The 72,089-nt window shown below is 36.1% G+C and overlaps 2 protein-coding genes and 1 long non-coding RNA gene across 3 annotated transcripts; 1 reads left to right on the forward strand and 2 right to left on the reverse strand.

The window, feature by feature from the left end:
- The first annotated feature begins 19,259 nt into the window (after positions 1-19,259).
- Positions 19,260-22,377, forward strand: LOC140452231 (uncharacterized). Its single transcript, XM_072546361.1, has 2 exons — positions 19,260-21,462; positions 21,992-22,377. The coding sequence occupies exons 1-2, from the start codon at positions 19,260-19,262 to the stop codon at positions 22,375-22,377; spliced, it is 2,589 nt and encodes an 862-aa protein (XP_072402462.1).
- Positions 22,378-25,110: 2,733 nt separating this feature from the next.
- Positions 25,111-26,355, reverse strand: LOC140452232 (uncharacterized). Its single transcript, XM_072546362.1, has one exon. It carries the CDS (start codon positions 26,353-26,355, stop codon positions 25,111-25,113), a length of 1,245 nt encoding a protein of 414 aa, XP_072402463.1.
- Positions 26,356-63,401: 37,046 nt separating this feature from the next.
- On the reverse strand, positions 63,402-63,941 carry LOC140452202 (uncharacterized). The gene is made up of 3 exons (XR_011952153.1): positions 63,869-63,941; positions 63,744-63,809; positions 63,402-63,673 (listed from the first exon to the last, which is right to left on the reverse strand). It is a non-coding gene; the product is annotated as an uncharacterized lncRNA (long non-coding RNA).
- Positions 63,942-72,089: the final 8,148 nt, after the last annotated feature.

Here is a 72,089-nt window from a genome sequence, read left to right on the forward strand (position 1 = left end):
CGATGCAATGCACCCCCCAATACACCCACACAAATTATCATGTAAGAACAAAAAGGGTGTAAGAATTGTGCCGGCATTTCATAGTCCCAACGCCAAGGAAGACCCCCACAAAAAAAAATCGGTTGTTTTTCTTTTAAATTCAGTAATTATAGATTAAATTTATATCATTAAACGTTCTAACGTAATTCATTTTAACTTTTCCATATAGAAGGCCCGTCAGGCCTTCTATATACCGCTGATGCAGAGTAGGCCCTTAAGGCGGATCGAGTGATACTGATCCTTTCGCGACACCCGAGCACTGAGGTCATGTGCGGCAAGCATGGGCTCGGTGGCCGGACACACATCGGGCGCCCAGCCGGCGAGGAGAACAAAATTTACTTTTGGCAAATCGGCGCTGAGTGACCGAGCACACACTCTTTCCGAACATGAAGTCGACAGCCCAGGCTGTCGACTTCATGGACGGAACACACGCTCTTTTTCTTTTTGTTTTAGGGACTTAGGTCCCGAAGTGACGTTAGAGTAAAATTTATAGAGTCAGTAAAGTAAATAGGGAGAAAAGCCTAGATGTGGCTACCCCTACAGTCAGGTGGCATAACCACAATAACTAAAAACGGGAGGTGTCTCATTACCCAAGGCACCTCTAGTAACTTTCAGATCATAAGCCTCCTCACGTAAGTCACACGATGAGGAGGGGTGGTGGAAAAACCTGGGGGTCAGATAGGTACCACTTCAACTAGTGAAGTGTGACCGGTTTGATCTTCGGACATGTGGATCCCATACTTAGTTTGGTATACACATGTTCCTAGGGGTTTGGTTGATCGCTTAGCGTGATTGTGTGTGTGTGTGTGTAGACGGTGAGACTCGCTACTGAGAGGTCGCATACAGTATCACAGTCTATTTTCCGCTTCTTGGCTTAGGTCCGAGTGACTGACGGCAAACAGTGTTGCCGAGAGGCGTGGATGGCGGCAGATTGGCTCGTCTCCTGCTCTACGGGCTTCTTTCGGTCAGTGGAACTAGACCTGGATGTTCCACGAGTGTCCACCATTTTCCGTCGAGCAAATTGGGTCGCTGCTGATTGTATACGGAGAGATATGGCGGAGTCGTGTATGTTTTATTGATAAAACTATCACAATTCCGCTTGTCTGAGGCTAGCAGTGCTTGATTACGTAAGTAAAATACCACAATAAACCTCAGACACTATGTACAAGTATATATATATATATATATATATATATATATATATATATATATATATATATATTGAAATGTGATAATAGGAAAGAAATGCAGTTCAATAAAATACAAGTGCAAACGTCTCTTGTGCGTAATCTGTAAAACAGAGGTTCCACAAGAACGTTATCTGCACGAGATAAAGAGATAAATGTATATATATGGTATATATAGATAATAGAAAAGTTTTGTGTACACAAAAAGAGAAAATAACAAATGATATGCAACAATAAATTGGCAATGTGAGAGATTCCTTGACTTACGGAAGGAATCCTCGAAAAAATCTTGTGTTTCTTTAACTTACGGAAAGAAAGCACAAGTGAAAAAAATAATAATATCTCAGAGCGTATGGTCTCCGCTCGGAGAGATATCGCAATGAGAATATTTAACGACAAAATGTAATAATGAAATAACAAGTAAAATGATACACCAAAGCGTATGATCCTCTAGGAGAAATATCGCTTCGAATGTATCCAACAGTAAAAATATCAGCAATAATAAAATAGCGTGAAAATAAATGAGAATAGATTCGGAGCGTATGATCTACAAGTAGAAATATCGCAACAAATATATTCGACAGATAAACAAATGCAATAATAATATAGCACAAAATATATGTGTACTTTCGCTGTGCGTGATCCAAGGAAATACCACAGCAGAAAGTACAGAAAAATATACAAAAATCAATATACAAATATCAAATAAATGCACATAAAAATATCAATATCAATCAATAGCAAAAGGTAAAATAAAACGGCAGATTCTAGGTGGGTACTAGCACCGAACCTAGAGTCTTAAATACGAGGGTGAGCTCGAACTGGCCGACCACAGAAAATCCACCTTCTTTTATACACGAAAATCCTTTGTTTAGGGGATTATGACGTAGGAAAGTGGACTTCCCGTAAAAATCGGCCAATGGTAAATTTTAAATTGCTCAAAGGCTGGAATAACTTTTATTCCAACCAATGAACAATTTTTTCTGTGTTTGGAGATGTTTCCCGTACGCCGATTGGTCAGTTAATGCGAGCGCACGAGAACATCCCCCCCCCCTTTCGAGGACTCTAGGTGGTGCAAATTTTATTTATAAAACAGACAGATTTTCTTTACAGGATTTTACATTGTTTACAAAAAGGAAAGAAATATTTCATGTCTTCTGTTTTTCTCATTCTTGATCTGCTGGTTCGTCCCTAGGCGGAGGAGCAGGTCGGATGTCGTCCACATGGATGGTCCGGTTTATGTCCTGGTCGCGGTGTACCTCGTAGGTATGGTTCCCTAGGACCCTCAGGATGGTATGTGGCCCTGTCCATGTGGCTCCAAAATTTCCTTTTACGTGGTTGCGTACTAGGACTTGTTCCCCTGGGATGTATTTCCTTGCGGGTGGTGCATTTGGGTTATCCGGGAACAGGTTTCTGGCATATACCGTGGCCTTTTGTACAGCTTGCGTCTCTCTTTCCTGACGTCTGGCTGCGGTGTTGGCGTCTCTTCTTTCTCTCTCCGTTTCTTCGGATCGTTTTGGCAGATATCCTAGTAGTAGCTCGGCAGGTGTTTCTTGTGTGGCTTCATTCATTCGGGTCCGCATGCTGAAAATGATGTCTGGCACGTACGTGTCCCATCTTGGGTCGTCGGCTGAGGTGCATCGGGTCCGTAGGCCTTTTTTCAGCTCCTGGACACGGCGTTCCACTGGATTCGCCCTTTGGTGGTAGATTGGGCTGAATTCTCCTGTGATGCGGTTGCGTTGCAGGAATCTTTCCCAGGCGTCTGTCCGGAATTGGGGCCCGTTGTCTGTGATCAAGGTGCTTGGTTTCCCCCAGCGACTGCAGACCTCTTCCTGTAGGAAAGCTATCACCTGCCGGCTTTTTGCTACTGGAACACATCTGAATTCTACCCAGTTGCTTAGACAGTCCGTGGCTAGTAGAATGAACCGGTTCTTTGTTCCACGGGCAACTGGGTAGGGTCCTAGGACATCGAAGGCAACCCGTTCCCTTGGGTTGTTGGGTTCCCGTGGTATGATGGGGGCTGCTGGTTGACATGCGGCGGCCTTGGTCGTGGCGCATGTTAGGCAGGATCGGACGTAGCTCCGGACGTCTTTGGATAAGGTTGGCCAATAGTAGTGCCGCTTAATGGCCCGGATGGTCTCGTCCTGCCCTGGGTGGTTCGCCTCTTCGGAGTCGTGGTATGTCTTGATTACCTCTCTCCTGTAGGAAGGCATTACGACTAATTCTCTGTGATTCGAGTCTGACACGTAGTAGGCTGCGTCGTCTACTATGGTAAATTCACGGAGGAAGTGAGTTTCTGCTTCGCTCCTGGGTCCTCTTTCTGTGATTCTGTGCCATCGTCGTTTGAGTCGTAACATTCCGGGGTAGAGTGTGTGACTTCTGCGGATTCTTTCTTGTAACGGTAGGTCTGTTATGTCATCTAATATCGGGTCGTTTTGGCCTTCTTCCACGTCCTCCAGCATGCATAGTAGTGGAAATGGATCATCGCCTGTGTTCTCTGTTGTGTTGGTTGGCCAACTCAAACGTTTCACTTCTTCGTCCAGGTCCTCGTCTTCTTCTTCCCTCTCGGTGGCAGGATTTCTGGAGAGATGGTCAGGTAGTTCATTTTCTTTTCCTGGTATGTGTTTTATGGAGAAGTTGAACTCCTGTAGGAGTAAGGCCCATCTGGATAGCTTGGCTTTATCCTCTTTGAAGCGGTTTAACCATAGTAGGGCTTGGCTGTCCGTGTAGAGGGTAAAATGCTGGTCCTGGAGGAAGTGTTTGTATTTCTTTAGTGCCCAAACCAGTGCTAGGCACTCCTTCTCGTTGATGTGATAACGTTTTTCTGAGGGTTTCAATTTGGTTGAAGCATAGGCGATGACTTCTTTCTTCTCTGGAGTTCCCTGGAAGAGTACGGCTCCCATACCAATGTCTGAAGCGTCCGTCTGGAGGTTGAATGGTCGGCTGGTATCTGGTCTATGTAGTTGGAGTTTTCCTTCGATTGCAGTTTTTATTTTGTTAAATGCGTCCTCTGCTGCTGAGTCCCATTTTAGTCGTCGCTTGTTGCCTGCGGTGAGGTTTGTTAGCGGCGTGATGACTTCTGCGAATCGAGGGATAAAATCTCGTAGCCAGTTAGCCGTCCCGATGAAGCTTCGTAGCTGCTTCATGGTATTCGGTGTGGTGAATCCTCTGATCTTTTCTACATGTTTTTCAAGGGGTTGTGTGTTGTTGGATGTCACTTTATGGCCTAGGTATTCCAATTCATCGGTGGCGAATCTGCATTTCTTTAGTGATGCCCATAGTCCATGTGTCCTCAATCTTTCCAGTACAAGGTGTAAGTGTTTCTTGTGTTGTGTCCAGTCCTCTGAGTAAATTATGATGTCGTCCATATAAACTTTAATGAACTCGTCAATGTATCCGGCAAAAACGCTGGTTACTAGCTTTTGAAACACTGCTGGGCCGTTTTTGAGTCCAAAGGGCATCACCGTGAATTCGTATGCAGATCCGTCAGGTAGGCTGAAGGCGGTTTTGGAGCTGGAGTCCTTGTGGAGTGGGACCTGCCAGAATCCGCTTTTCAAGTCCAGTGTGGAGAAGATTTGTGCCGTGCCTATTTCTTTTATGCTGTCGTGTATCGGCGGCATACTTGAGGCTTCGTCGACCGTAATTCCATTGAGTTTTCTGTAATCCACGCAGAAGCGAGGGGTGCCATCTTTCTTCGAAACAATCACCACAGGGCTGTTGTATGGTGATTTGCTTGGTCTGATGACTCCTGCGGCTAGCATCTCCCTCACTTCTTTGAACATAATTCCCTTCTTTTCGGTGGAGTACTTGTATGGTTTTATATTGATTGGTCGGCTGTCGGTCACTTGTATCTCCATTTCGGTAGCTTTGGTCGTGGGTTGGCGTAGACGGTCGTCGAAAACGTCGCTGTACTCGTTGATCAGTTGTTGGATGGTCGGGAAGGCGAAGGCTGGGGCTTGGTGAGCTTCTAGGGCCTGTTTGGTTGCATTCCTCTTGCCATGGTTCTTCCAGTATAACGTGGTTCTGGTTGAGGTGCCCACATGTAGACATTTGCGGGGGATGTCTAGGTTCGCTTCCTCTTGTTCCAGCCATGGCATACCAAGCACAACATCGTGATTGAGTTTTTCTAGTACTGTACATCTTACGGTTGTGGAGAAGTTGTCCAGAAATACTTCGACGTCTGCAGTCCCCAAACTGTGGGACATGCTGTCCGTGCACGCCAACTGAATTGTTCCTGGTCGAGTCTGCAGGCCCCCTCTTTGGATCAACCTCTGGTGGATGAAGTTCCCAGATGCTCCAGTATCGATTAGTATCTTTACTCGTTGGTTATTGATCCTTCCGTCAAGATTGGGTAGTCCTGCTGTCTTCGATTGATGTTGGATGGGGTTCAGTTGGGGCACCGTTTCGTCAACAGGGTTTAGTTGGTGCCCCTGTTGGAGTTTTCCGGCTGCTCAGTTTGGTTTTGGTTTTGGTTGTGGTTGTTCTGTCGGTTGTGAGGGTTCCTATTTCGCCAGTCTCTTATGGTTTCCGATCGTCTAGGTGGTTGATTGTTGCTTTGCCTGTCTGGTCTTTGTGTGTTCGGAAGGTGTTGAGCGTCAGCTTCCATCTCTCTGGCGATGGTTCGGAGGCTGTCTTCCGTCTTAGGCATCCCTAGTCTGAGGCAGATTCTAATTTGAGGCAAGAGTTGGTTTGCTATTACTGTGCATCTTTGGTCCTCGGGAATGTCTGGTAGAAGACGTTTGAATAAGGCTGCTTTCCGTGTCACAAATTCGTCGGCTGGCTCGTTTTTCTGATGCTGTCCATATAGTTTGACGGTCAGGGCGGATAAGAGGGCTGGATCGTCGAATTTTTCTAGGAATCGAGTCTTAAAAGTCTGATAACCTATCCCGGTTGTATAGTGACTCTCTGCCCATGACCCTGCGTCTCCATGTAGTGAGTTAGTAGTTATGTAGTCCACCCAGTCGTCTGTTTCCACGTCGTGTTTGGTTAGGAAGTCCTCGATTCTTGCTAGGAATTGGGTTGGAATCTCCGTTTCTCTTCCTTCAAATCTAGGTGGTTTGGATGTCCATATTTTGGGTGGTCTGGTCTGGGTCGGTTGTACCATTTGCAGAGCTGTCAGGGCTTGAAGGAGGGTGTTAATCCACGTCTCAGGTGATGCTTGAGTTTGGCTCGTGGATGGACCTCCTGTTGTTGACTCTTGTTGGGGAGTGGGTTCGTCTGATTTGAGTTGGGCGGCATGTTGCCGAGAGGCGTGGATGGCGGCAGATTGGCTCGTCTCCTGCTCTACGGGCTTCTTTCGGTCAGTGGAACTAGACCTGGATGTTCCACGAGTGTCCACCATTTTCCGTCGATCAAATTGGGTCGCTGCTGATTGTATACGGAGAGATATGGCGGAGTCGTGTATGTTTTATTGATAAAACTATCACAATTCCGCTTGTCTGAGGCTAGCAGTGCTTGATTACGTAAGTAAAATACCACAATAAACCTCAGACACTATGAACAAGTATATATATATTGAAATGTGATAATAGGAAAGAAATGCAGTTCAATAAAATACAAGTGCAAACGTCTCTTGTGCGTAATCTGTAAAACAGAGGTTCCACAAGAACGTTATCTGCACGAGATAAAGAGATAAATGTATATATATGGTATATATAGATAATAGAAAAGTTTTGTGTACACAAAAAGAGAAAATAACAAATGATATGCAACAATAAATTGGCAATGTGAGAGATTCCTTGACTTACGAAAGGAATCCTCGAAAAAATCTTGTGTTTCTTTAACTTATGGAAAGAAAGCACAAGTGAAAAAAATAATAATATCTCAGAGCGTATGGTCTCCGCTCGGAGAGATATCGCAATGAGAATATTTAACGACAAAATGTAATAATGAAATAACAAGTAAAATGATACACCAAAGCGTATGATCCTCTAGGAGAAATATCGCTTCGAATGTATCCAACAGTAAAAATATGAGCAATAATAAAATAGCGTGAAAATAAATGAGAATAGATTCGGAGCGTATGATCTACAAGTAGAAATATCGCAACAAATATATTCGACAGATAAACAAATGCAATAATAATATAGCACAAAATATATGTGTACTTTTGCTGTGCGTGATCCAAGGAAATACCACAGCAGAAAGTACAGAAAAATACACAAAAATCAATATACAAATATCAAATAAATGCACATAAAAATATCAATATCAATCAATAGCAAAAGGTAAAATAAAACGGCAGATTCTAGGTGGGTACTAGCACCGAATCTAGAGTCTTAAATACGAGGGTGAGCTCGAACTGGCCGACCACATAAAATCCACCTTCTTTTATACACGAAAATCCTTTGTTTAGGGGATTATGACGTAGGAAAGTGGACTTCCCGTAAAAATCGGCCAATGGTAAATTTTAAATTGCTCAAAGGCTGGAATAACTTTTATTCCAACCAATGAACAATTTTTTCTGTGTTTGGAGATGTTTCCCGTACGCCGATTGATCAGTTAATGCGAGCGCACGAGAACAACTGTCCTCCGGAGGCGTGTCAGCCTTGAGCTGACAGCCGTGCCGGACGCATCAAGGAATTTGGATATCGGTCAAAATACTTGGGAATTACAAGTTTGGCCAAATCCAAATTTCTAATTGATTCGATGCAGGGAAATTTCACTTTCGCTACGTAAAACAAAGGATTTGTTTTACATAAAAGCAGGTAGATTTTCTCTCATCGATCAGTCGAGCTTGCCTCTTCTACTGTAGACCTAGTCGGTGCTATTATTGTTCCAACTAAGTTATTGTTTTATTTCTGATTTTCTGTATACCTTTTTATTTTAGCATTATTGTATATTCAGACCTTTTCAGGTTAGGATATTACATTGATCTATATTTGTTCATGTACTGATTGTTTATTTTTCTTGTATTTTGTGTCTAAGTTGTTCTTCCGTAAGTTAAGAACACTTAGAAATATTTATCTGCTTTTTCTATTTTATATTTTGATTTGTACATTGTCTAAGTAGTTCTTTCCGGTAAGTCAAAGAACTCTTAGAAATATTTTCATAATCATTGTTGCATTATTATTTCCGATATTTTATCTAAGATATTTTCTTTCTTAAGTTAAGAAAATACTTAATATATTTGTTTCTTTCATTTTCTATTTTATGCTAAGTTGTTTCTTCCGTAAGTCAAGAAACACTTAGCAATATTTTCACATCTTTTCTATATTTGATTTTTCTTATTTTCTATTATAAGTCGTTTCTTCCGTAAGTCAAGAAACACTTATAAATATTTGTGCATTTATTTTACTATATTTAATTCTCTTGTTTATTTTCTGTTCTAAGTTGTTTCTTCCGTAAGTCAAGAAACACTTAGACATATTTCTATAATCTGTTTCATTTTTGCATTTCTCGTTTTATATTTTGAGTATTTTATTTTTCCACTCTAAGTCGTTTCTTCCGTAAGTCAAGAAACACTCAGAAATATTTCCATATTTTACTCTCACATTTACATATTTCATTTATCTATATTTCTGTCCTAAGTTGTTTCTTCCGTAAGTCAAGAAACACTTAGAAACATTTTTTCTTTGCATTATATTTTTATACCATTTAATTTAATTGTTTACTAAGTTATTCCTTCCGTAAGTCAAGGAATACTTAGATCATTTTTACCTATCTGTTTTCCATTTTTGCTCTGTTACTTTGTAACTGTTCCTTGGAACCGTTACCTATAACAGATATTTGTCACTGGAACTGTTAGCGGTAGTATTTAACCTTTCTACCAGCGACAAACCAAAGATGGTGAATACCCGATCCAATTCCGGGGATAGGAAGAAGCCCGAAGAGCCGGCGATGGGTCCTACAGGCCCAAACGCCCCCTCTCGGCAACATGGCGCCCAACAAACAAAACCCGAACTCACGACCCCAGGACCGTCTTCGAGCCAACCTGCTACAGCTGACTTTATCTCTGCCTTGATGCAAGCGATGGCGGCCCTATCCACAACTCGAGGCACTGCACCCCAGATGCCTCAGCCTGAGACACCGAAGTCCAGGATAAATTACACGAAGCCCCCTCAATTCTCAGGCCGGGACACCGAGAATCCGCTCAGCTTTTCGACAAAAGCTGAGAATTTCTTAATCAAACATAACGTAGACGAGGACCAATGGATCGACTACCTTATAGACAACTCCCTCCACGGCGATGCGAAGAAATGGGCTCAGAAATTCTCCTACACGGACCTGCCATACACCACATTTCGAGACCGTCTCCTAAGAAGATACAATGACCCTGCCGCAATTTCAACCCTGACATCGAAGCTTCATGGAGAACATCAACGTAGAGACGAATCCACGGAGGAGTTCATTAACCAGAAATCTGCCTTATTCAGACGTCTCATGCCACGTACCCTCGAGGACCAGAGGTGTATAACGATAGCGAACTTACTGAGACCCGACATCGCGATCTGCCTGAGAGCGAACATCCCCAGGACCGAGGAAGACCTTCTGACAATCGCCCAGGGCATGGAATCTGACATCCGCCGGACCGGCAAACCCCAGCAGCAGCAACAACAGCCGTACCGTCCCCCACGTCAGAATAACGCTCCACGACACCCTGAGGCGATAGACGAATGGAGGAACCCCAGTGGACAGTACAGGATGCCATCAATGAACCAACCACCACCTCCAACCCCACAGTACCAGGGAAACGCCAATCGGGGCGCCAACTGAACCCTGTTGTGACGATGGTGCCCCAACTGAATCCTATTCAGGTACAACCCTCGACAGCAGGCCTCCCCCAACTCTATGGAAGGATCAACGGGCAGCAAGTGAAGATTTTGGTCGACACCGGTGCCTCCGGGAACTTCGTTCACCAGAGGTTGATCCAGAGACGGGACCTGCACCGAGGACCAGGACTGGTTCAGCTGGCATGCACGGGCAGCACATCCCACACCCTAGGGACTGCTGCAGTCAATATGAACATTGACACTCTGGACACGACTGTAAACTGCATGGTTATGGAGGATTTGAACCACGACGTTGTGTTAGGGATGCCTTGGTTGGAGCAGGAAGAGGCCAATATAGACATACCCCGAAAATGTCTACACGCTGGTACTGCCTGCCGAACCACCATCTACTGGGCGACCTCAGCAGAAAGGCAAGCCAAACCACAACAGCTGGAATTCCATCAAACCCCATCCCAACAAGCAGAGCAGTCAACCCAAGAGGACAATGAAGTATTAGACAACCGTCCACGTCAGCCGACCACTGAAGAAACCGAAACAGCGGACATCAGTACAGGCACACCCGAAGAAGAAGAAGAAGCCTACAGCGTTCCAATAATAGAGACGATGGAGGACGTCGACGAGGAGGAAGAACCTAGCCTGACAGCAGGTGACATGCCAGACGCCGAATGCCTTCTATTGATAGAGACAATGGAGCACGGCGACGAGGAGGAGGACACCGACCCCATCCTCGACGGTCCGGTCGACATACCACTCCGAGAGGAAATCCGGAGAAGTCACCGGACACACAAGAGAAAGAAACGACTTCGGAGACGCGAGCAGCAAACCTCCGAAGACGTACCCAGGAGCGAGATTGAAGAGAATCTTCTCCAAGAGTTCACGATGGTGGACGATGCTGACCATAGGACCCTGACCCCTCCGGACGGACGGGATGAAGGAACCACAGCGCAGCCGGCCGCCAAAGATGACCAAGGATAAGGTCCCATTATGACAAGTGGAGATATCAAGGTGAATTGAGTAGCCTTATATCTTCACGACGTCGTAGGACCTCCTCAGGGTGATTAAAGTAGCCCTGACGGAAGCAGACGAGCCACCCGGCACACCTGGACCACCTAGACCACCTAGACCACCTGGGCCTACTGGACCATATACAATTAAGTTCAAATATCTTAAGTACAATATCTTAGTTTTTTTTTTATCTTAAGTCTTTTACATTATATTCTTTTAGGGTAAAAATTTTATTATTGTATTTTTTTTTATTCTTACATTGTATTTTTCTATTGTTTTAATAAATTTTCTTAGCACCGTTAGGTCTTTCAGAGGAGGGGGGATGTCCTCCGGAGGCGTGTCAGCCTTGAGCTGACAGCCGTGCCGGACGTATCAAGGAATTTGGATATCGGTCAAAATACTTGGGAATTCCAAGTTTGGCCAAATCCAAATTTCTAATTGATTCGATGCAGGGAAATTCCACTTTCGCTATGTAAAACAAAGGATTTGTTTTACATAAAAGCAGGTAGATTTTCTCTCATCGATCAGTCGAGCTTGCCTCTTCTACTGTAGACCTAGTCGGTGCTATTATTGTTCCAACTAAGTTATTGTTTTATTTCTGATTTTCTGTATACCTTTTTATTTTAGCATTATTGTATATTCAGACCTTTTCAGGTTAGGATATTACATTGATCTATATTTGTTCATGTACTGATTGTTTATTTTTCTTGTATTTTGTGTCTAAGTTGTTCTTCCGTAAGTTAAGAACACTTAGAAATATTTATCTGCTTTTTCTATTTTATATTTTGATTTGTACATTGTCTAAGTAGTTCTTTCCGGTAAGTCAAAGAACTCTTAGAAATATTTTCATAATCATTGTTGCATTATTATTTCCGATATTTTATCTAAGATATTTTTTTTCTTAAGTTAAGAAAATACTTAATACATTTGTTTCTTTCATTTTCTATTTTATGCTAAGTTGTTTCTTCCGTAAGTCAAGAAACACTTAGAAACATTTTTTCTTTGCATTATATTTTTATACCATTTAATTTAATTGTTTACTAAGTTATTCCTTCCGTAAGTCAAGGAATACTTAGATCATTTTTACCTATCTGTTTTCCATTTTTGCTCTGTTACTTTGTAACTGTTCCTTGGAACCGTTACCTATAACAGATATTTGTCACTGGAACTGTTATTTATAACAGCGGTAGTATTTAACCTTTCTACCAGCGACAAACCAAAGATGGTGAATACCCGATCCAATTCCGGAGATAGGAAGAAGCCCGAAGAGCCGGCGATGGGTCCTACAGGCCCAAACGCCCCCTCTCGGCAACACAACAGCTACCCCAACCCAAACCAGTCGGCGGTAAACTGAACGGTTTACGTTGACTGAATTTGTTCATGTAGAAAATAATCAGGATATCACTAAATTAGTCTTTGTCAAGACTAATATAAAGTAGATAAAACTGTATTTTCAGATAAATTAGCTAAAATTATTTCAGGTACCAATCCGATTAGGAAGGAATATTCAATCCACAGGAATTATTTCAGGTCAAGAAAATTCAGGCCCACCTCAAGGAGAGGTGGACCCGCCCAGGAACAGGAACCGTTACAAAGGAACGAAGTAGACGAAGTTAAAAGTTCAGAATACGAAACCACGGACACGATGGCTTCAAACCAAGTCGAAATTATGGAAGAAGAACCTTTCCAGACTGTAAAATGCCAAAGAAGAAATTCCAACGAGACCATTGCAGGAGCCAGACAGCGGCCATCTACGAGTAACAGTTCCGGAACGGTAACGACCAAAAATCGTTACCAAGTTCTAACGACCGTTAATACAGAAGAAACTACTACAACGACCACCAAAAAGGAAAGAGTGCCTCCAATTGTCATTGCAGGACAAATTGGAAGTTACTCTGAGTAGGGAGGAAATAGCGTAGGAGCAGAGGAGCACGGAGCACCTGCATACAGCTGTCCCTAATTTGCATACACCTGCCCTAATTTGCATACAGCTGTCCCTAATTTGCATACACCTGCCCTAATTTGCATGTGCTCCCTAATTTGCATACACCTGCCCTAATTTGCATGTGCTCCCTAATTTGCATACACCTGTCCTTAATTTGAATGTGCTCCCTAATTCGCATACACCTGTCCCAAATTTGAATGTGCTCCCCAATTTGCATACACCTGTCCCTAATTTGCATACAGCTATCCCTAATTTGCCATACCAGGGGTCATGCTCCCTAATTTGCATAAGCTTGTCATCCTAAATATAACCTGGTGTTAAAAGTTAGCCAACTTAAAGTAAAACAATTCCAATTGAATCAAGTTTTAAAATAATAAAATTAACTTATGGTACCCTAATGACACTAGTTTATAAATATCCAGGATTGCTAAATGATAAAGTCCTTAAAGATATAAGACATAATATATAGTTTCAAGAAACCCACTCAAAAATTATTAATTTTTACTAGTAGTAAAACAGAGAAATATTTTTTTTCAATATACTTAAAGCATCAAAAATAATACTTAAATAACCCAAACCCCTGGAATTAATTTATAGATAAGCAGGAAAACATTCATATCCTTAAAGTCCATGTATACAGCTATTTTGTTATAAAGATATCAAGGACTATTTAATGGTCAACTTTAACGAAAATGTCCGTATCCACTACGTTGAAGAAAATTGTCCATGTAGAACCAGGTACTGGGAATTTGTTGTTTTGGCCGAGTAAGCTTCCGACTTAGAATAGAAAAAACCACTAAAATATTAATCATGTACTAAATATAAAATAGAAAAATAAAATACATTCATTAAACATTTTTATTTATACTACTCCTTTCACTAATTTTGAGACAAATTTTACAAAGAAATTTAGAAAAAATTTTAATCACAATTAATACTGTTTGTATTAATTTACTACATAAATTTTAGACCACAAATATAGTATTGCCGAAAAGCCTCATATCTGTTTCATAAAGTTTCAAGAATAAACAGCCAAAAATCATTAATTTATAAAAAATGCATTCATAAAAAAACATTTTTTATTTTATTCTTTTCACTAATATTTACTGTATTTTAACAAAGAATTTGGTCATTATATAGCTATAACAACACATGTTAATTTTTTAAACACTTTGTACTTGTTCAGATGGGTCTCAAGGTGCAGGGACATTTGTTTTCAATTAATATTGTGTACTGGTACAGTTGCAACTTCCAATAAATGAATCTTGTCTTTTAAGTAATATTTTGTTATATGGGTAGTATAAATTTTGCAGCCTGCAATAATTAAAGTGGCACCTTTTTCTTTAATTAGTATGTTATATGGGTACATATAAATAAAGAAGTTAGCAAATTAACTACTTATGTTGGTACCAATGAATGTGGATACAAAGAGAATTAATTGTAGTAATATATGCACAGATGCAACTAGCATCTTGTCTTTAAGTGAGTAGGTATATAGAGGTACTTATAGATAAATTGTACAACAAGCAATAAATAAAGTAACACCTTTTCTTTCAATTAGTATTGTGTAGTTGGATAGGGGTACTGAATGCATAAACTTTGCAGTCTGCAATAAATGAAATACCCTTTTTCTTTCAATTAGTATTTTGTAGTTTTATATGGGTACATATGTAGCTGCTTGAAAGAGGCCTGAAATTAAGTTAATAAACTGCTGGTAGCACTACACAGGTGAGGTTCTTCAAGATTTAATTGATGTGGGTAGCAGGTATTGAGACACAAAGAAAATTATTAAAGATTATGTTTGTAGAAATTACCTTTAGTAAGAGGTAAGTAGGGAGTGGGTTGGGTCTAAGAAATAAGGTTTATTTTTCATTGGTTACGCCACTACATAGCAATTCAGAGAGGGGTATAGGACTATGAGAGGGATTAGGATCCTATAAAACCAATACTTGCTCCATTATATGATTATTTTTTAGTGACAAACCCAAACAATTCAAGTTAAAAAGTTTTAGTTTTCTGTGAAAAAACCAAAATGAAAGTATCCAAGTTTAGTGTTCCTATTAATGGAAAAAAATCGGTGAAAATTATTTCGCATTTTCAAAAATCTCCTCATTTGGAGGATAGTGTTAACTCAAGCATAGAGTTTGTTGAAGGCGATATGGAAAACCATTGTCCGTTAGGATTTAAAGAATTCCAGCAGAAGGTTTCCTGTTCATCCACACCAGGCCAATCAATAATGGATTCAAGATATGATAATATATCTGAAGATAGTGCTTCCGAAGATGAAGAAGTTTTATAAGTGTCAATGAGTGAATTAAACGGGTCAATAGAGGAAGGAAGTGCGCTTAATGCGACAACGGACTACGATGGTATTGATAAAACGGTAGTAACTTCCGATCATGATTTTAAAAAAGTGTTAACAGAATTTGTAAGTGCAAATGAAAAATTTTTAAGTGACTATAAAAACCAAAGGGATATTATTTTAAAAAAACTATCCAGCTATGACAGGAAAAAAAAGAGGGCTCAGCAAAGTTTACAAATTTTGAACCAAAAAATTTCTACATCCAACAAATTATTAACAAGTATTCATTCATTGTGCGAGTGAAAAGGTAAAACCAATACTTAGGATTTCAAGACTTGTTCAAATTTAATAGTGAAATTTATTTTGTGAGTGATAATCAAAAATCAATGTAATTTAATCAATCAATGTAATTTTTATTATAGAGTTTAATATTTATCTAATGACAATATAAGGTACATATCTTCCTTGATGTATTAACTGTTATAATTTTATATAAAAGACAAAAAGACTTTTAAGGCTACTATGTGTTTTTATAAAAAACACATAGTAGCCCTAAAAGCCTTTTTGTCTTTTATATGAAGTTATAGCTGTTAGTACATCAACAAAGATAAAATATTGCTTTGCTTTCAAAAGAATACAAAACTTTTTTAAACTTGAACTGATTTATTTTGTAAGCGATAAACAAAAATCAATGTAATTTAATTATTATAGTTTAATATTTATCTAATGACAATATAAGCTACATATCTTCCTTGATGTATTAACTGTTATAATTCCATATAAAAGACAAAAAGACTTTTAAGGGTACTATGTGTTTTTATAAAAAAACACATAGTAGCCCTAAAAGTCTTTTTGTCTTTTATATGAAGTTATAGCTGTTAGTACATCAACAAAGATAAAATATTGCTTTGTTTTCAAAAGAATACAAAACTTTTTTAAACTTGAACTGATTTATTTTGTAAGCGATAATCAAAAATCAATGTAATTTAATTATTATAGAGTTTAATATTTATCTAATGACAATATAAGCTACATATCTTCCTTGATGTATTAACTGTTATAATTCCATATAAAAGACAAAAAGACTTTTAAGGGTACTATGTGTTTTTATAAAAAAACACATAGTAGCCCTAAAAGTCTTTTTGTCTTTTATATGAAGTTATAGCTGTTAGTATATCAACAAAGGTAAAATATTATTTTGTTTTCAAAAGAATACAAAACTTTTTAACTTGAATTGTTTGGGTTTGTCACTAAAAAAATAAAAATATACACAATAATCTGCCTTTTATTTTCTTAGTACCTAGGTTAAAAATTATCTGTTTGATAGACTCTGATAAAACTGATAAAACATGAAAAATACATATCTTCCTTGATGTACTAACTGTTACAATCTTATATAAAAGACAAAAAGTTTTTTTGTCTTTTATATGAAGTTATAGCTGTTAGTACATCAACAAAGGTAAAATATTGCTTTGTTTTCAAAAAAATACAAAACTTTAGGGTGTTTCATGGTCTAAATTGATAAAAAATGAAAAATAATGACTTTTTATGAAATTTAAATGAATTCTTTGACCCAATTTGACAATCGAAATCATGTTTTTGTATAAAGTATAAACCAACACATGAAATAATTTTTGTTTTGACTTATAGTTTAAAGCAAATTTCAAATACAATATTTGTATTATATTACAAAGTACTATCTATAAATCCATTTTGCTTGTTAATAAACATGAAATAATAATCGTAGATTACTTACTTTTTGACATAATTTTAAATAATCCAGATATTTCACAAACACCCACAAACAGACACACACACACACCATTTTTTTACGAAAACAAACAGAAAAAACACCAGATTTTATTCAAATATATCAACAAACGAACCGCCATTTTATGTTACATTACTTAAGCGTCTATATTCTTTGCTAAAACAGAGATGACCAGTAAAACATTTATTTATTATTTGAACACTTTTCAGTCATTTAGCTCCATCTATAAATTAAAACGATAACCTCTACTCAATGTTTAAATGAAATCTTGGAGAGTTTCGCCATTGAAATTAAAGATGGCGCCAGCAGTACCCTACCGTACTTCATGGATTATTTCAAATAAAATAGGCCAGGATTTTAACGAAATTTTTTAATTTGTCATAATTTTTAAAAATAAAAGGTTTTAGATAAAAATTAAATGTTTTCGAACTTGGAAATGAAAAGAAATGTTATTGGGATCTTATTTATATTATAGTTAAAGTCCGAAAATTGGATTTTTTAGTGTTTTTTAACATTTTATATCAAATATCTCTGGATCCTTAAAAGATAAAAGGCCCAAATTTTTACAGTATTAGTAGGTAGATAATATTAAGTTCCTGGTAAAGTTTTTTTTGAAAAATACGAAAAAACAAGTAAAACAAAGTTTTTTGGATTTTTTGCAAGTATTTTAAAAAATCTCTGCGGAACTAAACAATACATTTCAAAATAAAAAACTGCTTTGGGTTCAGAGATATGGGACATTTCGTTAACATTTTCATTAAATAAAACTTAAAGAATTAAAACAACACTTTTTTAAAAATTTATATATTTGTATAACCAAGTATAGTACCTATTTAATTGTATAGTCTATGCATTACACAGAAGACAGTGGTTTATAAACACCACGGAATATAGTTTTGTTTCACACACAGCGCAATGATGTCCAGATATTTCATTATATCTCCCACTAACATGGCGGCTCACATGGGAAGATGGGACTTCGCTTTGTAGTCCTTGCAATACACTAAAAAAACAAGATATGCACAGTGGAGTATTGTCCAAAATGTAATAGTGTTCTGTAACGCATATAGGGTAACTTTGTTGATTAACTAAAAACCATCTATTATCAATATCACTAATATTAACAATTTTTTCGTCAATTTCGGAATTATCTACTTCTAAAAATTCACTGTCAATTATTTCGTCAAGATCAATTGTTGATGCCTCACTACTTAAATCGTCTTGTTCCATGATTTCTCTGTCTGCTATGGTAAAAGTTTAACTGACCGAATAAGTGTCTTATTTTATTTTATAAAGCCGAGGAGCATATCTCTCCTATATCTATTATAAGTGGGGAACTTGTGTTTTTAACCTATCCCCATACACAAAGGGTTAGCATATAACTGTCGTTTACCTGTCAAACATCTGCTTCCTGATTTACATTCACCTATCACTAGTTTGCAGGTGTAATTTACATACAGTTGCCGCCACATGATAATTTACATACATACGGGTCTCATTTTTATAAAGAAATGTGGAAAGCAGAACATCTGTTAAACAACTGCTGCCTATTTTATATTTAACTGTTTTTAATTTGTGGGTGCAATATGCGTATATCAGCCCTTACAATATAATTTGCAAATATACGGGTCACATAGTCGCAGTTTTTCATTTGTGTTATTTATATAAAGAAAGGTGGAAAGCAAAACATCTGCGCACCCACATAGAGGCTATAGCGCAGAAGTAGGGGTAAAAAAGGGTATTTAAGCTTGGGTGAATCATTCTAGATGTTTAAACATATAAGATGAATCAGTGTACGTGCGGTAAAACTTTTTCGCGGTCTTATAACCTTCGTAGACATATGACTGTATGTAATAAGAGTCACTCGCGTGTGTTTATCTGTAACAAATGTGGAAAGACTTTCACACGAGGTTGTAATTTACAACGTCATGAAGTTAGTTCGTGTTACGCCGCTTGCCCGATTCCGAGAAAGAGACTAAGACCAATAGGTGTTGAAGTGCTTGAGAATGGTGTTACTAAACTAACACATGCATTTAAAAATAGAATAGCATCATACCGATTTATGAGTAAATCTAACAAAATTTCCTATTCCGGCTTCATGAATGAGGTTAAACCAAAAGTAATAAAAATTCTTAGTGACTATCTTCTTTAACACACGGCTCTTAAAGTTAACTGTGAACTGTTTGCGATGTTTTACAAACCCGAGAATGAGATGTCAGATATTAAGTCAATGAATACATCTAATAAAATCTTCACTTTGAGTAGTCACATATCCGACATGTATGATGACTTTGCTGAAGCGATAATGACACAAGCATCAGAGTTCCAGGAGAAAGATTCCAACTGGGCACTTCAGGAAATTCTATTCCTAGATGTCAACATTAACAAATTCAGTACTGTTTCTGCATCAGCATATATTAATCTTCCATCGCAGATTAAAAGAAAAGGTGCTATTTTAAATATTCAAAACAAAGATAGCATGTGTTTTGCTTATTGTGTGATGGCTGCTATATTTCCTGCTAATGGTGATCCAACAAAACCAGAGTCATATCCTCCTTGTGACACACTTCTAAATTTTGATGGTATCGGGTTCCCGGTTAAGTTAAAGGACATTAACAAGTTTGAGATTTTAAACAATATATCAGTTAACGTTTACGGTCTTCAATCATATTTTAAAGAAAACAAAATGCAATATGAAGTTGTAGGACTACTTCACTATACTCAACAACGTAAACTTACACATGTTAATCTTTTATTAATAAGTGACAATAATCAGAGCCATTATTGTCTCATAACAGACTTGTATCGCTTAGTAAAAACTCAAAAGACAAAATATGACGGAAAACAATATTTCTGTGATGGGTGTCTTCAAACTTTTTCAACCCTTGAAAAGCTGAAAAATCACCAAGAAAATGATTGTTTACACATCTCTACAATACTCCCAACCAGTGAATTGAGAGTTAACAAGTGTGGTGAAACTCTTCCATCCAATATTCTAAAATTTATCAATATTGAAAAGACAAGCCAACACCCGTTTGTAATTTATGCTGATTTTGAGTCGATTCTTAAGCCAATACATCATTGTGATCCATCAGATGGACAATCCTACACAATCAAAGTTGCAGAACACCAGCCTTATTCATTTTGTTTCTACCTCAAGTGTTTTTTTGATGATAGTTTATCAAGATTGGAAACATATCAGGGTGAGGACGCTGCTAAAGTGTTTGTTCAAAAGTTAGATGCTTTAGCTATTAATTTATACCAGAATCATCTAAAGCATATCAAACCAATGGTGTCTTTGACTAGAGAAGAAAACAAGAATTTTCAGAATGCCATCAAATGCTCCATTTGCCAGAAATCGTTTTCCTCGTTCGACAAAAGAGTTCAAGATCATGATCATCTTACAGGATTATACAGAGGTGCAGCACACAATTCCTGCAACTTAAATTTTAAGGTACCTAATTTTATTCCAATTCTATTTCATAATTTAACAAATTACGATTGCCACATGTTTATTAAGGAATTAACAACTAATGGGAAGTATTTATCAGCTATTGCGCAAACTAAAGAAAAGTATATTACATTTTCAAAATCTGTTCTAGTACACAATAGTGATGATTCAAAAAAACATAATGTTTATTTAAAATTGAGGTTTGTAGATTCATTTAAATTTTTAGCAAAGTCTTTAGATAAATTAAGCCAAACATTAGAGTCTAGTCAATGCAATGAAATAAGGAAATATTTCCCAGGTGAAAAAGAGTTCGATTTAATGCGCCGTAAAGGTGTGTTTCCATATACATATATTGATAGTTATATCAAATTAGAAGAGAAACATCTACCATCTAAAGAAAAATTTTATGATAATTTAAGGGGAGAACATATAACTACAGAAGATTATAACAGAGCACAGGAGGTCTGGGATCATTTTAACTGCCAATCTATGGGGGATTATGGAGTGCTGTATTTAAAATCAGATGTACTTCTACTAGCTGACATATTTGAAAATTTTAGAAAGGTATGTCTCAAAGAGTACAAATTGGATCCTGCACATTATGTTACAGCCCCATCTCTAACATGGGATGCTATGTTAAAATATACCGATATCGAGCTTCAGCTTTTAACGGATGTTGATATGGTACACTTTTTCAAAAAAGGGATCAGAGGAGGCGTGGCTACCTGTACGAAACGTATGGGTATTGCAAACAACAGATTTTTAAGTAATTTCGATCCAACAAAACCGGAAACGTACATAATGTATCTAGATGCCACTAATCTCTACGGTGCCGCCATGAGCCAACCTCTTCCTTGGGGAAATTTTAGATGGTTAAATGAACAAGAAATTGACCAATTTAATGTTTTTAATATTGATGATGATGGTGAAAAGGGGTATGTGTTGGAAGTAGACTTGCATTATCCACCCAATATGCATGATCAGCATAACGACTTACCATTTTGCCCCGAGTCAATAGTACCACCTAAAAGTAAATACAAAAAACTGATTTCTAATTTATACGATAAAAAAAATATGTCATACATTATAGAAATTTAAAACAATGTATACAGTACGGATTAAAGTTAGAAAGAGTGCATAGAATACTAGAATTCTCCCAATCACTTTGGTTAAAAAAATATATTGATCTGAATACTTTTCTCCGAAACAACGCCAAAAATGAATTTGAGCGTGATCTTTTTAAGCTTCTTGTCAATGCTATATTCGGCAAAAGCCTGGAATGAATAGATAAAAGAAAGATATACGTCTTGTTTCTCAGTGGGAAAATAGCAAGGGAAGGGTTGGAGCAAAATCTTTAATTGCCAAACCAGAATTTAACTCATTATCAATATTCAGCGAAAATTTAGTTGCAATTCATTTAAATAAAACCAAAATTATTTACGATAAACCTTTATATATTGGTTTTTCTATTCTGGATGTATCTAAGACATTTATATATGATTTTTTCTACGGGTATATAAAAAACAAGTACCACAATAATGCTAATCTTCTCTATACAGATACTGATTCGCTCATTCTAGAAGTACAAACACCAAACTTTTATGATGATATGAACAAAAATCTACGTTACTTTGATACATCTAATTATTCGGAAAATAATCAACATGGGGTAGACAAGACAAAGTCAATTCTTGGAAAGATGAAAAATGAATTTCCAAACACCACCATTAAAGCATTTTATGGTACTGGAGCTAAAGCTTATTGTATTGTGGCTGATACAATTGTGAAAAAAGCAAAAGGTGTTTCCAGACATGTTGTTAAAAACCAACTACATTTAAATGATTACGTAAGAGTTGTACAAAACAAAGAAACAATATTTAGAAAAATGTATTTTTTTAGGTCAGAAATGCACACTGTTTACACCGAATTGCAAAATAAGGTATGACTAACATCCCGTGACGATAAAAGATATGCTATTCCTGGTGATATCTCTACTTTGGCTTGGGGCCATTTATTAATTAATCAGCATGAAGGTAATATAGATGACCTTTTATTTTTTGCGAATGAAATGATAGATGCTCCTACATTATATGACTTAAATAATATCCCCAATGAGGAATTGTTCCAAGTTGCACATTTTTATTATGACTCCTACTTATAAATTATTGTTTGTTATCTGTAATTATATTTAAGAATTAAGCATATGTATATTTTTGTGTATTAATAAAACACTTGTATATTAGCATATTTTTTTATTTAAAACTTTAATTAATTCCATTACCAGAGGAACTATTGACAAAGTTGAACATATAGCTATATAATAAAGTATTGGAGATAAACCTTTTTCATCCTTAGGACTTTCATTATAAAGTTCTAACCAGCCGGAATCAGTGATTTTTTCACTAAAATGTCTAAAACGCAATTTATATTTGGTACTGTTCAAAGCTATTTGAGCTTATAAAGTTGGTAGAAAATTGTTTTCCGGATACGATTTCATTCTTGTCCATTTCGACGGCCACGTGTCATTTAGTACACCATTACTATCAAAACACACAAAAGTTTCTCTAACATTGATTGGTTCTTGAATTAAGAGCAAATTTCCCACAATTGCTTGTAAAACAATAAAGTTTAATGATACCATCATAATAATAGCTGTTTAGAATTTAACGTCTATTTATAGTAAATCTAACTTTGGACGTGGGGAGTCCCATTTATGTGGTGGGGATTCCAATAATCCATCACGATAACCTACAGAACGATGAGATAGTCCCATAGGTCTAGTCTCACTACAAAATGCACAAAATTCAAATACCAATTTCCATCCTTTAAATATTAAGTTTCTTCGAATAAGTCTAGTTCCAGACATTTTACGACAAACGAGACAAAGCTTTTGTCGTACAATATAAAAAGGAAGTCTCGAAAATGTTTCCGATTCGTCACTCCTATAGCTAAGTAGATTATCACAATATTTATATGGTATGTTCCCTTCGTTTATTATACTTGAACACATAATTAAAAGTATACAAATTAGATTTTGTGAGGGACTCTAACGAACTGGTTTATGATTTAGCTTAACAAGTTTCAACAGGAATGAGTCCCCGCTAGCTGATAAAGTCTTACACACCTTGCTTGGTACACTCTAGTGTTAATATATTATTATGAGTGGGGGTAATGAGCAACACACCTGCAACCGGTGTCAATGGGGGTAGGAAGGATATAAGGAAGGACCATCGTTAATTTAAACAGTATGGACTCAAGAAGGTTTCGTGAACGGCTTAATCAGTTTAGTATACGCATTAAAAGGATAAAACGTGATATTCTATTTTACAAAAGTCAGAGATATATCAATCATATAAATAATCGTATTAACCAGTTAAAAAGTGAATACGAAGATAAACAACTTATGTTTAAACAGTTTTCAAAGCTGTGTTTGAGTGATGGGCTTGCGTAGTGGTAAAGTTTACACAACAAAACCAGAAGCAGACGTAAGACTATTTTTTCTCTCCAGATACGAAGAGCAAAAATGGATAGACTTGGTCTTTAAGAACATTAACCGATTTACTAAAGATGGATTGTTGCCTCCGGTCTCGCATAATGGCAGAGCATCCAAAAAAACCGTTGTACAAGTTCACGACCACAGAATTGGAATATTTTAGCCTAGCCTACGTAAGAAAATTTGTAGACCCAATTGAACTTCTCCGTTCATGGTCTATACTACCCAGAAAATTTTGCCAGGATTTTGAAGTTCAAACTCGTCTCCCATGTTTCGTTCATTTCAATCGTCCTGAGTGGAGAACAGAGTTAGAAGGATTCGCCCCAGCTCAATCCAGTTGTCATTTGTGTAAACTTGCACTTCAAAATATAAATTGTAACATGTAATAGTTATTGAATAAAGTACTATTTTTTTAATAAGGTTTTTTATTAATAAAACAAAATGTAAAAAAAAAATTTATTTCATTATAAAAGTATCACAAAGTTAAAATACATTACTTAAAGCACAAACACTTCCACTGTTTGAATGATATGGACATCTTGGCTCCATTTTCTGCAGAGCTGGTTGTTCATCAAACTCCAAAACTGGGGATAGACTATACTTTTTGATGTACTGTGACTTTTCTCGCCCCTTAACATAAACCGCATTAACGCCTTTTGTCAAATGTTGGATAATATTATGGAACTGGTGTACTGGTGTAAATCCATGATTCCAGTTCAATCCATGATGGTTATTCATCAACCAAACAGCTTGATTATAATATTCAGAACCCAATAATCGTATCGGATATGGTGGTTTAAAAAAAAATGACTAATTTTTTGACCATCATAACTTGCAAACTCTTTCACGATAAACTTATTTTTTTCGGTAATAAAACCTTGGACATCTACTATTAAGCACATGATTACAGACTGAGTTTGTGTAGTGCATAATTTGTATTTTTAAAAGAATTTTCAGTCATGCGCATGTGAGAGTTTCGCATATATTGCCATAATTAGCACCTGACCCTTATACAGTCCTCATACGGGAAGTCTTTCATTAGATACAATTTTACAACACCTGTATCTGCTCTTTGCATGCAGCTGCTCCCTATTTAAAATAAACTTCCTAATTTTCAGGTGCTCATTAATTTGCATACAGGTGCTCCCTAATTTGCATTCACCTGTTTTGTATAATATAAATATTTTACAATTGTTTCACAATTTTTGTTAGAGGGTTATATGTGAATTCTTTCTCGTGAAGTATTAGACAATAGGCTGAGATATCAGAGGTTGTTGGTTCATCTGTCTCAAATTCTATACGAAGCACAACAGATCCGGATTGAATTACTTCTTTTTGACGAGAGCAGTCAATGTGTATAAGTGGAGCAATTGTTTTAAAGTCAATTGGATTAAATATGGGTTGGTTTAAGGTCATGTGATAATAACTCTCCTGGAAATTGGCAAACATTTCATATAGTTTGGCAAACCTATTAGTCTTAAAATCTAGTTGAAGATCATTATAGGGATACCTTTCAGAATTTAAAAACACTTTAATATTCTTTAAAGTGCAATGATCAAATTTACTCATATCTTTTGTTAATTTTGATTTTCTGTTATTTTGAAAAGCAACAACAATGTGTCGTGGAGTTTCTATTTTGGTACTAGTCCGCACTGACCATGTGTGACGTGTAGAGTTATTTAGGGCTGGATATTCAATCATTTGCCAACTTCGAAATTTAATAGGTAGTTCTTGGTTTGTATGTGAAATTTTGTTTAGTCGCAACTGTTCTCGAATACTAGGAGTTACATGTGGTACCTCCCAATATAATTTAGTAATGTCAATTTTTGGACGCTCAGTCTCATCTTCGCTTACTACTGCATCAATATCATCATTTGATCGAATAAGTATCAATTCTTGTTTCATGTTCATAATAATTTTTCTGAAATCTTCAAAAAATCCGGATAATAATCTTAAAGGTATACACACATTAAAGTTTCCATTTGAATCCACCAAAACATTGTTTTTAGGGACTTCACTATTATTTTCCATTCTACTCATTTTCGGAAACCAACCAGCATTTTCCAATAGCAAGCTTTGATTTTCGTTAAGGCTAAGATAGTTTTTAATACTTGATACTAATCCTACATCACGTACTGAGTCAATTATTACCCCATTTAATTCAAAACGTAGTTCACGAAACAAGTAAGCTATACTATTATTAATAAATTTTATTTTGGTTGGTGTTTTATTATCATGTGTGGCTAATTTGCCCTCAATATAGAGAAAACTATTTGCTGGAAACGTCAAACTATCCAAATCTTGTACTGAAATACGAATTTCATCATTGTATCCCAATTTTCCAGGAATGTAGGGTTGATAAGTGTGGAACTGATAATCTTCAATAGTGTTATCATTAAAAGGTTGACCAGTAACGTGAAGAATTTCCATTATACGAAGACTTTAAATCCTAACGATTGAAGAAAGCGACGATTAGATGGGGTTATTTGTTTAAAAGGTAATCTACTTTTATATGATTTTGGTAGAGATGGAGTTATTTTTTTAGAAGGTAATCTCTTTATATATGTTTTTGGTTCGCGAGAAAAAACTAAAACCATTATATACGTTTTCTAAGATGTAGATTTACAGTAACCTCCTCCCCTCCAAAGTCAACAAGTTTACCTGCTTGGTTGATAATTTTTACTGTAAGGTTAGAGATTGTTTTAATACTCACTGGATAATACAAAATATTTTGGGGTACCTCAACTATTTTATACCCAGTTGGTACGGTTGGGAAGAACTGATGGATAATGTGAACTGGATTTCCGTTTAAATAGGATCCTGATGCTATGTTACAGTCAATACATAATGCGTTTGCACCCCAAATCTCCACTGGATTGTCTGAGATATGTATCTGGTTTGCTGCTAGTAGCCCTGATTTAAATCCAAATAATTTCCCAATAGAATTCGCGGGAAGAAATAAAATTTCTCTATTACTATTAATTATAACTTTGGAGGATGATAACTGTGGAGTAATTTCTATAGTCGCATCACTATCTCTCTTTTTCATGTTTTCTTTTATAAGTTTTGTAATATCATCTAATTCATAAGACCCCTTTGGTAATTTATAGGTATAAGTAACATTTCGTATATTCCAGAGGAAAATGTTATTGTTTTCATCGATATTTGGAATACTATTAAAACTATAAAAACTAGTTAGCCCAATTTCGTAATCGAATTCATCTTCAAGGTAAATCGGAGGATTAAAACTATAACTCAGATTTGAAGCGTTCCCAGTAAGCGTAAAGTTGAAAGACATTGTTTTAAAACGTAAACAATCAATGTTTGCTATTTATAGTAGTTGTATAGAAAATCTAAGGAGTAATGACCACACCTTTATGAGTCGTTTTGGATTTTATCATAATTGTAATATATTTTTACATCGCCATTACTTAAAAAATACTTTATTATGCTTTTTGGAGGGGTAAGTCTCCATAAGAATCAAAGTAAATTACGTTAGACTTAGATTTTGCGTAAGCTACCCAGTGGGTTCCGACTCCACGATTAGAATCTAAATTTATAACACCACACTCGTTTTTATGAATTTTTTTTGGCATATTATTTCTCATATACACACCTCTAAACAAAGGAAGAGCTTTACCATGCTTTATTATATCAGTACTTGTTAAAGCATGATGAGGAAGATTTAGTTTTTTGAATAAGGCTTCAAGTATAATCCATAGCCCTTATAAGGTCTTAGATATAATCCTTTGCCTTTCTGTTCCATGGCTAGATTATGGCGTTTTTGTTCTTCAAGACTAATTCGATTAGCTTTCGCATCTCCAATGGTCTTGTAAATAGTAGTACCAAGGCCTCCAACAGCAGATAAAGCACCGATCAGTGGGAGAAGTAGGGGAAGGAATCCACCTTTCTTTGGTGTTTTAATGATCCTTTTTTTCTTATTTATTCTTTTACGAAGAGAACCACCTTTTTTGCGTCTAAGACCCATTCCCAACTTACGCTTTCCTTTCATAGCTGTTGTAACAAACCAAGCAGCTGCCTTCTGTCCAAACGGTGTGTCTTTAGATTTTACAATATCCCAAGCTTTGTTTTCTAAAATCTGATCCGCCTTGTGTCTGGTTGATAAATCAGTACTTGTAGAGTATGCAATATCGTGGTGTTTACAAGCCTCGTCTAGTTTATTAATTCCCTTATCTCCCCGCTCTAATCTTTGTTGTAAACGAGTTCCTGGTCCACAATATAAATATCCTAGAAGATGGAGTTCTAATGGAAGCTTATTTATAATTTTGTTTAATAATCCACGCCCTTTTCTTTTTATATGCCCTTGAATCTTTTTTTTCATGGTGTCTCACTTATATATATATAGTAGATGGGCTATATATACCCCAAAGTTTTAAAAACATTTTATTAATGAAGATTGAAAAGCAGAAACTCTCTCTTCCTATTTCTAACCATGATGAGGTTACAGAGGAACAACATGTAAAACAGGGTTATCTTTTTGGTGGCAACAGAAGGTTTTTAGTTGTTGGACCAAGTGGTTGTGGCAAGACGAATGTATTATTGTCTTTAATTGAGCATCCAAATGGTCTAAGATTTGAGAATATATATTTATATTCCAAGTCGTTGTATCAACCAAAGTATGTATATTTGCGAAACTTGGTTGAGCCAATAAAAGAAATTGGCTTTGAAGGATATAATGATCCCAATAATGTACCATCTCCTGATGATATTAAAGAAAATTCAATAGTTATTTTTGATGATATTCCATCGTGTGATCAAAAAATTGTACAAAGGTATTTTTGTTATGGGAGACATAAAAATATAGATTGCTTTTATTTATGTCAAACATACAGTGCTATTCCAAAACAAATAATTAGAGATAATTCTAATTTACTTGTAGTTTTCCAACAAGACTTTACAAATTTAAAACATATTTTTGACGATCACGTTAATATAGACATGACTTTCCAACAATTTAAAGATTTGTGCTCAATCTGCTGGAAAGACAGATATGGATTTCTTGTCATTGACAAAGACTCTCCCAAATCAATGGGTCGATATCGATATGGGTTCGATAGGTATATAAGGCTTTAAACTAATATTCCTAGTACGCAATGGATCCTAAAGTTACGCGAAAACTGCTTTTATCACGACAAGCGTTGAAGAAGAAGTATCGTAGTTTAAAACATGACATAGCTCAGTCTCAATCTGCTTTAGAAAAAAATTATAAACCTATTACACAACCACTTAATGAACTTTTACATAAACTGGAAACTGTTCCGTCTATTAAACAAGAACCACAATATTTGTTTGATAAACCAATCAAGTTGAGTACACCAAAAGACTACAAAATGCGAAAATCCAATTATCGCTTAGCATTTTCTTCTCCAAATACGAGTGTACTTCCTGGGGGATCAAAAACACCTACCAACTTTGGTGATGAATCTATTATTCCAAGGGAAAGACAACCAGAAGAAACTTTTGAGTCAGAAGGACAAACTAATACCACGGATGAGGATATTAATCGGTATTTTGAGGATACGCTTAGAGAATTTAATCAAATGATTACAAATCCAGATATAATGAATCAATTTTATGAGAATTATACATCACCTTTACCAAAGAAATATATTAAAGCTAACATTGAAGACACAAAAGGTAATTTTGACCATGATTTAGGAGTTTACCATGATTTGGAAACTGAAAAATTTTCTATTGGAAATTCTCTAATTGATTTTGATGGCGCGGATCTTATTATCAATAATATAAGATACAAGGGAACTCCAGGGCTCTACGAGCTTTTATTTAAAACGAATCCAGTATCGTTTAAAAAAACAGATGTTAATGAATATGTTGATATTTTACGTAGAACAAATGCGATATATAGAAACAATAATCCTGACTTACCTATAAAAAGTATTCCGTCAAAAATAAAGGATAAATAAAATTTTATTATTAAACCAGCTTTGGAAACGAGACCACAACCATCTAGAGTTCGTTTAAGTTCACTTCCTGGAAATTTAGCGCAGGGACCTGTTACCCGAAATTTAGCTAAACATTATAAAAAAAGGGGTGGTGCACTTTTCAGAAAATATAGTGGGAAGCCATTAGAGTATAAATACTTTGATAATTTTAATGAAATAATAGATAGATTAAGGTTATTAATCGCATCACAAGCTGCGGGAAACGACGGACACGTGAATGAAATTATATCTATAATTGAAGAACTTCGAGAAGGTGGAATAATACAATAATGCCAATAAATCGTTTCGGAACTCACTTTTTATCCGAGTCAAAAACTTGTAGTGATGACATTTCGGTACCCTTATATTTTACAGCTAATCCAAAAACTTTTTTTAGCAAATGTTTTTATCGTATAAGAGGACATGAAAATTTAAAAATTAATAAAAATTATTATATTTTGGAAAACATGGAGACCACTTTTCCATTTCCGTTTAGTTGTAAAATTGAATCCGTTTTGAAAGTACTTTATTTCGATGGATTTGTTAAAATTAATTCTAAAACATATAAATTGAATGAATTGGTTGGTGTTCAAATAAAAAAGGGAGATACAATTCAATTCAAGTTAACTAATTTACCTTTAATAATTGTAGACTTTATTCTCCAGTGTCCTTTAGAAAAAGATATATAAACACGAAAGTGTAGATATAATTATCAAAATGCCTGTAAGTAAATTTGGTAACCATTTTTTAAAATCATGTAAAAATTTATCAAGACCGAGTAAACTATATTTTGTTTGCGACGCTTCTACATTTTACAATAAATTCGTTTTAACACTAAGAGGAGAAAAAAAATTAAATTTGAATAAAGAATACTACGTACTTGAAAATGGTGGAACAGCTTATGTCTTCTCCGTAAATGGAAAAATAGAGAGCATACAACATTATGCATTTGACGCTCCAGTAATATTAAATTCTGTACAGTATAAATACCATGAATTAATAGGTAAAACTTTTCAGAAAGGTGATAAGATTTCATTTCAATTAGGCACTCATCCCAACGTATTGGTGCATATAACTATTTAATGTCCTTTAGAAAAAAATGTCTAAAAGTCAAGTAATTGAAGAGATACATAGACCAGCGAGAAAAAATTATAGAAGAAGACATGTAATCATAAAAGGGTTAAATGATTTGGTTCAAGCAGATTTAGCCGTAATGATTCCTTATGCCAAAGTGAATAAGGGATACCAATATATTCTTGTTGTTATAAATGCATTTAGCAAATTTGTGTGGGCAGAACCTGTTAAACGAAAAACGGGAATTGAGATAACAAAAGCAATGGAAAAAATTTTGAATAAAATGAAAACATTTCCAAAAAACCTTCAAACAGATTTGGGAACTGAATTTTACAATTCCAATTTTAACTCTCTTATGAAATCACACAATATTAACCACTATAGTACATTTTCCAATCTAAAGGCAAGTATCGCGGAAAGAGTAATAAGAACCATAAAATCAATGTTGTGGAAGCAGTTTAGTTTACAAGGGTCTTATAAATGGGTAACCAATCTTTCTGATATTGTAAAAAAATACAATAATACTAAACATTTAACTACAGGTTTCGCACCTAGCCAAGTCAATGAAAAAAATGCTGGGAATATAACTGCCTATAATTACCTTAAAACCATTGATCCCAGGAAACATAAATTAAAAGTTGGTGATTACGTCCGAATTTCAAAACATAGGAGTTTGTTTACTAAGGGTTATTTGCCCAACTGGACAAATGAGATTTTTAGAATAAGAAAAGTTAAGCAAACCAATCCAGTAACTTATTTGTTGGAAGATTCACGAAAAGAAGAAATTCAAGGTGCTTTTTACAGTGAAGAATTACAAAAAACCCGGTTTCCTGATATTTATTTAGTGGAGAAGGTGTTGAGGAGGAAAGGCAACAAGGTATATGTAAAATGGATGGGAATGAATAGTTCTCATAATTCTTGGATTAACAAAAATAATGTAATAAATTAAAACAATGTAATAAATTAAAATATATTTTTTAAAAATGTTTTTTATTTTTGTTCTATATATTACAAAGTTCCTTATCAAAATTTGTCCTAATATTAGTGAAACAAATAAAAAAACTTTTTATGATTGTATTTTATTTCTATGTCTTATATCTAGTACAGGATTAATAATTTTAGCAGTTTCATCTATCCTGCGTCGGAACCTCATTCTGTCAGCAACCATGAATTCCCAGTATCTGGTTCTGCATGGACAATTGGCTTCAACGTAGTGAATACGAACATTTTGGTTAAATTTGACCATTGAATAGTCCAGGGTATCTATAGAGTAACTCTAAAGCTATACCATAAGTCGTCTTATTTATATTCTTAATGGGCTCCATAATCTTAACCCCGGATTCAATCGGGTTGTTGGAATCCACTCCCAGCTTTAATATTTCTAAGGAGTTGGTAAATTCTTCCTTCTTTAGGGTTTCTAAATGGTAATTAAGAAGCGGTAGTATTTTCCATATTGATGTTATTGAATTAGCACCCAACATGATCTGTGAATCACCTTTGATAATTTTTACAACTAACATGCATGGAAGCTGCATGAATTCTAGCAGAAAATCTCCATCTTTAATTGGTTGTTGGTGATTTCCCGCCATAAAATTATCGATCACATTTTTATGGGATAAAAATTTGATCCAATCGGTTTGACTGAATAAGACACAATCATGTTTGTATCCACTGATAATAACACTTGGTTCAAAGTTAAATTCGTGGGCTAAACAGATGGACACATATTTGGTATTTGATGGGTTTAAGTAAAATCAACGTTCACTTAAAAACACGTTAGACATCTGCACTTTACCACTCATTGTTAAAAACTAAATAACACACACAATACAAGACTTCTTATACCCCTTTACATGTGTTCACATATCTAGGGTGGGAGGTGTACGCAAATTAGCGGGCACATGCAAAGCTGTATGCAAATTAGCAGCACCTGTGTGCAAATTATGGACAGATGTATGCAAATTAGGGAGCACATTCAAATTAAGGACAGGTGTATGCAAATTAGGGCAGGTGTATGATAATTAGGGAGCACATTCAAATTAGGGACAGGTGTATGCAAATTAGGGAGCACATTCAAATTAGGGACAGGTGTATGCAAATTAGGGACAGCTGTATGCAAATTAGGGCAGGTGTATGCAAATTAGGGACAGGTGTATGCAAATTAGGGCAGGTGTATGCAAATTAGGGACAGCTGTATGCAAATTAGGGCAGGTGTATGCAAATTAGGGACAGCTGTATGCAGGTGCTCCGTGCTCCTCTGCTCCTACGCTATTTCCTCCCTACTACTCTGCATTCATCAAAGAAGTAGCCAAGTTATTAGGCCATAACAACTTCCAGATTGCTCCATCAGGAAAAGCCGGTACAAGTAAACACAGTGTCCGTTCAGGGATGACACTGTGAACGTTGAATAATTGCATTTAACGTTGGCAGAAACGGCCCCTGTGCCTGTGTTCAGAGAACAGCAAGAGGAACCCTGCCTTAATAGGGTAGTGAACAACCGTGTAAGGGCCTGAGAGATACCCAGAATCCAATCGACAGCGGTCGATTGGAAAAACAAAAAACAGAGTTTTTTAAATAGTAAATTTAAAAATTCTGTCGATTGCAACATGCAATCACCAAGCGCTTCCGCTTACGAGATCGAAAACCTTCCCCCGCTTTCCCCGATCCCTCAACGGATTCAGAGTTAGTGTCCTTAGACGAGACTGCTTTTGACTCCGCCCCCTGCAGCCCAGCGCCCGCATCTGAATCGGAGACAGATGCTGACGAACAACAATACCCTGACGTCACGGAATCTTTCGTAAAACGTAAACAAGTCAATAAAACCGAACCACTAACGGTAATTTATTCCGGATTACAGGCCTCTCAGGCAATAGAAACCAATTTTAATACAAGTATAAATGAAAAACAGACCCCTCAGGTATTAGAAAATAACTATAACATTAAAATAAATTACCTTCAGGATAACGAAATATTTTTAACTCCGATTGTAAACACTTTGAATAACTTAAAAGAAAACGTAACGTACGAAGCAATTATAAATGCCCCTCAGGCACTTAATTTTGTAGAGAAAATTAACCATAATGACAATCTAGGAACTGCTCAGGACGCCGTAGATGAGTTTGTTACAAATAAACAAAGAAACAAAAGGCAGCACGCTATAAGAGATATCTACTCCGAGGAAGGAAAAACCAAAAAATCGAAAGAAATGGAAGATAATGCAATGGCACAGTCGATTAAAACGCTGACAAAAGAGATAGAACAACTAAGAAAAGAAATACAATATCTCCACACATCCTACGGAGACCAAATAAGGGGATTAAGTGGTCAGATAAATCAGTTACAAAAAACCATTGACTTTAAAGACAAGCAAAATAGCGAATTAACAACGCAGATACTAAAAATATATAGCGACATAAACTCCAAACACGATAAAAAACAGCCAAGCCAAAAGCAAACAGCCATCCGTAGTGAGGAGCCTGAAGACCAGGGAAAAGACTCTGATATAGAGACAATAATGGACATAGAAGAAAACCAACCAAGCTCAGATTGGAAAATACAACAAAACAGAAAATCAAAAAAGGCGAAAAAAGCCGATAAACCTGTCGAAAAAACAGACGAAACCGAAAAAACAAAAACAGTGAAGAACAACAGCACTAAAAAAGTAGAAAAAACTGACAAAGTCACTCCAAAAACAACTGCGAACAAGCAGAAATAACAAAAGAAAATAAGTCAACTGAAACAGGGACAAAACCAAAACCAAAGCCCAAAAAAATCGAAAAGCTGGATACTGTTTCTGATACTGTGTGTGTGTGCCTTTATAATATCAGTTCGGTTCGAGTAGCCGAGCAGTGCAGACGCGTTTTTGGAGAGTCGCAACCGACCTAAGTCAACGGAGCTTGTCAGCTCCTAGCGGCGAGTAAGACACCGCAAGTGGCTTGGGCGCTTGAGATAATTCAAAGCGAAGAGTGAATGCGATTGTATTATTAGCTTGAACCGCAGAGAGGTTGTATTTATAGGCCCCTTTCGGAGGGCTATAATAAATAGCATTTACGAATAATCGGGATCTCTGTATGGTGTCGACAGGACTGACACTGTAAGGCCTAGTTTTAAATCTAGGTCGGACAGCAACGGCCCTGCGCTTACAGAGCGAGAAACGTCAAGAGGCACCCTCCTGGAGACAAGAGTGAACAACCGCGCTAGGGCCTGGGAAGGTACCCAGAATCCACTCGACACGTGTCGGGTGGACAAACAAAAAACTACAGTCTTCGAAGTAGACAGATCTCAAATGTCGTCGGTTTCTTATGAGACCACCGAGCTTTCCGCTCAAGTTGTGAATTCCCCACAACCTAACCCAAACCCTGAATCGGAGTATGTATCTCATGATACAGCACCGTATTCTATCCCAGCATCCCCAACCATCTCAGAGATGGACACCCTTGTCGATGGCTCCTTGTTGTCTGACAATGAATATAGTAATGATGTCTCTGAACGTCAGTCAGTAGTATCAAACTTTGATGACAGAACGACCGCGGACTTACAGTCAAAACGACAAATTTTCTACACGAACAATGTCTACACTTCTCGCCGCAGCGAGGACATGAGAAAAAGGCCATGCTCCAGTCCAGGAAAAAATTGTGAGACCGATAAGAAAAAGCAAAGAGAAGAGGAAGAATCAACACTACAAATTCTCATTAAGAAAATGGATGAGATGCAAAAAAGTCATAACAAACAAATCGAGGCTCTACTTGATCAACTCAATGAGTTGAGACAAGAAAATAAAAAGTTAATTGCACAAATAGTGCAGTTAACTGAGAAGAAGGAGGAGACTACATTCCCCACTAAACGCATGCGCGAGGCAAGCACTGACAGAAGGGTAGAACAACCCGAACAAATATCCAACAAACAGCTCGATAAGGTTGAAAAACCGATTACTGTTGTAAAAAACAACGAGGCATGCGATGAGTCCTGGCAAAAAATAGCCAAGAAACAGAGAAAGAGGGAAACCACTGCTAAAACCATCGACGAAGCCACGCCCGCAGAAACTGTGAGTGTAGCGCAAAAACAACGCTAGACTAAAGACAAGAAAAAATAATGGATGACGTGATTGGATCACGCCAATTCGAAAAAAGCCCTAAAAAATGAGACAGAAACAAAACCAAGCACAAGCAAAGAACCAGTGGTACCCGCTGAAAAAGCAACAAAAATGCCGAAACCTCCGACAATAATTCTAAAGTCGGTGAATGAAAGCCAGAATATCCTGCGGAAAGCCGCAGGAGAAAGAGAAATTCATTTATTCGGACAAGTTCGCAAAATCAGGGCGGTCTGTTATAATACAGACAAAAGGCAGAGAGGGATATTTAGGGATGGTAAAAATCCTAGAGGAACATCGACCGGCTATAAACTTTGTAGATTATCCTATCGACGTACCAAAGAACAAAAGATTTGTAATCAGAGGATTGCAAACCAATGTCGAGTTGCGAACAATCGCAATCGAATTAGAAAACAAAGGCATCGACGTTATCAAAGTTGAAACTGTCTCAGGAATAAGAGATGGGAGAAAAGTACAACTCCCACTATTTAAAATCACGGTTCCTGAAGAGGAAGCCGAAAACACCAGAAAAATAAACAACCTCTGCTATCTTCGAGTAAGAATCGAAGATGAATATATACAACATCGTGACGTGGTTCAGTCTTATAATTGCCAGGACTTCTATCATGGTTCCAGTGTCTGCCATTGCGCCTCGCGATGCGTAAAATGTGGAGACTACCACAGGTCTTCAGACTGTCCAAAAGACAGGGAAACACCGGCCAAGTGTGCGAACTGCGACGGAGCTCATACAGCCAGCTAGAGGGGGTGCACAAAAGCACCCAAAAAGAAAACAAATACGACGGTACAACCAAAGTACAAGGATGCACCAAGTGCACCAACCACACGGCCTAACATTAGTTATGCCGCAGCGACAAAGGCAGCAGAACAACCAAAAACTGCCCCTGTAGCAAGCACAAACATAACAAGCGACGAACTTATGGAAATTATGAACAGCAAACTGAAGCATATCACAGACCACTTCACAGGTTTTTTTGAAAAATTCACCCATGCCCTCGATGCGATGAGTAAGTGTAGACCGGAATAATGCCAGTACAGTTGGACGAGCTAAAGATCGGATCGTGGAATTCGGGCGGGATTCGTTCGAAAATTAACATCCTTGACGAGATTACCAACAGACTCGCTATTGATGTCATGGCCTTACAAGAGACTAGACTAGTCGAGAGAATTAAGACAAAAATTCCTGGTTATGTCATCCATAGCGAAGATCGCACTTCGCGCTCAGGTGGCACGGCCATTATGGTAAGAGGGCAAATAGACCACCATCTAGTGCCCACACCACTTGGCCTGGTCACCATGGAAGCGACAATAGTCCGAATCATCATGGCTAACGATACGCTGAAAATAGTTTCGCGTACGTTAGACCACAGGATCCGGTACTAAACGAAGACCTCGATCTAATATTAGATTCCGACAAACCGACGATAATTATCGGCGATCTGAACGCTAGATCGCCCAACTGGTACGACCGACGTACGAATGTAAACGGTAGACGACTCTGTGCCTATCTCGAAAACAAAAATAACACCATAGTAACGGGTCCCACAGACCCAACATGCTTCCACGGAGAACTTCCTTCACACATCGACATAGCAATTCTGCACAACATAGGGCAACAACACGAAATACAATCAGTAAATGAAGGCGATTCCACGCACAATGTAATCGTCATGACCCTAGGCGGAGTAGAATTAAATCCACTGCAGCCCCACCAAATAAAGAAAACAAACTGGCCTAACTTCAGAAGAGTAGTAAGTGAAAATATTGGAGCAATTCCAACAATCAACAATATAGAGCTATAGTGCTTAGCTTAAAAGTGGTATCTCCAATTTTGTGTCAAATGGAGTTATGATGTTATACATATAAACCTTTACATTCTACATCATTTTTCTTAACTAAGAAATTGTAAAAGCTTATAAAAATAAAAATATATTATTAAAAAAATTGTGGTGTGTACAACAAAACAGCGCAGTAATAGTCTTAAACGTGGTATCTACTATTCCTTAGCTAGTAAGTGGTATGTTCTCAAAATTCTGTACATACCACTTTTAAGACAAGTTATTCACCGGCTTGTGAATGCGCGCCTAAAAATACAATGTTTGTTTTCATTTGATTTAAATCAAAGCAAAAAGTGTGTTGTGTTTCGGTCTACCTAGTAAATTTGATTGTTATAATTTTGTTTTTACCTAGAAGTGGGCACAGTTTAGGTAAGTAATACTTTAATTTGGATTCTATTCAAGTTTTATACAGAAAAAGTTTAACAGAATCATTTAGTGTATCGAATTATATAGAAAATTTGAGGTTAGGTACATACAACAAGGTACCTACAAATGTTATGCAATAGTTTTATTTTACAATAAAAATAATATTATATGCAAATTTATTAATTAGCAGTACAAAAATTTTTATGTTGCTTTAACGTAATTTGTGAATACCTTCTTTATATCATTTTTCAAGCTGCAATAATTATCACAAAACTTTTATTGGAATTTTGATAATTAGCCTTACTTCCCTTTTAAAGAAAAAAAAAATGTGCCAATATATATTAATCCAGGCTCTTTTTTATAGAAAGAATGTTTGGAAGTAGCAATAGTAGAGCTAAAAAAATTCTTCAAAGGGTAACCAAAGCTAGTGATTACTCAAAAAGTAATATTAGTTGTGCAAAATCCAAAGAAAAACTGACTATTTTGGATCCGTCCCCACCTTGTGATGCAACTTATTCAGGTAATATTTTTCATAGTGGCCAAAAACAGTTGGTTGTGACCGAAAACATTTTTAAAAACCCAAGACCCAGACAATGTTTAAAAAATACATCATTAGAACCAGTATCTTTTAATGGGTTGCGTACCATCAATAATGGAACTCCTTTAATTGGTATTGCTGATGGAGATCAATTAGCTCAAACGACCATCTCTTCTAGTCACCATGACGAACAAGCTGGCTCAATAAATTCTAATTCTCTCTCGTATGAAAACAACTTTGAGGTGAATGCAAATTTTTCTGAAAAGCCTTGTTATAACGCATTACAGACGCAAGTTCTTAACGAAATATCATGTTATGATATAAATTTTCCTGCAATTGACAGAAAACAAGAATAAGTAAAGCCAGTAGTTTTTAATGATCCACAGACACTCAATAATAAAACTTCTGTCATTGGTATTGCTGATGGAGATCAATTATTTCAAACAAACATCTCAGCCAACCATCATGACATACAAACTGACTGAGTAATTTATAATTCTGGCTCACATGAAAACAACTTTGAAATGAATATAAGTTCTTGTGAAAAACCTACTTACACCGCTCTGCAGCCACTAGTTATTAATAATAACGAACCATCTACTAGTTATAAAATAAATTTCCATCGAACAGAGAATGAACAGGAATTCGACGAATTTAGTTCAGACGATTCGGTAAAAGACCCCGAGTACACCAACGATTCATTGCATTCACTGTTAAGTGATGATGATAGTGAAGTTCAACTAGATTTAAAAAAGAAGCCAACAACTAGGATACAAAGTGAGGTAACAGACTATACGAAGAAAGGTGAAAGGTGAAAAAAGAAAGCGAAAGCGATACGAAGAACCATTATCGGTGAGGAAAGCAAAAAAATCTGAAGATATTAAAACCAAACACTTAATAAAACCTCCTTGCAGCGAAAGATGCCGAAAAAAATGTACTTTTATATTTACAGATGATGAAAGAAAAAATATAAATAAACAATATTGGCAAATGACATTTTCTGAGAAGAGAAACTTTGTTTCTAGTTATGTAACATCTTCAGATGTTAAACGTCATAGGTGTCCGGAGTCTAGAAGGAACAAGTCACTTACATATTTCTTCAAGTGTAGTTCTGGGGAAAAAGTACAAGTTTGCAAACAATTTTTTATATCGACATTGGGGTACAGTAAAAATAATGATCGAATACTACAAGACTGCTTTTCTAGAAACTCAGAAAAAATTATCTGTCACAGTATTAGTAAACAAGGTAAGCATACCAAGACTCCTAAAATTGATAGAAATGTGATAAGAGCTCATGTTGAAAAGTTTAATCCTGCTGTATCTCATTATCGCCGCGAACACGCCCCAAATAAACGCTACCTACCGAGTGATATAACTATCCAGCTTTTGTATTCAGATTTCAAAGAAAAACACCCCAATTTTCTTTGTTCTTACGAAATATATCGGACGGTAGTAAGTAAAGAAATGAATATTTCATTTACAAAACTCGGCCATGAAGAGTGTGAAGCCTGTGAAACGTTTTTGCTACATAATCCTGAACATACAAAAGAAAATCCTTGTGTAGACTGCGAAGTTTGTTTATTGTGGCAAAACCATATCTTCAAGGCAAATGAAGCTCGTTCAGCCTACCAGCTGGACAAAGAGTGTTTAAATGACAAAACTGTGTATTTTTCGGGAGATCTTCAAAAAGTTATCATGCTCCCCAGATTGGATATGTTTAAAAAGGCGATATTTTGTCCAAGAATCATAGTATTCAATCAGAGTTTTGTTCCGATTGGCACAAAACAGAAAAAAGTTATACCAATTGCCCTACTTTGGCATGAAGGCCTCGCAGGAAGGCAAAAAGGAGACTTTGTGACCATGTATTACAATTTCTTTTTAGAAATGAGAGATTATGAACATGTTGTGTTATGGGTAGACAACTGTTCGTCCCAAAATAAAAATTGGACGTTATTTACTTTCTTAACTTACATTGTTAACTCACCAGAGGTCTCTATTAACGAGATTGTTATTAAATACTTTGAACCGGGGCATACGTTTATCTCTGCGGACAATTTTCATCACCAAGTAGAAGCTTCTATGAAAAAAAATCCAAAGATATATGATTTTAAAGATTTTGTTGATGTTGTCCAAAAAGCTAATTTCAGCAAAGTAAAAGTTATTACACCTGAAAATTGTTATGAGTGGGATGATCATTCTTCAATTTATGAATTAAAGAAACAACAACCGCGCATTTATCTAAAGGGAATTGTGCAAATTCGAGCAATAAGAGGAAAAAAAACTTTGACTTACAAGAAAAATTTTACCGAAGTTGAAGAACTTGAGCTAAATTTTTTGAAAAATGAGAACTTGAAAAGTGGAGGGCTTTTAACCAAAAAGAATAAACCAATAAGAGGTATCACTGAAGAAAGAAAGGCCAATATTATTAAAACCTTATCTTCCTTAATGCCAGCAAATAGGCTTACATTTTGGGAACATTTGCAAGTTAACAACAAGGCCACTGATTTGCTAAGCAACGTAGAAGATTAAAAAATATCCGTTGTGGTTATTTGCAAAATAGTTATTCAATTTTATATAATAGTATACTAACGGTACCTACATGTTTTTTTTCTTTAATGAACATGAATAAACAACTTATATGTACTCGTTTACATTTTTTTCTCCTCCTGCTTTCTATCTATGAATATAACAATTATTATAATTTTTCTTAACTTAAAAGTGGTATCTTCACTGGCAGTCCGTTACCACTGTTTACAATATAAATAATTCTTGACTTAAAAGTGGTATCTACCATTTTTTAAATAAAAACCAAAGATAACTACTTTTTTTTATTCAGTAAGTTTAAATCTACCTACTACCAAATAAAATGCATCATAGTATCAAACAATTTAAATTTACATGGGGTCGGAATGTGCTTACAACTTTAAACCCCTTTTTCTCAGTTTCATAATTCTGGCAGATACCTTACTTACTTACTAGCCAACGCCCATCCTTGGCATGTTAGCCATTTGGTGGCGCGCTGACCAGTATAGACGAGCCGTTTCTCGTAGGCGATCTTCATCCTCCTCGGGTGGGTCTGTTTTCAGGGCTGGGCACTCTGGAAGGTGAGCAGTATCCATCTGGGGCTGATCACATAGTGGACAGTTGTCATTTTCGCGTACGCCGATGCGATGTAGATGGGAGGCCAGGTAGTCATGCCCCGTAGTTGTTCTGAACACGGCTACACTAATGGGTCTCGGCAAGTTGAGAGGGATTGGTGACTCTATTTGGTGGGCCCAAGATTTTCCAGCAGATACCACTTTTAAGCAAAGCACGGCAGTATTTAATACCTGTTTTACAGGTGCTATTATATTCACCAGCAATTTTTTCCTATGTTGAATTCTTCTATTTGGACCAACCACTGCCAATTTTACTGTTTTCAATGTTTTTAAACCTTTTAATTATTGAAATTAGATTTTTTTTCCTCCTAAATAATTTTTGATTATTTCACGTTTTCTGTCCATTTTCAGTAATCAAACAACGATTTTTTTATGTATTGTGACAGAGAGCAACCAAAGATTATAGGGATATATATTTGATTACAGTGGTAAATAAATGTAATGCGCTTGCGCGAATTTTGTTTTCATTTGCAATCGCGTATATAAAAGATTTAACTGCAATCCCTTTACAATACCTGTTTTACAGGTGCTATTATATCCACCAGCAATTTTTTTCTACGTTGAATGCTTCTGTTTGGACCAACCACTGCCAATTTTAGTGTTTTCAATGTTTTTAAACCTTTTAATTATTGAAATTAGATTTTTTTTCCTCCTAAATAATTTTTGATTATTTCACGTTTTCTGTCCATTTTCAGTAATCAAACAACGATTTTTTTTATGTATTGTGACAGAGAGCAACCAAAGATTATAGGGATATATATTTGATTACAGTGGTAAATAAATGTAATGCGCTTGCGCGAATTTTGTTTTCATTTGCAATCCCTTATATAAAAGATTTAACTGCAATCCCTTTATAATACATCAGATCAATCAGAGTCGTTGTCAAGACGCGCAACAGAGAGGTCGTGCCGATAGCAAAGGTGATAAGAAAACAATAGGGCCTTCATGGTGTTTATCAGCACCCAGTGAATGTAAGCAATGAAAGTAAATTGTCCTTTGTTCTCAAACAAAGAAAATAACGAATGAACCGTTGTTATCTGTAAAACCGTTGAAGACCGTTGAATTCATTGGCGCCTTCACGGATACCGGTAATAGCGGTAAATTCAGAACACGTTCGGGTTAACCACAGTGGGTCCGCAAGGGATGACACTGCGAGGCTTGGAATAGTAGCAATTCAAGTCGAGCAGCAACAGCCCCCTGCCCCTGTGGTATAGAGAACAGCAAGTGGAACCCCCCTGTCAACACAGGGAGTGAACTACCGAGTAGGCTCTTGGGACGGCACCCAGAATACGGACTGGCAGCGGCCAGCACGGACGAAAAAAACAGTCTCTTCAGTAAGACACTATAATTAAGGAGAATTCATTAAGTAAGGAGAATTCATCCAAAAATGCGCAAACTGCAATGGAGAACACACGGCAAACTACCGTGGATGCACCAAAGCGCCGAAAAGAAGACCTCCAACCAGAGCACAACAGAAAAGCAGACCTATAAGCAGTAAACCCACTAGCAATAGAGTCAGCTATGCGCAAGCCACAAAAAACCAAAAAGATAATGAAACCACAACTGCAGTAACAGAGGCGTCAGCACTTATCGCTAATTTCAACAATGATATAAACGCCAAAATGGCACACTTCTCCACAATGCCAAGTTATGACTGTGATAAGCTCCTTCGGCAAGCAATGTTAGCACACCAATCGGGAGATCTACGCATTGGGTCTTGGAACTCAGGTGGATTATACACAAAAATAAATCTTCTGGACGAAATCGCAAATCGATTAGAATTAGATATCATAGCGCTACAAGAAACCAAACTGGTGGAGAGGAAGAAAACCAAATTCCCAGGCTATGATATCTACAGGACAGATCACCGAGTGAACTCGGGAGGAACAGCCATTATGGTCAAAAAAGGAATTGAGCACCAAAACATACCTACTCCAGGTGGTTTGGTCACAATGGAAGCCACGATAGTACGGCTAATCGCCGGAAATGAGACACTAAAAATCGTCTCAGCATAAGTTAGACCTAATGAACCGATCTTAGACGAGGACCTCAACAGAATCCTGAATTCAGAAGAACCCACGATAATTATAGGAGACTTAAATGCAAGATCACCGAATTGGTATGAGAGAAGAACAAATCCGAATTGTAACAGTCGTTACTTTTATTACAATTTAAATTAAAATAATAAACAATTTATATTAAAATAATTTCAGAGATGTAGTATGGGTTGCCTAACTTTAAGTGTTCATTTGCCCATTAAGTGTGTATTTTTAATAATTTAAGTTGTCACTCTGATCTAATTTGGTACCATTGCGAACCAAAGAGAGGACAGGAGATTAGGAGAAGTGGAAATTGGCTCTTCTTGGTTAATTAACTGTGAATTAAAATTCACTTTTGATCTAGAGTTTGAAGTGGTACAAGGTGGCAGTTAGCGAAAGAAAATCCAATTAATGCATAGAATTTCCTTCACTTCAAGAAGTTAAATATTCTAAGTATAACTATAACAATTTAATTGACGGTGTTTTCGCAAACTCGGGAAGTTGAAGTGAGATTTCTAGCACGGAATTAAGTAGCTATCTGGTAAATAATAATTTTTTATATTATAAACATTAGAGTATTTTATCTATATCCTATTATTCAGATTCATTATTTCATATTTTAATATAGTATTTTGTCCAAGGCCATTATATTTTTACTCTATGTGAAGCAAGGTCACGCTACATCCGATTGGATGGGTTTTTTATCTACCATAATTATCTTTTTGCTCCGGTTTCTTATGCTGAAAGAAACTTTCCTCACTTCTTCTTTAATTTCTTTTTATCAATGTTGAGATTAGAAGTAACGGGGAATTGTTTTCAGCCACCTACCATGGAATTATAAATTTCCCTCAGAACATCCTAGGGAGAGTACCACTTCAACTCTATTAGAATCAGGGTCATTGGGACAAGCCAGGGGGTATTGTCTACTCCACCCTCATTTTTTTTCTCCAGCCTGCACCTAGAGGTAGGGCAGGACCGTAATTATCGGAACTGAGCCAGTTAGCACCAGCTCCGTGCTAATTTCGGACCTCAAGGAGGACGTCGCTGGGACACCGAAGCCATTCGGGAGTATCCTTCCAGACAACTGTTTCACCTAGGAGGACAGTTGGTTTTTACTTCAGAACTATATATATATATATATATATATATATATATATATATATATATATATATATATATATATATATATATATATATATATATATATATCTCGTTTCACCAGTTATAGGTTTTTTTTTATAACATATATTATATATATATTAATTTATATAACTCCCCTTGGTGCAAGGTATCGGTAAGTTTGAGCTCAAATTCTACCCAGAGATTATCTTCCATTGTTTTTTTGTATTAACCATTTATTTCATTATTAACTTTAATTATTTCATTATGTGTTTACTTAACTAATTTTTTTATATTTCATCTTGCGTTATTAACTCTGGCTATTATCCCTTCAGGATAATAGACCGTTTCAATTGTTTAACTTGGCTTGTTCCCATTTATATATATTACTTTGTTTATATTTGAATTTAGAGGTGTTTAATAATATTGTTGGTCATATTGTAGGTTAGAATGATATAGTTACTTGGCTATACGTTCTTCCAACGTTAGCATTATTTTGTTTAAGGTTGTTTTTTAACCTAGATGTAGGTTGTACACTCTATATCAGAGTTATTCTGTCTAGTTTTCAACTTTTTATTATAGTTGTTTTCAACATTTCTTTTTTTTAAATATTATATTGTGAAATTTTCATATACTTTTTGGGTAACTTAGAGATTGTCAAAATCCAAGAAGTTATATTTAATAAACTTGAATTTGTTTTGCATATAATTTTTTATTAATATTTCCTTACCTTTTTACATTTACAGCATTTTTGTTTATTAAATCAACTTTAATTAATATTAGCAGTATACGATACCTGGAAGAGTGACCGTTACTCTTTTTTAGAGTAGTATCCCTCTTCTGGCGCCCTCAATTTGTTTTCTTTGTTAATTTTCATTATATCTATTCATTTTTCTTATCTTCTTTTCTATCTATCTTACATATTTTCCTGATTTACTGTCTTTAAAAGGCATGCAAATTGGCCGTATCCATCCTTGAGTTTCTAGTGGTCATTCTCTTGCCTACATTGCTAGCCTAGCCACATTCCGTTCAATATTCTTTTTTATACTTCTTTACTTAATTGTTATCTATTTGACTTCTATCAATTTTATCCCATATATATAGACCACTCTTCTTATACATCTCTCCTCCTACACACCCCAGTATTTTGCTACATCGGCGTCCCAACGCGGTGCCTTTTCCAAGTTTTGGTTTTAAGACAGTAGCTTTTAGCTGATTTCTTTTTTTTTTCTTACTTGAGTTTTGTATTTTTGCTTTTTTTTTACTCATATTATTGCTGATTTATTCTATCTTTAAATTTTTTATTAATACTAAACAGGTATACTTATACTGCTGTATTGATTTATTAGTTTTATTTATTAGATTTATTAGTTATTAATATTTTGAGACCTCAGTGATAGGTTATAGTAGTACAACTTACATTCTAGGTTGAATTTTGTATTTTTATTGAGAACTTATATTTACTTACTTACCTACACATACTTATATCGTATATTATATAAACTTTTATTCCTACAGCCAACAGTATTATACTTATAGGTACTATTAATTGTTGCATATATATTAATATTTGGTTTAGAATAGTTATAATTTACATATAACTAGAAATTATTTTGAGTATTTTAGTAAGATAACTAAGGTATTTATTTGATTATATATATATTATTTTTGCTGGCTATTTTGATCTTGGTGGTGTGTTGCTAATAATTTGTCCACATTTTTTTTGCAACTTAGGTATAATTAATAATTAGTATTTCATATTTCTGATCTTGGTATCACTTTGTCCATATTTTTCCTCTCATCATGTGTGCTTTCAAAGTTGAGCATCTTTTGGTAAACGAATTGGATTACGAATTGAATGTTAGGGGTATAACGCCTGCAGAGTCGGCAAAGGTTGAAGACAAACGCAAGCTTTTGCGTGGATATTTAAAGCAGAAACAGGAAAATAGGAGTTTTACTCAGATTTCTGCTACACACATCCCTTTCGATGACCAACAGAAAGGAATATCCGAAACCTTAGATGATTTGTCGACGAGAATAGGAGATTTCAGGGGAACTGTACAAGATAACTTGTATGCGCGACTAACTTCTCGTTTAGCTCACATTTCTGGCCGCGTACATTTGTTACATTGCTCTACTGAAGAGCAGGAATCTTTTAAAAGGACTGTATCTCTGAGAATACTTACATTGGAGGGTGAACTTGATTCTAGAGTTAATTACATTGTTACATCTACTCCTAATGCTCCAGTCAATGTAGTTCCTAGCTTCGCATACTCCAAACCTGTGCAAGTACACAAATGGAGTGTTTCATTTTCTGGTGAAAAACAGCACACTGATGTGATGTCATTTATAGAAAGGGTTGAATGTCTTCGTGTTTCTAGAGGTGTCTCTGAAGAGGATTTGTTTGCTGCTTCTGCTGAACTGTTCACCGGTACAGCTTTTACATGGTTCATGAATAATAGAGGTAGTTGTTCTTGTTGGTCTGATCTGGTACACAAGTTGAAGTCAGATTTTCTTCCTTACTCATTCCAGGATGATCTATTGGACCAAATCAAAAACCATAAGCAGAAACCTGGAGAATCTGTCACCATGTTCATTAACACTATTTTGGGCATGTGTAGCCGTTTGGAGACTTCTTTATCAGATTCTGCTAAGATAAAAATTATTCTTAAATGTCTGTTACCTTTTTATCATCAACAGCTAGCTCTTATGGACATCCAAACTATTGATGACCTTACTGTAAAGTGTAAACGTTTAGAGGAAACGTTATCCTGGTCCTCTCAGTCTTCGTCCACATCTCGACCTTCTTCTAATTTTTCTTCTCAGCCAAACTCTTTTAGTCATCGTTCTTGGCACAATAAGGGCCCTGAACGTAATGTGTCAGTTGTAAGTTCTATCGTCTGCTGGAATTGTCGTCAGTCTGGTCATTCGTTTGTTGAATGTTCGATCCCTCGCACTCGTATTTTCTGCCACGGTTGTGGTAGGGAAAACACTCTAAAGAGAAATTGTTTTAAGTGTTCGGGAAACGAATTGTCGGAGGTCCGTCCCCTGAGCGTTTCTCCGTCCACCATACAATCAGGGAATCAAACCCAAACTTCAAACGAGACCGCTGGTCCAAGCACATCCAGCAACCCAAACCCATCTCCGAGTCGGAAAGGGAAAGGGGTAACTGTCAAAAAAGCAAAGCACACCACAAGACAAAATCAGTCCCGAAATTAACTACTAATCATGAAACGTTAAATCCGCCTGTTTTAAGTGAGCTTCTTCTTCTTCTTCTCGTGCCACTCCTAGCGGAGATTGGAAATCATCATGGCCACTGCGACTTTGTTAGCAGCGCGCCTAAAAAGTTCAATCGAACTACACCCGAACCATTCACGTAGATTACGAAGCCACGATATTTTTCTTCTTCCCACACCTCTTTTGCCCTTAATTTTGCCCTGCATGATATTTCTTAAAAGTTCGTACTTTTCACCTCTCACAATGTGCCCCAAGTATTTAAGTGAGCACAGATGGTCAACTACCAATTCTTCTTTACCCAGTAGCGTTAAACACAATTCTAATGATTACAGTAGTGAAATAGTTCCATTATCAGTATCAACTTCTAGGTTTGTTGATGATGATGATATGTCTATGGTTGTACCATATAGTATTTATAACCAATCAAATACTTTAGATTTAGATTTAAATTCTTTACTAGTTAGGAAGGTTAATGATAATAGACCTTATTTACCCATTAAGATTTTAGGACAAGCATGCTTAGCGTTGTTAGATAGTGGCTCGAATATTTCATTGATAGGTGCACATTCGTTACATCTTTTGAAAAATGCAACTTCTTCCATTATGCCCATTTCATCTTTGCAGGTATCTACTGCAGATGGTACAGTTCAGTCTATTACAGGCAAACTTCAAACTGAAATCACTGTTGCAAATATATGTAGAGAAATCACATTTTATGTTATTCCTTCTGTACAGAATTCTATAATTTTAGGCATGGATTTTTTCAATGCTTTCAATAGCACGTTAAGTTGTTCTGATTTTTCGTTTTCAATTTCTGAATTTAATTTAGCTACTTTGAGTGCTATTCATGATTTTTCTAGTCTATCTAGTTCTGAACAAAGGCAATTAGAGAACATGATCTCTAAATTTACTACTCTTTCTTCCAAAGACAAACTAGGTCGTACGTCTTTAATATCTCACACTATTGAGGTGGGAAATCCCACTCCTTTTAGACTTTATCAGTATCCCATACCTCAAGCATGGCAGGCTGATTTAGAAACAGAAGTCGATTCGATGCTCTCGTTAAACATCATAGAACCTTCTACCTCGTCTTACTGTAGCCCTCTATGGTTAACGAAAAAGAAGGATGGATCCTTTAGGATCTGCTTTGATGGTCGGAAATTGAACAGTATTACCACTAACCGGGATGCTTATCCTATCCCTAGAAAAGATGTGATTTTGAGCAAACTTCAGAATGCCAAATACATCTCTTCTATTGATTTGTCTAAGGCCTTCTTACAGATCCCATTGAGTGAAGAGAGCAAGAAGTATACTGCTTTTGCCGTCAGTGGCAAAGGACTATTTCAATTTGTCACTATGCCTTTTGGTCTTGTTTCTGCTCCCCAGACAATGTGTCGTCTGATGGATTTAGTCATTGGTCCTCAGTTAGAGCCCTATGTTTTCTATTATCTGGATGATATTTTAGTTGTTACTACTGATTTTTCCCTTCATATGGAAATTTTAGATAAGTTGTTTTTACGCCTTAAGGAAGCTAATCTAACGATTAATTTAGATAAGTGTCAGTTTTGCCGTCCTAGTCTTAAGTTTTTGGGTTATGTTGTTGATAATCAGGGTCTAAGGACTGATCCTGATAAAATTGTTGCCATTAAGAATTTTCCTATACCTAAGACCACAACCCAAGTCCGTAGGATATTGGGAATGTGTGGTTATTATCGTCGGTTTGTACCATCTTACTCTACCTTGTTGTCACCTCTTACTGATCTTCTGAAGAACAGGAAAAAGGGACAAACTATTACTTGGACTCCTGAGGCAGATGAAGCTTTTAGGCGCGTTAAAGATGCTTTAACGAGCGCTCCAGTCATGATGTCACCTAATTTTAATGAGCATTTTTATTTAATGACTGATTGCTCTAATACTGCTTCTGGTGGCGTGTTATTTCAGTTGAAAGATGGCTCTGAGCACCCCATCGCTTATACGAGCAAGAAGTTGAATAAGGCACAGAAGAACTATTCCACTACGGAGAAAGAACTCTTAGCTATTATCCATGGGTTAGAAGCATTTCGTTATTATTTGGAAGGTCGTAATTTCACTATCATTACAGACCACAGTTCTTTAGTATGGCTTCATAGCATGAAAAACCCTTCACAGAGACTTTCCCGATGGATCTGTAAACTGGCTGCCTATTCCTATAAGATTATCCATAGAAAGGCAAACGGGGTAGTAGTTGCAGATGCTCTTTCCCGTGTCCATGACATTAACGTCTTAGATCTGTCCTCTTTAACTCCTGACGCGTGGTATCAGAATATGATTGATAGGGTTACTCAAGACCCACAAAAGTATCCTGATTTTAAGGTAGAGAACAATGTGCTGTACAAACACATTTTAGGTCCGGTAGAGACATTATCTAATATGTCCGACTGGAAAATAGTCGTACCTACGCCAAATCGGGAAAACATTTTGCATATGTTTCACGATGAGGTTACTGCTGGTCATTTTGGCTTTTATAAAACGTATCACCGTATTGCAGAGTTATATTATTGGCCCGGCTTGCGCAAATCTGTAAAAAAGCATATTGCTAAGTGCATGGTTTGTGCTACTTGTAAACCAAGTAATTTACCACAAGCTGGACTCATGGGTTCCTTCAGGAACATTGATTTTCCTTGGCAAATGATCTCGTTGGATCTCATTGGACCATATCCTCGTAGCTACAAAGGAAATACCTATTGTTTAGTAGTTGTGGATTATTTCACTAAATTTCCTTTAGTTTTTCCTCTTCGTCAGGCCACAACTCCAGCAATCGTGAAATATTTGGAGGAACAAGTCTTTTTGTTGTTTGGTGTTCCCCAAATTGTTTCCTGTGACAATGGTCCACAGTTCGTGTCTAAAGCTTTTAAAGACCTTCTAACCAAATACAAGGTTCAGAAGATCTTTTATAATGCTGCGTACCATCCGCAAGCAAACCATACTGAGAGAGTGAATCGAAGTATTGTCACAGCCTTGAGATCATACACTTTCCCAGATCATAGAGCTTGGGATCAATATATTCACTCCATAGCTCAAGCCATAAGGACTTCTGTCCATGAAGTGACACAGTGCTCCCCATCATACTTGAATTTTGGCAGAAACATTGCTTTATCTGGTGACTATTTTGGGTTAATTTCTGAAAATTCCGCAAATCTCCCTCAAATATCCGAGAGACTTCATCGTCTAGATGACCTTCAGACTATACCTCCAATTTTTGCTGATATCAGGAAGAAGTTAAAAACTTCTTACCTCCGGAACAAAAGTCAATACAATTTGAGGAAGAGAGATTTGCGATTCTTTGTTGGCGATAGAGTTTTAAAGAGAAACTTTGTAAAATCAAGTAAAGGTGATGCTATTTCGGCAAAATTTTGCCAGAAATACATTCCGTGTACGGTTGTAAGGGTAATATCTCCTTTGGTATATGAATTAACGGACAATTCGTCCAACAAACGAATTGGTCAATTTCATGTAAAGGATTTACTGCCTGATAACACCATCGACGAGGTTAGTTCTTCATCCTCAGAAGAAGACTAACTTAACACTTTCGTTTAAGCTAATCTCTTTCTCTGTTTGTCTTTAGCTTATTTTGATTATATTTTGCATTTTAGTCTAAGATTTTCTTAATCACCAGATAACGTAGGTACACCGCTATTTTTTGTATCTTTTGGCATTGGTTAATGACTTCTATAACTTATTAGATAATTAGTATGTATGACTTATCCATTTTTTTGTATTATAAATGATGCACTTTATAATGAATTAATATTCTTAAGTACTAATCTTCCCAGGAGAATTACTCCTTTTAATCTCTTATGATACGAGGGTTGTTTAGTATATATTTACATATTTAGATTTATACTTATAGTTAATCCTATTACTGATAAGGAACTATGGAACTATGTTGTTACACTACTGGATCATATATTGTGTGTTATATCTTTGATATTTGATTCCTTAGTATTTGTTTTGATATATTTGTTCAATATTTGCCAATTTGGAAAGATGTTGTGATTTTTTTTTTATCTTTGGTCTGCTTTATTTTCACTTGTCACGAAAATCTTAAATACTCTACAATAATTTATGTCCTGATTCCATATACAGGATGGTTCTGGAATTAGTTTGGAATTTTGAAGTAGGTGAGGATGACCGGTGTCCTTCTTATTTCTTCTTATTTATTCTTCTGAATTTTCTGTCAATGAATCTGTCAATACTCAGCTTTAGTGAATACGTGGGTTCGAGATTGTTGCTCAGCAACTGATCACTGCTGCTCAATTAGGTTCGTACTATATGTGTTTATTGCAGAGTAGGCAGATGTTTATGCCTCATAATATTTCTGGTCAGGAAATGCTCGCGACATGTCCTAACCATTCTTGTGTGATTGTCCAAATATTCCAGTTACCTTTTCACAACTTGATAGGGAAGTTTAATTAGTTCATATTAGTTATCTTACTTCAGGTTATGTTTTTTTTCTTTAACTATCCCTACACATGTCAAGTTAGTCATTTTCATTATTTAAGAGTTTAGACAAATGAGTTGTTCTCTTAGTGTAATCCCACTTCTTTCCTTAGGCATAAATTGCTGTTTAGATTTAGGACTATTCCCGGATAATTCCATGCTGCGAGAACTTGTTATAAATCTACAGTTTTGTTCAAAAATTGATTGCTTGTTCTCGACACATTTCTTTGTTCTATCGTTAGTAATGGTATTATAGGAAAAGTCCACCACTTATATTTCCTTAGGATTTTTATTGGGATTTTATCGGTGTCTGGTTATTCTCATACATGTGTTGTAGCCACATGCTATAGTTAGCGAATACTAGCACACTCAAAATTTATTTAGCCTCTGAATTCCTTTAGTCCATTTTAGACTTTAGACTTTAGGTACTTATCTTTATCTTTGGTTTAGTTCAGTTACATATTACATTACTTAGTCTGAATAAGTGTGACAATGTTGCTTCACACTTTAGGAAATTTTGCTTTATTGTAATTACTTAGTTGGTATTGGCTCATATTACCGGATGAGGGTACGAGCTAATTTAGTTATTAGCATTAGTGAGAATTGGTCCTTTCCTGATCGTTCTTCTTTGGATATGCTCTATTTATAAATCTGGTGTCCATCGATAGTCCGATTTTGGATTCAGTGTCCGATTCCTCACTTATTTGGTTTATTTGGTTATGTAGGTTCGTATCACCAGATGTGGGTGTACGTAGACCTCATTTAGTTTTGAGATTTAGTATTGGTGTGAATGGGTTCATAAATCTTCCTGGTCGTTCTTCTTTGGATATGCTTTTATGAATCTGGTGTCCATTGATAGTCTGACTTTGGATTAAGCGTCCTATTTCACATTTATTTTGGTTATTACGTCTTTGATATACTTTGGTATGTTTACGATTTAGATTACTATTTGTGTTATTTGGTTTGGTGAGAATTGCTCCATAAATTTTCCTGATTGTTCTTCTCTGGATATATTACTATGAATCTGGTGTCCATTGTTAGTTCAATTTTGGATTAAGTGTTCAATTCTTAACCTATTTAGTTTATGATTTCTTTGATCTTAGTTTAGTATATCTCCGGGTGAGATATTGGTTGAATTGGCTCATAATTTGCCTGGTTGTTCGTCCTTGGATATACTTAGTCTTATAGATCTGATGTCCATGGATAGTTCAATTTTGGATTTAGTGCCCAATTCGACATTTATTTGTCAGCAAGAATTTAGTTGGTATATTTAGTTAATATTTGGCTTTTAAGCATATTGTCGATTGAGATTTTGATTCGACTTTCGAGTCATCTGAGTTTGTGGTGTCTGGCGCCATGACCATTCTTTTTTTTCCGTGATCTTTAGTTCGTGGTTATTTTTTTTGTGTAAACTTGCAGATCAACGTGGAATGTTAGGCCAGTACACTTAGTTATTGATACTTTTAATTTTAGGAACAAAAAAAAAAATTTTGATTAAATTTTTTTCCCGACTAGTAGGGGAATGTAACAGTCGTTACTTATATTACAATTTAAATTAAAATAATAAACAATTTATATTAAAATAATTTCAGAGATGTAGTATGGGTTGCCTAACTTTAAGTGTTCATTTGCCCATTAAGTGTGTATTTTTAATAATTTAAGTTGTCACTCTGATCTAATTTGGTACCATTGCGAACCAAAGAGAGGACAGGAGATTAGGAGAAGTGGAAATTGGCTCTTCTTGGTTAATTAACTGTGAATTAAAATTCACTTTTGATCTAGAGTTTGAAGTGGTACAAGGTGGCAGTTAGCGAAAGAAAATCCAATTAATGCATAGAATTTCCTTCACTTCAAGAAGTTAAATATTCTAAGTATAACTATAACAATTTAATTGACGGTGTTTTCGCAAACTCGGGAAGTTGAAGTGAGATTTCTAGCACGGAATTAAGTAGCTATCTGGTAAATAATAATTTTTTATATTATAAACATTAGAGTATTTTATCTATATCCTATTATTCAGATTCATTATTTCATATTTTAATATAGTATTTTGTCCAAGGCCATTATATTTTTACTCTATGTGAAGCAAGGTCACGCTACATCCGATTGGATGGGTTTTTTATCTACCATAATTATCTTTTTGCTCCGGTTTCTTATGCTGAAAGAAACTTTCCTCACTTCTTCTTTGATTTCTTTTTATCAATGTTGAGATTAGAAGTAACGGGGAATTGTTTTCAGCCACCTACCATGGAATTATAAATTTCCCTCAGAACATCCTAGGGAGAGTACCACTTCAACTCTATTAGAATCAGGGTCATTGGGACAAGCCAGGGAGTATTGTCTACTCCACCCTCATTTTTTTTCTCCAGCCTGCACCTAGAGGTAGGGCAGGACCGTAATTATCGGAACTGAGCCAGTTAGCACCAGCTCCGTGCTAATTTCGGACCTCAAGGAGGACGTCGCTGGGACACCGAAGCCATTCGGGAGTATCCTTCCAGACAACTGTTTCACCTAGGAGGACAGTTGGTTTTTACTTCAGAACTATATATATATATATATATATATATATATATATATATATATATATATATATATATATATATATATATATATATATATATATATATATATCTCGTTTCACCAGTTATAGGTTTTTTTTATAACATATATTATATATATATTAATTAATATAACTCCCCTTGGTGCAAGGTATCGGTAAGTTTGAGCTCAAATTCTACCCAGAGATTATCTTCCATTGTTTTTTTGTATTAACCATTTATTTCATTATTAACTTTAATTATTTCATTATGTGTTTACTTAACTAATTTTTTTATATTTCATCTTGCGTTATTAACTCTGGCTATTATCCCTTCAGGATAATAGACCGTTTCAATTGTTTAACTTGGCTTGTTCCCATTTATATATATTACTTTGTTTATATTTAAATTTAGAGGTGTTTAATAATATTGTTGGTCATATTGTAGGTTAGTATGATATAGTTACTTGGCTATACGTTCTTCCAACGTTAGCATTATTTTGTTTAAGGTTGTTTTTTAACCTAGATGTAGGTTGTACACTCTATATCAGAGTTATTCTGTCTAGTTTTCAACTTTTTATTATAGTTGTTTTCAACATTTCTTTTTTTTAAATATTATATTGTGAAATTTTCATATACTTTTTGGGTAACTTAGAGATTGTCAAAATCCAAGAAGTTATATTTAATAAACTTGAATTTGTTTTGCATATAATTTTTTATTAATATTTCCTTACCTTTTTACATTTACAGCATTTTTGTTTATTAAATCAACTTTAATTAATATTAGCAGTATACGATACCTGGAAGAGTGACCGTTACTCTTTTTTAGAGTAGTATCCCCCTTCTGGCGCCCTCAATTTGTTTTCTTTGTTAATTTTCATTATATCTATTCATTTTTCTTATCTTCTTTTCTATCCATCATACATATTTTCCTGATTTACTGTCTTTAAAAGGCATGCAAATTGGCCGTATCCATCCTTGAGTTTCTAGTGGTCATTATCTTGCCTACATTGCTAGCCTAGCCACATTCCGTTCAATATTCTTTTTTATACTTCTTTACTTAATTGTTATCTATTTGACTTCTATCAATTTTATCCCATATATATAGACCACTCTTCTTATACATCTCTCCTCCTACACACCCCAGTATTTTGCTACAGAATGGCAGACGGCTCTGTGCCTATCTCGAGACGAAAAACAATACCTATGCAGTTGGCCCAACAGACCCAACATGCTACAACGGTGTAGCAGAACCAACTCATCTCGATATTGCAATCCTACACAACGTGGGTCAACAATATGAAATACACTCATTGAATGAAGGCGATTCCACTCATAATCTAATCGTCCTGACGTCAAGACGAACTCGAAAAGGCTTGTCAAAACAACGAACACCCTTACGAAGACGTTGACTTTACCATCAAGTCGAGAACTTCGCAAGCAGACTAAAAAAGAGAAAGGGAAGAATAGGACTAGACCACACGTCCCCCGAAGAAATCAAAAATTTGATAAAATGACAAATGCGAAAAAAGCACCACGACCGGATAACATTACCAACAAGGCCCTCAAGAATCTACCGACGAAAGCAGTAGTATACATCACCAACATCGTGAATGGCATACTAAAACTGCGATACTTCCCGGACAGATGGAAGGAAGTCCACGTAATGATGATAGCAAAACCGGGAAAAGACGGCACTTTTCCACAAAACTACAGACCGATAAGCTTACTCTCATCAGTAAGCAAAATTGCATAGAGATTCATTCTAAAAAGACACAATGATGAATCTCTAGCTTTGGGATCTATACCAGAATCTCAGTTCGGATTCAGATCTGAACATTCATGTGAACTTCAAGTACTGAGACTTACAGAACACATCACCAAAGGTTTTAATGAAAAGTTGTACACAGCAACTGCGTTCCTCGACGTGAGTAAAGCGTTCGATAGGGTATGGCATCTGGGTCTGCTCTACAAAATGAGTAACCTAGGTTATAGTAAGGCGATGACATGTCTCCTTGCGTCATACCTGGCCAACAGAAGGTTCAGAGTTAAGATAGGACCAACACTATCTGAGCTCGGGACTCTGGAGGCGGGTGTGCCTCAGGGGGCGGTGCTGTCGCCTTAGCTGTACACTATCTACACTGCTGATACTCCGACAGAAATCCGGAACACTGGTTAGTCTGCACGCGGACGATACAGCCATAGCAGCCAGTAGTAGAGATCCAAATCTGGCTGCAAATCATCTGCAAAGTGCTCTGAATAGATTCCAAAGATGGTGTATAAAGTGGAAAATTGCACTAAATCCCGACAAGACGCAAGCCGTTATGTACAAACACAGGAAAAAGAGACCAGACAGGGAGATCACGGTAGGAAACACCCCTGTAGAATGGACGAACGGGGCTAAATACCTCGGAGTCATACTAAACAGTAAACTTAACTTTACGAATCATATCAAATAAACTGTCTATAAGGCAAAAGCATTAAGAAGTCAACTCTCACCGCTGATAGGCAGAAAGAGCAAACTTCGCTTTAAAACAAAAATGAGGGTAGCTAACAGCATAATACTACCCTCCCTAACTTATGCATCTGCCGCCTGGGGACATACATGCAAAACGAACAGGAAGAAAATCCAAACAACGCAAAATTGGATAATAAGGGAAGCTCTGAACCTACCTAACTATGTACCGCTAAGGTACCTCTACAGGGACTCAGGAGAGAAAAGAATACTAAGAATCATGGACGAAAGAGCCCATAAGATCTTCGATGAAGTCAGAAACCATCCTAATATAAAATTAAGAGAGTTGACAAACTACGACATAAACCACAGATTGGTACATAAACGGCCAATTGCAGCAGCTTATAGGATATAGGAATTAAGAAACATGAAGAAATGAGATAGCCACAGAGTGAACTAAAAGAATCAGGTAAATAGTGAGCAACAAAAATAACTTGTATTAAGTACAATATACACCGAGGTGTGTGCAGGCACTATACACCCGGGAATGCACACCTCAACACACCCACACGTAGCAGATAGATTAGAATTAGATTAGCTATAGGCATATACACGGAGTGTGTGAGAGCGTTATACACTTGGGAATGCACACTCCATAGTTAGGTTAGCATAAGTAGATAGGTAAAAAAATAACAAAAATGCTCACTGACTAATAAAACCACGCTACTAAAAAAAGTTAAAAAAACGCATCTTTCTAATTAACATTATCGTTAATAATAGGAATAAATTTTACGAACTAACAGCGACGGAAATTAGCATAACCCGCAAAACCGGGAATTATATCATCTGATTCTGTGGCTAATCGCCATATAGAACAGAGATAATTAATATACCGAGGAAAAAATGTTCCATCTCGACTAGCGAGGTGAGACCGGTTTGATCTTCGAGCATGTGGATCCCTCTCTTACATTGGTATACACATGCTCCTAGGGGTAGGGTTGATCGCCTCGTGTGTTAATGTGTGTGTGCCTTTATAATACCTGTTTTACAGGTGCTATTATATTCACCAGCAATTTTTTTTCTATGTTGAATGCTTCTGTTTGGACCAACCACTGCCAATTTTAGTGTTTTCAATGTTTTTAAACCTTTTAATTATTGAAATTAGATTGTTTTTCCTCCTAAATAATTTTTGATTATTTCACGTTTTCTGTCCATTTTCAGTAATCAAACAAAGATTTTTTTTATGTATTGTGACAGAGAGCAACCAAACATTATAGGGATATATATTTGATTACAGTGCTAAATAAATGTAATGCGCTTGCGCGAATTTTGTTTTCATTTGCAATCCCTTATATAAAAGATTTAACTGCAATCCCTTTATAATAAGTTTGGTTCGAGTAGCCGAGCAGTGCAGAGGCGTTTTTGGAGAGTCGCAACCGACCTAAGTCAAGGGAGCTTGTCAGCTCCTAGCGGCGAGTAAGACACCGCAAGTGACTTGGGCGCTTGAGATAATTCAAAGCGAAGAGTGAATGCGATTGTATTATTAGCTTGAACCGCAGAGAGGTTGTATTTATAGGCCTCTCTCAGAGGGCTATAATAAATAGCATTTACGAAGAATAGGGATCTCTGTATGGTGTCGACAGGACTGACACTGTAAGGCCTAGTTTTGAATCTAGGTCGGACAGCAACGGCCCCTGCGCTTACAGAGCGAGAAACGTCAAGAGGCACCCTCCTGGAGACAAGAGTGAACGGCCCCGCTAGGGCCTGGGAAGATACCCAGAATCCACTCGACATGTGTCGGGTGGACAAACAAAAAACTACAGTCTTCGAAGTAGACAGATCTCAAATGTCGTCGGTTTCTTATGAGACCACCGAGCTTTCCGCTCAAGTTGTGAATTCCCCACAACCTAACCCAAACCCTGAATCGGAGTATGTATCTCATGATACAGCACCGTATTCTATCCCAGCATCCCCAACCATCTCAGAGATGGACACCCTTGTCGATGGCTCCTTGTTGTCTGACAATGAATATAGTAATGATATCTCTGACCGTCAGTCAGTAGTATCAAACTTTGATGACAGAACGACCTCGGACTTACAGTCAAAACGACAAATTTACGACACGAACAATGTCTACACTTCTCGTCGCAGCGAGGACATGAGAAAAAGGCCATGCTCCAGTCCAGGGAAAAATCCTGAGACTGATAAGAAAAAGCAAAGAGAAGAGGAAGAATCAACAATACAAATTCTCATCCAGAAAATGGATGAGATGCAAAAAAGTCATAACAGACAAATCGAGGCTCTACTTGATCAACTTAATGAGTTGAGACAAGAAAATAAAAAGTTAATTGCACAAATAGTGCAGTTAACTGAGAAGAAGGAGGAGACTACAGTCCACACTAAACGCATGCGCGAGGCAAGCACTGACAAAAGGGTAGAACAACCCGAAAAAATATCCAACAAACAGCTCGATAAGGTTGAAAAACCGATTACTGTTGTAAAAAACAACGAGGCATGCGATGAGTCCTGGCAAAAAATAGCCAAGAAACAGAGAAAGAGGGAAACCACTGCTAAAACCATCGACGAAGCCACGCCCGCAGAAACTGTGAGTGTAGCGCAAAAACAACGCTAGACTAAAGACAAGAAAAAATAATGGATGACGTGATTGGATCACGCCAATTCGAAAAAAGCCCTAAAAAATGAGATAGAAACAAAACCAAGCACAAGCAAAGAACCAGTGGTACCCGCTGAAAAAGCAACAAAAATGCCGAAACCTCCGGCAATAATTCTAAAGTCGGTGAATGAAAGCCAGAATATCCTGCGGAAAGCCGCAGAGAAATTCATTTAATCGGACAAGTTCGCAAAATCAGGGTGGTCTGTTATAATACAGACAAAAGCAGAGAGGGATATTTAGGGATGGTAAAAATCCTAGAGGAACATCGACCGGCTATAAACTTTGTAGATTATCCTATCGACGTACCAAAGAACAAAAGATTTGTAATCAGAGGATTGCAAACCAATGTCGAGTTGCGAACAATCGCAATCGAATTAGAAAACAAAGGCATCGACGTTATCAAAGTTGAAACTGTCTCAGGAATAAGAGATGGGAGAAAAGTACAACTCCCACCATTTAAAATCACGGTTCCTGAAGAGGAAGCCGAAAACACCAGAAAAATAAACAACCTCTGCTATCTTCGAGTAAGAATCGAAGATGAATATAAACAACAACGTGACGTGGTTCAGTCTTATAATTGCCAGGACTTCTATCATGGTTCCAGTGTCTGCCATTGCGCCTCGCGATGCGTAAAATGTGGAGACTACCACAGGTCTTCAGACTGTCCAAAAGACAGGGAAACACCGGCCAAGTGTGCGAACTGCGACGGAGCTCATACAGCCAGCTAGAGGGGGTGCACAAAAGCACCCAAAAAGAAAACAAATACGACGGTACAACCAAAGTACAAGGATGCACCAAGTGCACCAACCACACGGCCTAACATTAGTTATGCCGCAGCGACAAAGGCAGCAGAACAACCAAAAACTGCCCCTGTAGCAAGCACAAACATAACAAGTGACGAACTTATGGAAATTATGAACAGCAAACTGAAGGCTCTGCTTTTAGGTCTGCTTTTCTGTTGTGTTCTGGTTGGAGGTCTTCTTTTCGGCGCTTTGGTGCATCCACGGTAGTTTGCCGTGTGTTCTCCATTGCAGTTTGCGCATTTTGGGATGAATTCTCCTTCCATATCGCATTCGCTACTGATGTGGCTTTTGCCGCATTTAACACACTTTGCTCCACAATGACACGCTTTGGAGCTGTGGTAATATCCCTGGCAGTTGTTGCACTGCATGGTTTCTCTGTTATTTTTTGGTCGTCTTCCTCACGGATTGTGACCAAAAACATAGGAAGAGGCTTTTTATCTTCCTTTTTTGATATGATATTTATCACTCGAGTTGCTTCATCACGCTGTCTTTGAAGTTCCTCTTGTATTACTTTTGGGTCGGTAGTGGCGGCTAGCCCTCTGACTATTACTCTCTTCTTTCTGTCGCCATCTATTGGATATGCGACAAACTCTACTCTTGGTTCGTGGTTTTCCAATACTTTGACCATTCCTAGATAGTCCTCTCTTGATTTGGTTTGAATAACAATTGTTCTTCCTGATCGGGCGAACTTGTTTACGGATATTATTTTCCTTTCAGCGACTTTTTGGAAGATACGCTGATGTTCATTTACTGTCTTTAAGATGATGGCCGGTGGTTTAGGCGCTAGTTTTATTGTCTTCTCTGTTGTTTCATTTTCGGGGTTGTTCGCTTTGCTGGTGCCGGGCTGCATCCTTTTTTCTTTTTCCTGTCTCTTCTCCTGAATTTGTTTTATGTTCAAGTCCATTTCTTTTTCTTTCCTTCTTTTAATTATTTCCGTTTGCTGCTCAGCTGCGCTGGCAGTTGTCCTGGGTTTTTTGCACTTGGGCGATTGCCAGTCGTTTTCTTGGACTTTTGTTTTTTCCTTGTTCTTTTCAGATTCGTAGTTACTTACATTTTTTGTTGCAGTTTTCTGCTTTTCTTCCTGTTTTTTCTTTTCTTGTTCCTTTGTAGGTTGCTTAGTTTCTTTATTCGGTTTGGATTCCGTTTTTTTCACCGGAATCTCCGTCTTTTTTGGTTTTTCTGTTTTCTGCGTGGATTTGTCCTTTTAGTTTTCTTCTTTTTTGTCAAGAAGGGCCAGTATTTTGTCCGTGAGACGTCTGTTGTCGGCGTCCTTTTCTTTGATTATTTTCTGTAAGTCCTTGATTTGGGCTTGCAAGTCTTCTTGCGTTTTTCTGTAGCATTTATGCTGTACCTCTATTATTCTATGAAGCTTCTCTATGGCTTGGAGCATTTCTGTCTTCTCCATGAGTTCAATGTCTTCTTTTTTGGTTTTCTTCATTTCTTCGTCCGAGTCGTCAGGGAGGGCTTTCTTTTTTTGGGTGTCATCGTCCATGATGTCCTCTTGTAATTGCTTTTGTTGCTCGCGCGTTTCTTTAATTTCAGTGATTATTTCCGTTAGTTCATTATCAAGTATGTTATAATAGTTATAAGTGTCAACCTGAGGGGTTGGCGACAAGGGATTGTCGCTAACTTCATCTTCAAGTTCCGACACCTGCGTGTCGGGACTTCCTGGGGGGGAGTCACTAGCCTTACGGCAGTCAACAAATTGTTCGAACGAAAATTATAGTGTCTTACTGAAGAGACTGTTTTTTTCGTCCGTGCTGGCCGCTGCCAGTCCGTATTCTGGGTGCCGTCCCAAAAGCCTACTCGGTAGTTCACTCCCTGTGTTGACAGGGGGGTTCCACTTGCTGTTCTCTATACCACAGGGGTAGTGTCATCCCTTGCGGACCCACTGTGGTTAACCCGAACGTGTTCTGAATTTACCGCTATTACCGGTATCCGTGAAGGCGCCAATGAATTCAACGGTCTTCAACGGTTTTACAGATAACAACGGTTCATTCGTTATTTTCTTTGTTTGAGAACAAAGGACAATTTACTTTCATTGCTTACATTCACTGGGTGCTGATAAACACCATGAAGTACCCATTTTTTAAATTTTTCCTAATGGGAGTGGAGATGCATGGTATGTCCTTTCCTTTTGATGTGCTTGCCCCTTCATTAACATACTAAAATAATAATATGTGTTACACAAACAAAACTTAATTATAATTAAATGAAAATTTGTAAACTATTCTGCAAAGATGGTCATTAACTCATTATTTAGCTCTGGCACATCAAATCAACTAACCTGTTTCATTTCTTCAATCTCCACCTCTGTAAATTCTTCACTCTCCATTGGTAACAATATATCATTCTCAAATATCTAATAAAAGATGTTTTCATTAATCATATACCATAATTAAAAAATTTAAATCTTTGATAAATCTACTGACCTTTAATTGGGTGTCCACTTCTTCACTAGTACTTGGTTCCATTTCATAGTTTGATAATTGTATTATCTGTGAAAAACAAAATTTAATGTAATGTATATAATAATACCTATTATATGAAAACTCACAGGGCCATCAGAATCATATACATTATGATCTCTCAACAATTCTGCAGGATTCATGATGTCCTTAATCTCCATCACTGTCTCATCTGGAATTGTGAGTGCCTGTCTTTTTCTGTTCTCGAGTATAGTCGCTGTACACCTTGCGGGTATTCATTTTCATATGTTTCCATTGGGTCTGCAATTGTCTTAAATCCCTAAGTCTGCTATTTACTTCATTGAACCTAAACAAAAAAAAATCAAAGTTGGGGAATTGTTAATTAAACAAATTGAATAAATAAATATGAAATGTCTGTGTACTTTTTACAAAAATGTTTATATAGGTATTAATAATTAATAAAATTTTATTCTCACTTTTGATGAACTGCTTCCCATGCTTTTGTTTTTGATGTATTTTAGTTTGCATTTAAAGATTTCTCCTCTGTGATGTGGGAATAGTCTCAAAATACTGTGAAACAATTGCTGGAATATTACAAAAAAAAAAACAATCAGAAATAGCAAAATTTCTAATATAAACTTTTAAGCAAATTACTTACCCTTTCTTCTTCATGCCAATTCATTGAACGAACACGTTTTGCTTTTTATTCGGACATTGTAAGTTAAAAAGTTTAAAATTTTTCAGGTAAAAAGAACTAATATAAAATATAAATAACCTTTCTCAGAACACAGACCAACTAAAATTAACTCCACGTGCTCCAACTTATGCTAACTGTCAAATCACAGAATACTAATCACAACATGTTGTGATTAGTATTCATCACAATCATGTTGTGATTAGTATTCTGTGGTCAAATTCACAAATATTTTTCTTCTTTTTCACAAAATACTCTCCATTTTTCTTCTTTTTCGCAATGGTTGCCAACATGAACTTGTTGTAACTATGAGGAGTAAACTAAAAAGACAGATTCACACTCAAGAAAGTTACTAGAAAAGTCACCAAATACATCTTCTCTTTTGGTTGCTTATCTCGGCCTTGCGGTAATCCAGTAATCAGTATTGGACTACCTCACATCGATTCTAACCTAATTTTGTTTGTTTATGTTTAAATAATAATGTTTTCCAATACACTTCATCTAGTTTATATAACGATTTACGTCATCGGCGTCATAGCCTGTGACGTCACATGATACCAACACGAAATATTTAGGGTATAGGTGTGTTCTTTGTTAGAATCACTTTAACGAGTAAACTGGCATTACAGCCACTAGACATATTTTATTATATACACGTAGAAATAATATTTAAAAATTTCTATTGATGTTAACTTAAAGAAATACACAATAATATGTTTCATTTAATTTGTATAAATGCATTAGAAAGCGTTTTTATCAAGAACATTTGTTCGGAACACACTGTAACTGTAATCGAACGAAGGTAAAATTTTGGCATAAATTGGTAACACTTATTTGACAGTTGCGGTGTTGACACTTTTTGTACTTTATTATTTGAAATTTTAAAGTGAATATCTCTTGTTTTATATTTTTAACTATTTAATAAAATCTGTTCTTTTTAGAACAAAATTAGTGTTTTATTTCAAAAATGCCACGTAAGAATTTAAATAATCGTTGTAAAGAGATGGTAGCTTCTTTGATTCATTATTTTGAACAGGATCGTGATAATAACGGCCCCATTCTACCCGTGCCGTGACTGCTGTTAGAAAAGTATGTAAATGTATGTTTTGTATATTATTGTAGATGCTTAAAATATACATTCTTGTTTTAGCGTGTAGCTACAGCTTTAAATTTACATGTTTCAACTGTGAGTTCTATTTCTCAGGCCGTAAAAAGTAATACACTTATATCACCGCCCAAAAAACGTACCAGGTCTAAGAAAGTTACCAATACTAATTTAATAAATACAATTGAAATTCGTAATACAATTTACAGTATGTATGAACGAAGTAAGTATACTTTTCGTTAGATAACATAAAGTGTATTAAATTAAGAGCGCAGGAGCAAAATTTCAGATGAACATTTTTTAAATGCATTCATTTTTTTCGAATCCTGAGAAAACTATTTTTGAAAAATTTAAACCCAGAATGAAAAACTACATTATCACTGTAGGCCGAAAGTAAATAACAACACACAAGAAATTTCTTTTGAATGAAATTTTCTCTTTTCTTTGCGCATATGAAACATATTAAAATAAACAGATTTCAGGAACTTTCGGCACTCAGCAATAACGCAATCTTTCATTTTGTGTTCAAATTTTTCAAAAATACTTATTAATTTTCTAAAGATTCGTAAATAATGAATGGTTTAAGGGCAGTTAAAGTCCGAAAATTGAATGTTTTGTTTTTTTTTTTTTTTAATTATGGTTGAAAATTATTTTCTGAAATCTTCTCTTTCCAACGATATATAACACATTATAGTAGAAAATATTATTGATGTATTCAATAATATTTTCTACTATAATGTGTTATATATCGTGAATACATCAATAATATCCGCTACGCCGATGACACTGTGTTACTAGCAACCAGCCTAAACGATCTGCAGGCCTTACTAGACCGAGTGCGAACTGTGAGCGTATCATACGGACTGAACCTTAATATTAAGAAAACTAAATTCATGGTTGTCAGCCGTACAAATTTAGATCCCGGGGCACTAATGGCAGGTAGCGAAGAGATCCAGAGAGTCGACAGATTCACTTACCTTGGAACTACCCTCAACGTACAATGGGACTACGCTCAAGAGATTAGATCCAGAATTGAAATGGCACGGTCTACATTTATTAAGTTGAGATCCTTGCTGTGCTGCAGTGATCTCAGTTTGGGAACCAAGATGCGGATAGTGAGGTGCTACGTTCTTCCAGTATTACTATATGGAGTTGAAGCCTGGACACTGACGCAAGCCACTGAAAAACGAATCGAAGCCTTCGAGATGTGGATATACAGAAGGATACTAAAAATATCTTATGTGGACCATGTCACCAACGTTGAGGTCCTACAGCGCATGACAAAAGAAAAAGAAGTGCTTAATTTAATTAAACAACGTAAGCTTGAGTACCTCGGCCACGTGATGCGGAATGAAGAAAAATATCGAATTCTTCAACTTGTTATGCAGGGTAAAGTATTTGGCAGAAGAGGACCGGGACGCCGTCGTATCTCGTGGTTGAAAAATCTCCGACAATGGTTTGGGATGACCTCAGCGGAGCTGTTTCGCAGAGCAGTCAACAAAACCATGATAGCCTTGATGATCGCCAACATCCGGACCGGATAAGGCACTGAAGAAGAAGAAGTAGAAAATATCCATGGTTATAAAATTATTTGTTTTTTGAACCTCTTTATTCTGAACTGGTCAACGGCATAACCAGAATAATCCTTAGGGGGTGGTCAAATATCTCTGTATCCTTAGATGATAAAAGATCCAAATTTTACAGTGGTCGTAGATAGATAATATCAAATTCCTGGTAAAATTTTATTGAAAAATGTACAAAAACAAGTAAAATAAAAAATAAAATCTAAACTTTTTTGTGTTTTTTTTTGTATTTTTAAATAAATGTTTTTTACTTTTTACAAAAATCTATGCAGAACTAAACAATACATCTAAGTTTCAAAATAAAAAACTAATTGCTTTGGTTACAGGGATATGTGATATAATGTTAACATTGTCGTTAAATGGGAGTTCAGATGCCCTTAAAGACATTGGCTCGAAATTTTGTGCCTACACTCATCAAATTTAATTCATTTCAGAAGAACATGTGACTTTGGACTCTCTATTGATTCAACTGAAGGAAAAAAAATTGTTTAGTGGATGTCGTGCGTCACTCGGTACTGTACGGAATGACATTGGTTTTAAATGGCTCAAAGATAATCCAAGACGAGGACTGATGGAACAGTCTCATATTGCTGTGAAGAGAGCTGAATTTTTGATACTATATCAAAATTATAAACATGAAGGGCTATATAAGTTTGTTTTTATAGATGAAACCTGGATTTTTCAGAATGGATCTATATGTCACTCTTAGCAAGATGACAATAAAAGAAGTGTACGATCTATTAAAACTGATGGAAAACGGTAATAATATTTAATCATATTGAAAAAGTAAAGGTATTAAAATAATTCTTTTTTGTAGTTACATTATTCTTCATGCTGGTAATGAAAATGGCTTCATTGAAGGTGCAGAGGCTATATTTTCTTCTAAATCGGCTTTAATGGACTACCATGGGGAAATGAATCAAGAAAATTTTTTATTGTGGTTTGAAAATCAATTATTAAAAAGTTTGACTGAACCATCCCTAATTATAATGGATAATGCTCCATACCATAACATGTTATTGGAAAAAGCACCAAACACATCTTCAACTAAGAGTGACATAAAAGTTTGGTTAAATAACAAAAAACTACCTTTTAATGAGACTATGTTGAGAAACGAGCTTTTGCAGATTGTTGCGCAGTAAGTACCCCTAATAATAGTTTAGTTCAGGTTATCATATTTATTTTTAGAAACAAACCACCTCCAAAATACATTGTGGATGATTTAGCAGAACAATATGGCCATAAAATATTATGTCTGCCACCATACCACTGTATTTTCAATGCAATAGAATTAATATGGGGAACTGCCAAAACTTATTATAATAAACATGTTGGTAGAGATGGCTATAAAGAATGTGATGCTTTAAACATGTGGAAAGAAGCTCTACAAACTATTACACCTCAGAAATGGCAAAATTCTATTAGACACACAGAAGATATAATTAAACAGTGGTATCAAAGAGAGCGTATAATAGATAGACAGGAAATTCTACCTATTAGAATTAATATAAATGGCGACAGTGACTCCAGTAGCATCTGTGAGATGGACAGTGATTAGTAAGTAAAGCATTTTATGGCTCTTTGAGCATTAAAATTAAGATTAATTTTTTTTTAGACTGATTTCATTTAAACTGATGATAATACAAACCTTCTTGAAAACAACCATAAGATGGATGAGAAACATATAAGAAAGACTAAAATCTGAAAACAGAAGCATGAACTAGTGTGTAACTTTTGGGCACCACACTTTTTTACATTATTTACAAATTGTATAAAACCATCATAATCTGCACATGGACTACCTAAGCTCTGTCGTCACAATGGATGAGCGTTAGAAAACCTTTCAAATTCCTGTGTGTTTGTCCCAGTAGCGGTTGGAAATATTTTTTGACAATTTATCAATAAAAATCAAAATAATTAAACATTAAAGAAATAAGATTACAGCAATAATGTCCTCACAGCTATATTTATTGTTAAATAAAAAAATATTAAATACATTAGACCAGCCAGTTGATTCTGTTGATCAAGATTTACATTTACATTATAGAGTATCTACTAAGTTGTGATGAAATGGAGATAATTAAATTACTGGTTAACTTAAGATTTACATTTAATAATATAGAAAAAATAATTAAGGTTTGCTATCCAAATTTATCTTAATAATAAATAGAACATGACATGTACTAAAACAAAAATATACAAATGTCTTATGACAATTAGACTTAAGACTTTACTTAATGCTATTTACGTAAACAAAATGTGATATAATATACAGTTAAAAATATGATGAAATAATATGAAGTAATAAAATATTTTTGAATTCCTTTATTTTGTTAGTCACTAGTCATTGGTGTAACAATTTTGCCAAATATTGAGCCAAATAAAAATTTTCTAATAAAGTAATGTTTCTGGCCCAGGTCAAATCTTTTTCTATTATCAATGTAGTTACATCCTTCAATGTCCATATATACAAATAACAGTTTTGTTGTCTAAAATATGCAGGCATCCTTGAATTTGGTGGTAGTATTGTCCTGTTTAATAAGGATTCATCCTGATCATTACATGATATAAATTTATCTGAATTTTTCAGATTATTTAATTCACAGATTGTGGCTAATAGAAACCTACAAAAATAAAATTTTTAATAAATCATACATATAACTTATTTCAATCATTTCCTATTGTCAAGTATTATGTTAGATGCCCTTCGTTGCTACTAAAAAATTAACATTTATTGACATTAATGGCAATTAATGTTTTACAACTTCTCAAAGAGAACACCATGAACAGGTTTAGCAAATATTCAGGTGAAGATATTAGTTAAAATGATTTAAAAAATCAGTTTTATTCGAGCTCTTAAAATCACTGATTTGTTTTGCTGTTGTGACAATTTGATATATACCTAACAAATTATCACTTGGGATATAAATTAATAATTTTAGAGCTCTTGTGTAATTACTAATGATAATTTGTCATTTCTAAATGTTCTGAACACTTTATTTCTATGAGGCTTTTATCACCAATTAATCCATCTGGACTTGTTCCTAATAGGCCTGATTGTCAGCCAAATAGCAGTAGGCTGCATATTAAAATTTAGTGTGTTTTCCTCCACAATAAATTTAATACCATCTAAATTATAAGCCCCTAAAACTGTTTGATTAAAAAAATATTGTATGAGCTAGATATGAAATATGAAAGGGTAACAAAATGTTGTGTTTATTATAAATAGTAGTGTATATTCTTAAAACTGGTCAACAATACAGTTAACCTGCACTACCATAATTATTAGACATATATGCAAACAATTAATTGAAATATCATCATCATCCAGCCTCAAGAGTCCACTGCTGAACATAGGCCTCTTCCTCATGTTTCCAACCCTGCTATCTTGCGCCGCTCTTATCCAGTTTTTATTGAGTCTTCTTAAATCGTCAGTCCATCTTGTAGGTGGTCGACCGACGCTTCTCTTGTCTTCCCTTGGCCTCCATTCCAATAACCTCTTTGTCCATCGCCCATCTGTCATTCTGGCTATGTGTCCTGCCCATCTCCATTTTAGTCTGGCTATCTTCTCGATGATGTCAATCAATTGAAATATACTCTGATACAAAACCTCCAATGCAAATAAATCCAATGCCAAAAAAGAATTTAGGTATTGCATTTACTTGCACATAACAAAATAATATAAATACAGTACTTAAATTGTTCAGCTTCACATAGGGAATATACATTGAGATAATGTATTCTGGCTATGTGTCCTGCCCATCTCTATTTTAGTCTGGCTATCTTCTCGATGATGTCAGTCAATTGAAATATACTCTGATACAAAACCTCCAATGCAAATAAATCCAATGCCAAAAAAGAATTTAGGTATTGCATTTACTTGCACATAACAAAATAATATAAATACAGTACTTAAATTGTTCAGCTTCACATAGGGAATATAGATTGAGATAATTGTGGCAACTGCGCTGACCAGTGTTTGATGAACCTTCTGTTGGAGTATGAGTTTCTGATGCAATAGAGCTGTTAGACGGAATATAATGAGTGAGTTTGGAAGCGAGGCTGTCCATAAATAAATCAAAAACAAAGATTATGATTAAGAAGTTAATTTTACCTTAATATTTAAAATATTTTTTATTTAAAAACTAATTTCAAAATTAAACAGACACAGTTTTCATTGTTTAACCAAAAATATTTACTACATTGTTATGTTTCGACGTTTATTTGTGTCAGTAGAAATGAGTTGAGTCAATTTTGAGTTTTAATGTTCCCTAATACTAACAACAATATTGCCATCGAGAGAGCGTAGTTGCCACAATCATCTCGATGTATATTCCCTATCTCCTGCTGAACTGAATAAGTGTTTTAAATAAACTTTCTGAGTCCTTGTTTCACTCAAAATAGTGGTGTCAACAAAACTAAATGTTAAAATGAAAATCTAAAAGCACAACTAGTGAAAACCATAACAACCCAAGATCAAAACCAAAAGTTAAAGAAGATATATTTTTTTTAAGCCAGAAGTGGAAAAGACGCCACACGTTGGGTCTAGCCAATTGAAACCTCTATACTTCGGGAGTATTGGATTTTAGGAAGCGTATAGCTTACAAATTTCAGAAGCACTGGAAGAGAGGTGATGCAAAATACTAAAGATATGGCTAAGCTCAGAGGAAAAAAATTTAAATAGCCAAAGAGACACTAAATCTCAAGTGAGGATTCGGGCTAGCTTCAATGTACTGAATCGTGGCTGAAACTTAGTAAAATAATCAACAACTACTAAAGCATATTGGGAACCTTTATAAGACCTAGGGTACGGACCAATGAGATCTAAAGGTAGAAGTTGAAATGGAAAATCAATCTGTCGATAACTACCCATTAAACCTGGTTGAGGAAGATTTGTTGGTTTGCATGTAGCACAGATTTTGCATTTAGCAATATAGCTACGTACAGTTTGACGCATCTTAGGCCAG

This window comes from Diabrotica undecimpunctata, chromosome 10, assembly GCF_040954645.1.
Source record: "Diabrotica undecimpunctata isolate CICGRU chromosome 10, icDiaUnde3, whole genome shotgun sequence".
NCBI classification, from domain to species: Eukaryota; Metazoa; Arthropoda; class Insecta; order Coleoptera; family Chrysomelidae; genus Diabrotica; species Diabrotica undecimpunctata.

What these genes read in the sequence shown, in the direction of transcription:
- LOC140452231 (XM_072546361.1), top strand. Translation starts at nt 19,260, where the DNA reads ATGTATGATGACTTTGCTGAAGCGATAATGACACAAGCATCAGAGTTC. An exon ending in GTCAATAGTACCACCTAAAA is followed by an intron (nt 21,463 to 21,991) that starts GTAAATACAAAA and finishes TTCTCTATACAG; the next exon opens with ATACTGATTCGCTCATTCTA.
- LOC140452232 (XM_072546362.1), bottom strand. Translation starts at nt 26,355, where the DNA reads ATGGAAATTCTTCACGTTACTGGTCAACCTTTTAATGATAACACTATT.